Genomic DNA, 63,874 nt, shown 5'->3' on the forward strand with positions numbered 1-63,874 from the left:
ATCCAACACTGAGGAGGCAAGGAGAGGTGGATCTCTGTGAACTTCAGGCTAGCCAGGTCAGCCAGGGCCACATAGTGGGCTCTCTTCAAAAAGGAAGAGAAATACAACTAAAATCACTGATAATTTTTGTTTGTTTGTTTTTCAAGACAGGGTTTCTCTGTGTAGCCTTCGCTGTCCTGGACTTGCTTTGTAGACCACACTGGTCTGGAACAGAGAGCTGCCTGCCTCTGCCTCTAGGAGTGCTGGGATTACAGGCATGTGTAATAAAATGTGAGTACCTGACTCACTTAATTTTTCTTTAATTTAAGATTTATTTTTTTATTTTTATATTTAGACAGTAGTGGCACATACCTTTAATCCCAGCACTTGAGTGGCAGAGGCAGTTGGATTTTTGTGAGTTGGAGGCCAGCCTGGTTTACAGAGTGAGTCCAGGACAGTCAAGACTGCTCAGAGAAACCCTGTCTTGAAAAAACATAAGTAACTAAATAACTAACTTTTTATTTGTGGGCATGTGTTGTGTGGATATATGCCTGAGAGAGCCTGGAGGAGGCCAGAGAGGGCGTTAGATATCCTGGATCTGGAGTTACAGGCGATTGTAAGTCTCCCCTGTGGGTTCTGGGAACCTAACTCAGGTCCTCTGGGAGGGATCAAGCACTCCTGAGCTCTGCGCTCTCTCTAGCCCCTTCTGGTTAACATTTAGCTAAGTAGGTCTGAGCAACTTGAGAACTCCTTGGTGCAGCGTTAGGCTCTGAGGTGTTTGGGGTTTTGTGTGTGTGCTTGTTTGTTTCTGTTTTTGCTGGGTGTAGGTTAAAGACAGTAGTCCAGCTAAGTAGTTTAACTCAGTAATCCAGGCTGGAATTCCTCCTGCCTCCTGCCTCCCCAATACAAGGGTAAACCACCACCCCAACAGCATTTGACAATGTGAGCTGTCCTTTTGGAGAGATTTCCTTGTCTACCAATTCTCTAACTCTTTGGCTATCCCAGGACTTCCATCCATTTATTTTACCTTATGAATTGGCAATAATTTGGTGCCCTAAAAAAACAAAACGGACAAATAAGCTGTGTGTGGTGGTGCCTTTAATTCCAATGCTCAGGGAGACAGAGGAAGGCAGATCACTGTGAGTTGGAGGCCAGCTTGGTCTACAAAGCAAGTCCAGGACAGCCAAGGCTACACAGAGAAACCCTGTCTCGAAAAAACAAAAACAACAAAATAGACAATATTCATTGGTATTCTATTTCTATTAATTTGGGAAGGAGTGCTTTTCTTTTAATGAAATGTGGGTTTCAAATCTGTGAAACATTTCTCAGTTTGTTCAGGTACAGACTTTAGGTCCATTAATAAGATTGGGGCAAGTTGAGCACAATGGTACATTCTTGAAATACCAGCATTTAGGAGGCAGAGGCAAGAAGATTGCTCTCAGTTTGAGGCCAGCTTGTACTACATTCTGGGTTCTGGGCTAGCTTGGGCTACATATCCTTTGTCCCAAAAAAATAAACTTAGCCAGGCATAATGGATAATGGCACACAAATTTAATCCCAGCACTCCAGGGACCAAGGCAGTCAGATCTTTGTGAGTCTGAGGCCAGGTAGTCTACACAGTGAGTTCCAGGCCAGTCAGGGCTTCGAGGCTAGACAAAGTCTCAAAAAACAAACAAAAAAACACCTAGTGTTTATTATGTACACCTGTCAGACCAGCACTAGGGAGATGGGGGCAAGAAAATCAGGAGTTAGATAACAAGGAGTCAAGGCAATCAACAGCTAGTTGGAGGCCACCCTGGGCCATGTGAGGCCTTCTGTCAAGAAGTCAAAAAGTCAAAAAGTCAAAAAAAAAAAAAAAAAAGGCTTTTAAAAAGCCAGAGGTAGAAAGCCAGGTGTGGTGGCAAACACTTTTAATCCTAGCACTCAGCAGTGGGGAGGCAGAGGCAGGTGGATCTCTGTGAATTTAAGGCCAGCCTAGTCTACAAAACAAGTCCCAGGAAAAAAATCCCGATGAGGTGGCATAAATTTCTAATCCCAGCACCAGGCAGGCAGAAGCAGGCCGGTTGGCTCTGTGGCTGTGTGACCAGCCTGATCTGTATAGCAAGTTCCGGGCCAGCTAGGGCCAACTAGTACTGCAGCCTTGTCTCGGGTGAGGAAAAGAAGAAAAAAAATGGCATTAGTGGAGGGGTGCAGGTCTGCAACCCCAGCATCTGGGAGAGGAAGGTGGGGACCAGATGTTCAAGGTCACCCTCAGCTACCATTTTGAGGGTAAGCCAGGCAGCGGTGGCGTGCTCCTTTAATCCCAGCACTCAGGAGGCAGAGGCAGGTAGATCTCTGTGAGTTTGAAGCCAGCCTGGTCTTCAAAATGAGTTCTAGGACAGCCAGGGCTACACAGAGAAACCCTGTCTCAAAAGACCAAAGCAAAAATTTTTTTGAGATCCTGTTTCAAATAAGAGGAATTTTACATTCTTTACATTATTATTATTATTATGGTTTGGTGATTTGTCTATCTATCTATCTATCTATCTATCTATCTATCTATTTATTGAGGCAGAGTTTACGGGCATGTGCCACTGCACCCAGCTCCTTTACATCATTTTATTTTTGGTGTTTTATAGCCTTAAATCATTGTATACTTGAGATTTATTTCTTCCCAGAGGGCACAGCTGCCTTCACACTCTACAAAGCTGAAGATGACTTGGAATTTCGGATCCTCCTGCCTCTATTTGAGGGCTGGATTTATGGGTATGGTTCAGTTTCTAGCACTCACTTGGCAACTCACAACTTTCTGTAGCTCCAGGTCCAGGGCTTGAACTCCTTCCTCTGGCCCCTGTCGGCCCGAGCATGCAAGTGATGCACAGGCCACATGCAAAGCATTCTCACACGTAAAAGTAACAAAAGCAAAATTAAAAAAAAAAAAAAATTAAGAGAGAGTGGCACAGAGTCTGTAGCATTTTAAATATCTTACTTACAGAACCTTCCCTTCAGCACCACCAGTACAGTGACAGCCATAGGGTTTCTGTAAGGCATAAGCCTAGAGAGATGAAAGGCATTGAAACTAACCAAAGGAACATTTTTTTTTCTTTTTTTTTTTTTTTTAAAGCCAGAAAGTAGGTCATCGTGGAATCTGGTCTAAAAACCCTGACAAAAGTAAAGCTCAGCCTAGAGCTGGGGAGGTCAAAGAGCAAAACAAGACGGAACGCAGTGAAAGCCCAGTGGAGGTGGGGAGATGCAGGGACTGCCTGTGAGAGCGCCCTGTGTCATCCCCTGTGTGCTGCCTCACGTCTGCACCACACGCATGCAGTGTCCGGGGACTGGAGTTACAGATGGTTCTTAGCCGCTACGTAGACGTTAGGAATTAACCCTGGTCCTATGGGAGAGTAACCAGTGCCCTTAACCACTGGCCCACCTCTGCAGCCCCAGTGGCCTGAGAGATCTTAAAGCTCCTTCCAGCACTACAATCTTTATTAACACTGATCTCTAAGGGAATGTTCACTGATGCCCAGACATTTCCTTCACAGTATGAAGTCAACGCTGATATTGGGGACATAGTCCAATGTGTGTGCCACAGGCACCTCCCAAAACCCGAAGTTTAAGGCAGGCACGGTAGATCATGCCTGCCAGCACTTGGTACACAGAGACAGGAGTTCAAGCCTAGCCTGGGCTACATGAGACCCCGTCTCAAAAATAAAACATCCTAAACTGAACTGCCAGAATTAAGAGTAAAATTTTAACTTCCACCAACCCTTGTTTAATTGCAGATCATCTTCAGATGGTGGAAGATTTCCCTAAGAAGTGAGTTTCGGTCAGCAAAACCTGGAGAGACAAAGGAAACCCACGAAGACTTCTTAGAAAACTCTTCTCTGCAAGGTGAGGAGGTCACACCCCAGCGCATGTGACAGAGCTGTGTCACGCACTCCATACTTGCGCAGTTATATCCTTAGAAATAATAGAACGTTGGATTTGAGTTTTACTTTTGAGTTCTGGAGAGATGGCTTAGTGGTTAAGAGCGTGTACTGCTCACTTAGTTCCCAGCACCTGTGGGAGGAGGGGCTTACAGCTGCCTGTTAACTCCAGCTCCCTGGAGTCCAGTGACCTCTCCTGGCCTCTGTGAGCAATAGCCTTCGCTGACACCCATATAATTACCTTTTTTTTTTTTTTTTTTTTTTTGAGATGGGGTCTCATGCATCCCAGTGCTGTGCCATTTTCTGGGGGAGGTGTGAAGAAATGGCTGTTTATCCCACATAGGACAGCCATCGTCACAGACCAAAGGTGTGAGTCTACCCAAGTACACTGAGTGTGCTGGGGTTAGTCATGGGCATGTGGGTGACTCAAAGGTAGCGTGTCACTGAAGAGCCCAGCCGGAAGCGGCTGATGACGCACCAAGGCTGTGCTCCCATGTGACTCGCAGGCCGCTCCCATCCTCATTTTGCTCATCTCCACCCTCCCCTCTTGGAGACCCCTGCAGAAAGACTTCTCCTGGGGGAGTGGAGAGGGAGGAAGAGGGAGAGGGAGCTCATAGCTATACCTAGCAGGGCTCTGGTGTCATTCAGCCAGCTGGCGCCTCAGTGCTGCCACTAGCCAGGTATGTGAGCACAGTGACAGCTCAGCCCCTTTGTGAGTCAGTTTCCTTGTGCTGGGCTGGGGATAATTCATGGTTACTTCATTTGGTCATCTTGAGCCTTCCGTGACTTGCTTGGCATTATATATAATCAGCTCTTAATTATTGTTTGCTGTAATTTTTTTTTTTTTTTTTTTTTTTTTTTTTTTTTTTTTTTTTTGGTCTCCTCTCTACAAGATTTCCTCATGCAGGCATCCTGGCAGAGGATCTGAACAAACCACTCTAGTTGTCTAGTTGCCTGGACCTTTCAGCAGTACTTAGCAAGGATGTGGTATTTTCTGTCCTGTGACCTTGTTCCTCTCCCTTACTGGCTTCTTAGTCTTCAGATCAGGATGACGGGAGTGGGAGTTCAAACCTGTCTGTGCCCTTCCACTGTCTATAATTATTGACCTAAGGGATTTTGGTTCAATTTGGTTCAATCTCTAGCTTGTTCCTTCCTTCCTTCCTTCCTTCCTTCCTTCCTTCCTTCCTTCCTTCCTTCCTTTTTTCTTGTTGTTTCTTAAGACAGAGTTTCTCTGTGTGGCCCTGGCTGTCTTAGAAATTGCCCTGTAGACCAGAGTGGTCTTGAATCCAAAGATCCACCTATTTCTGAAGCCTCCCCAGTGCTGGGACTAAAGGTATGCTCCACCACTGCCTGGTTCAATCACTGGCTTTCAGTGCCATTCATCCATAGGGCTGGAGAGATGGCCAAGCGGTGAGGAATACTTTCTGCCCTTGCAGAGGACCCAAGTTCAGTTCCCAGCACTCATGTCAGATGGCTCTCAATATCCTTCAATTCCCATTACATTACGAGGGATCCAATTCCTCTTTCTGGCCTACATGAACAGGCACACATGTGATATGTATACACACACACACAAAATAAAAATAAGAAATAAACATTTAAAAGTGATCTTCACAGAGGCCAAGTCCTGGGCTAAAGAGAGGGCTCAGAGGTTATGAGCACTGGCTACTCTTCCAGAGGTCATGAGTTCAATTCCCAGCAAGCACATGGTGGCTCACAGCCATCTATAATGAGATCTGGTGCCCTCTTCTGGTGTGCAGATATACATGCAGACAGAACATTGCATAATAAATAAATAAATAAATCTTAAAAGAGGCTAAGTCCTAAGTATCTCTCCTCTGAACTTCTCTAAATACCACACTCTAGTAGTCATGTAAATGTGCCCATGATCAATCCACATGAGTGTCTGCTCACCAGTGTATCCACTATCCAAATATACCTTCCGGCAGAGGAGTCACGGGGCAACAGTGCCTGCCACCAGTCTTGATGACTTGAATTCCACATGGTAGAAGGAGAAAACTGACTCCTATAAGTTGTCCTGTGGCCTACACACACACACATACACATACACGCACACACACACACACATACACACATATACACATACACACACCCACACACACACATACACACATACACACACCCACACACACACATACACACATATACACATACACACACCCACACACACACATACACACATACACACACCCACACACACACATACACACACCCACACACACACATACACACACCCACACACACACATACACACATACACACACCCACACACACACATACACACAATTATATATTTTGATTTACATATAATGTATTATTAGACAATATAAATTAAATTATATCAATTGTATAAATTATATACATATAATATATACATATATATATGTATATTAAAGGTGTGCACTGCCACCACCACCCAGCAACTTTCTTTCTTTCTCTCTTTTTTCTTTTTCTTTCTCTCTTTCTTTTTTCTTTCTTTCTCTCTCTTTTTCTCTCTTTCTTTCTTTCAAGATTTATTTATTTTACGTATGAGGCTCTATCTGCATGTACACCCACATGCCAGAAGAGGGCATTAGATTCCAATAGAGATAGGAATTGAACTCAGGACAGTGCTTTTAGCTACTGAGCCATCTTTCCAGCCCCAACCTTGAGGGTTTTTCTTTTAGATTTATTTATTTATTATATATACAGTGTTCTGCCTGCATTTGTGCCTGCACACCAGAAGAGGGCACCGGTTCTCATTATACACCATTGTGAGCCACCATGTGGTTGCTGGGAATTGAACTCAGGACCTTTGGAAGAACAGCCAGTGCTCTTAACCTCTGAGCCATCTCTCCAGCCTCCAAGCTTTCTTGAAGGTAGATCTTCCAGCTTTTTCAAGACCTTAGATGACACAGTGACACAGTCCCAACCTCAACCTCAAGAGACCCCATTTTAAAAAGAAACAAACACAAAAGGGACATTTTTCTGGGATGTCCCCATTGGCTTGCCCATTATTCAGTCTGTGCTGAATAATGCACAGACTTATTAGCTCTCTTGACCCATTAGACAGAAAATCACAGCCTTTCTCTGGACACCAACTGACGCCCACATACTTCTTGTCAAAGGAGACACTGTGCGTCCAGCTGTTTGTTTCTTGTCCACTTTACTGTGGTAGGAATGTTGCTTGTTGATGGGTCTTTGGTGCCACTCAGAACAATGGCTTGTCCACAGCTCAGTAAATAAATACCTTATGAATTATTTAAGATAATTCTTTCTTTCTTTCTTTCTTTCTTTCTTTCTTTCTTTCTTTCTTTCTTTTTCTTTTTTGGCAGGGTCGTCAGGATAGTCTTCGCTATCCTGAAACTTGCTAAATAGAGATTTACCTACCTCTGGCTCCTAAATGCTTGGAGTAAAGATGTTCAAGAATACTCCTGGCTTAGTTCATTTTTTTAGACATCATTATTTTATTTTAATATTTATTTTTTTATGTATATGAACACTGTTTTCATGCACACCAGAAGAGGGAATCAGATTCTATTACAGATGGTTGTGAGCCACCATGTGGTTGCTGGGAATTGAACTCAGGACCTCTGGAGGAGCCGTCAATGCTCTTTTTTTTTTTTTAATGTTTTTATTTCTTTATTTTACATATGAGTGCTCTATTTTGCATATACATCTGCATGACAGAAGAGGGCACCGAATCTCATTATAGATGGTTGTAAGCCACCATGTGGTTGCTGGGAATTGAACTCAGGACCTCTGGAAGAGCAGACAGTGCTCTTAACCTCTGAGCCATCTCTCCAGCCCCCGTCAATGCTCTTAACCGCTGAGCCAGCTCTCCAGACCCCCATTATTTTATTTTATTTTTTAAGTATTTCATTTTTAATTATATGTTTGTGTTGACATGCGGGTTTGTGCATGTGTGAGTACAAGTTCTACCAAAGTCCAAAATAGGCCCTCAGGTTGCCTGGCGCTGTGGTTATACATGGCTGGATGTGAGCTGCCTGTGAAACCTTTTGGAATATATTAACTTCAGAAACCAGTGCGCTTCAACAACTTACTGAGAATGGCCTCAGATAGTTTTTGCTGTGTGTAGCAGAATTTCCTTGCCCTTCTACCCCTGCACCTTGCTGTCACCCACGTGAATGATGTTCCCACCAGCATATTTGAAAAAAACATTGATAGATGACTTCCTTTGTCCTGTTAATCTAAAACCTTAATGAAAATGTTATGTTAGAACACGGCATTTGAAGTGCTGCAGAGAAGGCTGAGGGGTTAAGAGCACTGGCTCCTCTTCCAGAGGACCCAGGTTCAATTCCCAGCCTGCACAAGACAGCTCATAACTGTCTCTAGCTCCAGTTCCAGGGGATCCACTGCCCTCTTCTGGCTTCCATGGGCACTACACATACATGCTGCAGACATAAATATAGGCAAAACACCCACACAAATAAAATATTATTTAAAAAAGAACACAAAATCTGGAGCAACCTGAACCTGTCCTCCCTCAATATTTGACTTCAGAATAAACAGTGCTATTCTCTGAGGTTGCAGTTATGGTTTTGCATTAACAGGTGTTACTGAAGGAGATCTTGACGACTCTGTTCCTCGTCCTGAGAAGAATCTAGCTAGGAGTGTGTTACTGAAGAATCTTGGTTTTCATTGGCAGGCTTACTCTCATTGATAAAAAGAATTTCAAAAATGGACTCTGAAGGAAACTCAAGGACAATTTTATTAGGCTTGAGAGAAAAGTCAAAGGGTAGGTGAGCTCTAAATACTGGCAATGGCCGGGAGGAGGCAGATGAATAAAACAAGGTTTGAGTTAGGATTCAAGAACACAGATAGCTGGGGCTGAGGAGTTAGCTCAGCTGTTAAAGCACTGGCTACTCTTCCAGAAAACTCAGGTTTGATTCCCAGCACCCACAAAACCATTCATAACCCACTGTAACTCCAGTTCCAGGGGACCTGATGTCCTCTGCTGGCTTCTTTAAGTACTATGTGCACATGGTGCAGAGACATACATAAATAAAAATTTTAAAAAGGAAAGAGAGAGAGAGGAGAGAGTGCAGGGCTTGATGGCATATGTCTTTAAGCTTAGCGTTCAGGAGGCAGAGGTAGGTAGATCTTCATAGCATGGGCTACAAAGTGAGCTCTAGGATAGCCAGGGCTTTACAGAGAAACCCTGTCTTGAAAAGGAAAGAAAAACACCTGTAATCCTAGCACTCATGGAGGCAGAGGCAGGCAGGTCTCTGTGAGTTTGAGGCCAGCCTGGTCTACAAAGTGAGTCCAGGACAGCCAAGGCTACACAGAGAAATCCTGTCTTGAAAAACCAAAATAACAAATAAATAAATAAAATTTTAAAATTAAAGAAAGAAAAGAAAAGGAAGGAAGGGGAGAGAGACAGAGAGAAAGAGAGACAGAGAGAGGCAGGCAGGCAAGCAGCTTTGGCAGGGGAGGTCAGCAGACATGTTTATTAACCAAAGAAGAAACAGAAAGGAGAAGAGGTGAAGAGTATGTTTCTGAGTTCTAACCATCTTCAACTTGAGCTCCATGGGAACGTAACCCTCTTCTGGCTTCTGTAGATACTCCATACATGGCATGCTCACACATAGGTAGCAAAGCCTAAAGATCAGAAACACAGGGCTGAAGAAATGGTACGTTACTTGCAAGGTGGCCCACAGGCTTTCTTACTTCCAGTTTCAGGGGATCTGCTGCTTTCTTATGGACTCTGTGGGCACCAGACAGGCATGTGGCACACATATAAGTGGGCATGCAAGTACTGATGCATATAAACAAAAAAGAAGCCTAAAAAAAAAAAAAAGACCAGAAACTCGCTATCAAAATTGATCCTGAAGGTACTCAAGGTATGATGATGATGATGATGAAGAAGAAGAAGAAGACGACGACGACGACGATGACGATGATAATTTTGGTTTCTTGAGACAGGATTTCTCTGTGTAACCCTGGCTGTCCTGGAACTCGATTTGTAGACCAGGCTGGCTTCAGACTCACAGACATCTACCTGTCTCTGCCTCTGGAATGCTGGGAATAAAGACATGCACCACCACACATGGCAAGGGCCACAATTATCTTGGGTCTCTCTCTGTGTCTGTCTCTCTCTTCCCAGCCAGGCTTTCTCTGTGTAGCCATGGCTGTCCTGGTCTCACTTTGTAGACCAGGCTAGCCTTGAACTCAGTGATCCGCTAGCCTCTGCCTCCCTGAGTGCTGGGATTATAGGCATGTGCCACTGTGCCCAGCTTGGGTCTCCTCTTTTGGGGTCAAAAGAAGTAAGAGTTTGATTAACAGCATGTGGTTCTCTGGTTTGACAGATTAGGTCATGTAATCACCTTTCTATGGATAATTTCTCTCACTTGAATTATGTGCATTTCATAATTTTAATTTTGCCTAGTCATAAAGTGGTAAATAATGGATTCTCCCTGAAAGTTTACCTGAGGACACAGTTTGCCTTATGGATCAGGCATCCAAAACCAGCTCTGGCTGGACTGGCCCTTCTATCCTGGGACCAGCAAGTATTGGGCATACTGTAGACCACAGACAGTTTGGTTGTCCCGTTGTTCAGAGGGGAGTCCATGCAGACAGATATATGTGGGCCGGATGCTAGGTGCATTGTTTGGAGAGGGCTGAGTGTATGGAGGAAGAGGATTGTGTTGTTAGCACAGAATAGGTAGCATGGTGTGCAAGCCTTTAATATCAGTACTTTGAAGGCCAAGGCAAAAGACCTGTGAGTTTGAGGCCAGCCGGGTCTACATAGTGAGTTTTAGGACAGCCAGGGCTACACAAAGAGATACTGTCACAAAAAAAACAAAAAAACAACAACAACGAAACCCAAACCCAACCAAAACTCATTTCCATTCCTTGATTATTCAGGGAACTGAAAAGTGAGAGGGATCTTATTTTTTATCTAAAAATGTTTATTACATTGTGTGTATGTGTGTACATGTGTATGCATGTTGTGTGTGCAAACATGTGTGAGTGTGTAAGTGTATCTGCAGCACAGTCATAGCACAAGTCTGGAGGTCAAAGGGCAGTTTGTGAGAACTGGCTCTCTTTCTTTCCTTTTTTTTTTGGTTTTTTGTTTGTTTGTTTGTTTGTTTGTTTGTTTTTTGTTGTTTTGAGACAGGGTTTCTTCTCTGTTTTAGCTCTGGCTGTCCTGGAACTCAACTCTGTAGACCAGGCTGGCCTTGAACTCACAGAGATCCGTCTGTTGCTGCCTCCTGAGTGCTGGGAGGCACTTTTCATCATGTGTGTCCCAGGGACTGAACTCAGAAATCACTTTTTCTGCTGTACGGTCCTGCTGGTGTCAGGTTGCCTGCCCCTCAGCCTCCTGAGCGCCCTCACTTGCTACTTCCAGCCGTTTCTTGACTTCTCTCACACTATGCTCCGTCTCTTGCTTCTCTAGCCCTGGCCAGGCCCGATCTACTTTTCTCTCAGTTCTGGACTCCTCCAGATGCCTCTGGATCTTTTTTCTCTTAGCCACAATGAACACCTTCCCCCTTAGGGAGCCATCATGTTGGCCGTTTTTCTACTCACCCCCCCCCTCCCACACAGCTGACCCATCTCTTTTTGCTTCTACATCGAGTCTGTTTATGTCAAGCATTCCATTAGTCTGTTGTTTGTGAGCTACTGTTTCCCTTGCAAGTAACATTTTAAAATATCTAAAATTACAAGGCAGAGCTGGGCATGGTGGCCCATGCCATCATGTCAGCACTGGGGAAGCAGAAGCAAGTGGATCTCAGTGAGCTGGAAGTCAGTCTGATCTACATAGGTAGTTTTAGGCCTGCCAAAGTGACATAAAAAGATCCTGTTTCAACCCCAACCCCATTTAAAAAATAAAAATAAAATAAGTTTACAGAACAAAACTATAAATGTTTTTATGAAATAACCATCTGTTTTATGCTTTCATCTTCACCTCCTAATTTATTAAATTACGTAAAGATGGGGATGAAAGAAGGTAGAGAGGAAGGAATTTTAATAAGAAAAAGTAAAATAATAGGAGTCAGTTGAACTCAGGATACTGTGTTTCAGATCATTTTGGGGCAGGAGGGGAGTGCACAAAGACCATGCTGCCCATCACAGAGGCAAACCCAAGAATTTCATCTTGAAAATACCTTATTCATAAAGCCCTCAGGCTAGAGAGCCCCAGTGGAATCGGCCTCCTCAATCCTTTCCCCATTAGCATTTTTATAGAGAAGAACCAAAAAATCAATTCAAGGGCCTGGTTTATCCAGGTGGCTTTGGTCTCTGAGGTCCCCTCCCCCTTATCTTTCTGCCAGTCTCTGCATAACTAGAGTGTTTGTGGGCATCAAAACTGGAGTCTTGCATTTCTCCTTTTAAATTATTATTATTATTAAAAAAGATTTATTTATATATTATTTATTCAGTATTCTGCCTGCATGTGTGCCTGCAGGACAGAAGAGAGCACCAGATCTCATTATAGATGGTTGTGAGCCACCACGTGGTTGCTGGGAATTGAACTCAGAACCTTTGGAAGAGAAGCCAGTGTTCTTAACCTCTGAGCCATCATTCCAGCCCTAAAATTATTTTTTTAAGATGTACTTATTTATTTTTTTATTATTTTTTGGAAACAAGGTCTCTCTTTGATGCGTTGGCTGATCTGGAGCTTGGTGTGTAGACCAACCTGACCTCAAACTCATAAAGATTCACCTGCCTCTGCCTCCTACTGGGTTAAAGGCCTGTGCCACAAGTAAATATTTGTTTTTATTATTTTATTTATGTGTATGCCCATTTGTCTGTCTATGTGTACAAAGGCTACATGTGTGTGGGTGACAGAGGAGGCCAGAAGAGGGCATTGGATCCCTTGGAGTTGGAGTTCCAGGCTGTTATGAGCTGGCTGAGTGGTGGTACTGGAGACCAAACTCGGGTCCTCTGGAAAAGCAGCAAATTATCTTAACTGCTGCAGCCTTCATTTCTTCTCTAAATTTTATTTTTAACAAAAAAATTTATTGTGTGTGTGTGTGTGTGTGTGTATGTATGTATGTATGTATGTGTGTGTGTGTGGTGTTTGTGTATGTCTGTCTATTTGGGTATGTATATGTGTGGTGTATGTGTGTGTGTGTGTATAGCAGGGGGGAGGGTTTGTAGATTTTTAAGGTCACTGAATCTTGCATCCCTTCACAATTCTTTCTTTTTGCTGTCAAGGTGAATTCCCAGAAAAAAAGCTTTTAGTAAAAGTTTCTTTTACTAAAGAAACTGATTGATTAGAGTGACAGTGGTGTGGAGAGGTGGGAATGTTACAGGTCCAGGCCAGTTTCCCTATTTTGGACTAGTTTTGCTCCAGAAGCTATTCCTATAGCCTGTGACTAATAGATAAAACTAGTTTGGAATGTGTCGATTAGCAGACTTAGGTTCCCTCAGCTCAAAAGCTGTGAACGTCATCAGACATCTAAGGCCTCTACAAAAGCTTCCTCCATCTTTCTGTAATCACCTCTGATATAGTCATCAATGTATTTTAAACTTGCCTAGATTGATGACTTTCTTTGTTCTATAAAACTATAAAACTTAAAGAAACTGCTCCCGGGGCTGGAGAGATGGCTCAGAGGTTAGGGGCACTGTGCGCTTTCTGAGGTCCTGAGTTCAATTCCCAGCAACCACATGGTGGCTCACAACCATCTGTAATGAGATCTGATGCCCTTTTCTGGGTTGCAGGCACTGTATACGTAATAAATAAATAAATCCTTAAAAAAAAAAAAAAAAAAAAAGAAACTGCTCCCACATTGGAAAAGGAATTTGGGTTAACCTAAACCTGTGTTTCTAGGCCATGGTCACTCAGATATGGCTCCCAAATAAACTCTTACCGCCTTTAAGATGAGAGCTGTGTTGTTTGTGACAGTATGTAGCGTGGGAAGGATTAACTCAGAGCTAAAAAAAAAAAAAAATCACTGGCAATGTATCCATGCAGATTCCTTCTTAGAGAATGAAGTACAAATGTGCTGTTATACCATGAATAACACAGACCATCTTCTTCTCTCTATCACAGGCACTGCACAGGAGATGGGCTGAGAGGAAAGTGTTGAAATTAGTGGTCCAGGGCTGGAGAGATGGCTCAGCAGTTAAGAGCACTGGCTGCTTTTCCAAAGGTCCTGAGTTCAATTCCCAGCAACCACATGGTGGCTCACAACCATCTATAATGAGGTCTAGTGCCCTCTTCTGGCCTGCAGGAATACGTGCAGGCAGAACACTGTATATATAATAAACAAACAAATAAATAAACTTTAAAAAAATCTGTGGTCCAGAAAAATCAGAATTGGTACTGCTGAGATCCAGAGGGTGAGAAATCAATTTGTTAGATGACTAGCGCTCACAGCTTCTAATTGCAGGCAAGGACAGTGTTTGCATGACAGGGGAAATCTTTTTAAAATTCCTTTTCACCTTACAGTGCCATTCTCTTTCATCAGCCCAGGGGAGTGACCCACAGCTGTGTGTCCAGGCCTCTAGTTCCTTCCACTTCTTTTCTTCCGTCTTTTCCTTTCTTCTATTTGAAAATTTTTTCCTTCAGTGCCAGACTGAGAACCCACTGGTTTTGGACACTGACCATTCTAGGCACGAGCTATCCGAGTGAACTGTGCCCTCTCCCCACCTACTCTGCAGTCCAGATGGAGAAGAACCCACAGCTCAGTTTTGGTCCGACCACCGTTTCCCCAGTTTGGGACAAGATTGGCACCATAGGCAGAAAATGCACATAGCAGTGACCTGCTTATTTCTGCGACGAAGTCCATTTCCTCATCAAAATAGTGTGTGCCCCTTCTGGCTAGAGGAGGAGCCAGCATTGATGCCTTTTCTGCACCCCCCCCCCCATCAGGGCAGTTTGTACCCTCCTCCCATGCCTGTACGCCCACATCCTCAGTACACACATCACTAAAATACCCCATAATGTACCCAGTTTGGCCTGGGGGTAATAGGAAGAGGGGCAAAGTGGGTCCCATTGAGACCAAATAGGTGGCAATTGGCAATACTTTATACATATCCCTTTTTTTTAAATTTTTTAAAAAAAAAATTAACAGAGACTTAACAGCTTAAAAAAAAAAATCAAGCCAGGCGTGGGGCCGATGCTTTTAATCCCAGCACTCTTGAGGCAGAGGTAGGCAGATCTCTGTGAGTTCGAGGTCAGCCTAGTCTACAAAGTGAGTCCAGGACAGCCAGGGCTCTGTTACACAGAGAAACCCTGTCTTGAAAAACCAATCAACAAACAATCACTACCCTTCATACAAGGGTGATCTCCAGAGGATGATGAGATTGCTTCAGTCTTTGACATACTTACCTTAGGGGAATGTGCAGAGAAAAGATGCTGGTGATTCGCAAGGCTCACCAGGAGCCAGCTGCCTCCGTTGGAAACACCCAGCAGGGACCCTACAGATGTGGCCATCCCCCATGAAGACACCCTATGGGCTCTTCATGGTGGGGATCTGACTGAGGTTGAGTGTTACTGGAAATTTGTTCTGGGGGGGGGCTTAGAGAAGGCTGCTCATTATTTTTTTTAAAGATCTGTTTATTATTTATACCGCATTTTGCCTGCATACCAGATCTCCCTATAGAGGGGTATGAGCCACCATGTGGTTGCTGGGGATTGGACTAAGGACCTCTGGAAGAGCAGCTGGTGCTTTAACCTCTGAGCCATCTCTCCAGCCCCAAGGCTGCTCGTTATCATGACAGGAATGCTATGTTCATCGGAGCAGGGGGCTCCAAGCAGCAGACAAGCCGCAAAAGGCTGCTTGTTGGATGTGTGAGCCACAGCCATTGTCTAGCTCCTCAGCACTACTGTTGTATGTGTCCCTACTATGGGCAAGTGGCTGGATGAAGGGACATTTGATACTGGACACTCAAGAAGATTTGCTTTCATTAAAAGACACAAATATGGGGCTGGAGAGATGGCTCAGAGGTTAAGAGCACTGGCTGCTCTTCCAGAGGTCCTAAGTTCAAATCCCAGGAACCTCATGGTGGCTCACAGCCACTTATAATGAGATCTGGTGACCTCAGGCAGAACACTGTATACATAATAAAGAAATCTTAAAAGCAAAGCAAAACAAACAAACAAAAGACACAAATATTCCCCAGTGGCTCATAATGGAACGATAGATCAGCCTGAGACATGGGAAAATATCCTTCCTTCCTCAGAGCTACTGTTAAGCACGGGGCTACCAGTAATCCCCAGTGAGGAAGCACTTGTTGGCAAAGGCCCAGCATTCTTAGCAGCAATCATTTGCACAGGACAAATGTGGGCTTGTGATACAACACCTAAGTGTAGGGCAATGGGTAGGACACTTCCATAGTCCGTGTGATAGGGGCACTTGTGTTACATGCAATTGGAAGGAATCTTCATATATGCTAATGATGATTTGTTCCCTTTAAGTTAGTTTTCTTGGATACTTTTTTTTGTTCTTTTGAGATAGGGTTTTTGTAGCCGGACAAGCCTTGAACATTAGCTGAGAATAGCCTTGAGTTCTTGATCAATCTGATTGCACTGTGGTTGAGTCATTTTCTATTGCTTCGGAGAGGCACCACAACCAAGGCAACTTGTAGAAGAAAACATTTAATTGGGGACTTGATTATAGTTTCAAGAATGAGCCCATGGCTGTCATGGCAGCAGGCATGCAGGCATGGTGCTGGAGCAGTGACTGAGAACTTAACATTTGACTCATAAGTTGAAAGCAGGGAGATAGCCTGCCTGGGCCTGGTATGGGCCTGGGCTTTTGAAACCCCAAAGTTCCACTAACTGAGGCTCAAACACTGAAATATACAATCCTATGGGTGTCATTCTCATTCACACCACCACAGACCTCCCTGTTCCAAGGACTAGAATTTTAGGCCTGTGCTGCCATGCTTGGGTCTTACTTTAGTTTTCCCTTTGAGGTGGCCTAGCTGTGTGTCTGAGATAGATTGAGATGGCCTAGCTGTGTGTCTGAGATAGATTGAGGTGGCCTAGCTGTGTGGCTGACACTAACTTGGAATTTCCCAGGCTGACCTAGAACTCATGATCCTCTGGCCTCTGAGTCTTTTAGTTCTAGAGTTGCAGGTGTGAGCCACTTAGAGCCAGGCCTTTGCTCTTTTTAATGTTGAATTCTCTGCGTAGAGATGTTTCTGTCACCATTCTTTCAACATAGAACCTATGTGGAAATGTGGGGACAAACTTCAACAAGACCCATGCTTTGCTTGGGTGATGATGGGCTTGGGGAAAAGATGGCTCTGGAAATAATCATGGGTTGGTGGGGGCAGGAGGATCTGTTGGACTGCCAGTCTTACAATAAACTTGTTTGCTTGCCCAAGCTCCTTGTCTCTCAGGCCTTTGACAGAGGCAATAGCCAAATTTGGATCTAATAACCCTAAAGGGCAGTAGTGCCTTGAATAGAGTTTTTAAGGAAGAAGAGTTTGGGGGAGCCAGCCAGCCTGCTGACACTGGCTCCAGGGTCTATGCAGTTGCAAACCCTTTTTATTTCTTATCCCTAGTTTTCCAATCTCTTGCTTAAACGTAACGTGTATGTATGTATGTATGTATGTATGTGTACTGGCTGTTTTGTGAATCAATGTGACACAAGCTGGAATCAACAGAGAGGAAGGCGCCTCAGTTGAGGAAATGCCCCCATGTGATCCAGCTGTAAGGCATTTTCTCAATTAGTGATTAATGGGGGAGGGCCCAGCCCATTGTGGGTGGTGTCACCCCTGGGCAGGTGGTCCTGGGCTCTATAAGAAGGCCAGCTGAGCAAGCCAGGGGAAGCAAGCCAGGAAGCAGCATTCTCCATAGCCTCTGCATCAGCTCCTGTCTCGAGGTTTTAGCCTGCTTGAATTCCTGTCTTGACTTCCTTCAATGATGGATTGTGATCTGAAAGTGTAAGTCAAATAAACCCTTTCCTCCGCAACTTGCTTTTTTGGTTATAGTGTTTCATTGCAGCAATAAAACCATGACTAAGACAGTATGTATGTATGAATGATTGATTGATTGAATGAATGAATGAATGTATGTTATTTGTGTGTCTGTCATAGCACAGAAGTCAGAGGATAATTCTCAGAACTTAGTTCTCGATTCCGAACTATATGGGTCCTGGGGATCAAACTCAAGTTCTTGGCCTTGGCAACGTCTGCCTATTGAGCATCTCACAAATCCTTTCTTTTTGTTTTTCTTTTTGAGACATGATTTCAGTATGCATCGCAGGTTTGCCTGGAACTCACTGTGTAGACCAAACTGGCTTTGAATTTAAAGAGGCTCACCCACCTCTGCCTCCTGAGTGCAGAGATTATAAACACCCAGCCAGGCTCTTTTCCTTTTAACCGTAAAGTCCAGGCTTAAGGATGGAGCCCTTGGAAGGCCTTTACATTTTATGCAAACTCACCCCGCACTTCCCTACACAACCAAGGAGGTGGTCAAGCTCTTTTTCTGCTCTGTTCACCCAGCTACGGGTGGGTGACAGGCGCTTCCTCACCTGTCTCTAGCTGACTCTTTGTTAGCTGTTAGCCTGGGTGAGCATCACCAGTCATGCCAACCTCAAGATGTTGCTGGTCTAGCCACTGGGGGGAGGGTACTGCTAGCCAATAATTAGATCAGGTTCTCTTTGTTCTCACGTATTCATGATCAACTTACCATTTTTAAAAAAGATTTATTTATTTATTATTTATACAGTATTCTGCCTGCATGTGAGCCAGTAGGCCACAAGAGAACATCAGATCTCATTATAGATGATTATGAGCCACCATGTAGTTGCTGGGAATTGAACTCCCGGACCTTTGGAAGAACAGTGAGTGTTCTTAACCTCTGAGCCAGCTCTCCAGCCCCCAGCAGCTGACCTTTTCACCAGGACAGAAAGCCAACCCTATCAACAGGATAACAAACAAATGCCTCAAAAAAAAAAAAAAAAAAAAAAAAACCCTCTTCCTTAGTGCCACAAGCAGCTCGGTGAGAGTAAGAACGGCTGGGTCTATGATAATGTCCTCAAGCTTGTTTCTTACTGATGATGGTGGTTGTGTTACTGAATGTGGTACCTGTGGTTTGTGGTTTGGCTTACAGTTCAAGTCGCCCTAATATTTGGTGCAAAGATATTAGACTATGTCTCCAACCTGTGCAAAGGTAAACTTGACTACCTGGAGCGGCTCTCTGACAATCTGCTGCTGAAGATCATCTTCTATCTTGACATGGAAGATATCTCCAGGCTCTCTCAGACATCAACCAAGTTTGCTAAGGTAACAGTCCCTGTTGCCGTGTGGGCTGCACCAGGAGCCCTCCCACTGAGCTAACCCTGGGCTCCATATTTCTGTCGTTTCTTATTATTTAGCTTGTTGGTCTCTCTCTCTCTCTCTCCATCTATCATATGTGGGTGTCTGGCCTGTGTGTGTGTGTGTATGTATGTACACTATGTGCGTGCAGTACCCCTGGAAAACAGAAGAGGGTGTCTATTCCTCTGAAACTAAAACTAAAGGCAGCTATGAGCTACCGTGCTGTGTGGGTGCTAGGAACCAAACCTAGCTACTGCGCAAGAGCAGCCAGTGCTCTTAACTCCTGAGCCACCTCTCTAGGCACTGTTCTGTTTTCTATCTATCTATCTATCTGTCTGTCTGTCTGTCTGTCTGTCTATCTGTCTGTCTGTCTGTCTGTCTATCTATCTATCTATCTATCTATCTATCTATCTATCTATCTTTTCAACCATCATCCATATAGCTAGCTATTTATCAAGGTAAATGTGTGGTACATGTTAGCCTTGAACAACAACTACTACTATAATTTCTTCTTTTTGTTGTTGTTGTTGTTTGTTTTTTAAGTGTGTTTTTTTTACATCTATTTATTTTATTATGTATACAATGTTCTGCTTGCATGTTACCCTGAACACTAGAAGAGGGCACCAGATCTCATTGTAGATGGCTGTGAGCCACTATGTGGTTGCTGGGAATTGAACTCTGGACCTCTGGAAGAGCAAGCAGTGCTTTTAACCTCTGAGCCATCTCTCCAGCCCTGTTTGTTTGTTTTTTAAAGTTTTCGAGATGGTTTCTCTGTGTAGCCTTGGCTGTCCTGATTTGCTTTGTAGACCAGGCTGGCCTCAAACTCACAAAGATCTGCCTCTACCTCCCTGAGTGCTGCGATTAAAGGCTTGAACCAGCATGCCTGGCTTTCTTTTTTGTTTTTCAAGACAATGTTTCTCTGTGTAGCCCAGATTGTCCCAGGACTTATGTTGTAGACTAAGGTGGCCTCAGAGATTTGCCTGCCGCTGCCTCCTGAGTTCTGGAATTTAGGATGTGGGCCACCATGTTTTCCTTAGCTTTGAATTTCTAATCTTTTTGTTTCTACCTCCTAAGCACTGGAATTATAGGCCTGTGCCACCATGGAAAACTTATTTTTCTGTTAAGACAGTTGATACTGTCTCTTTCTGTAGTACAGGCTAGCCTTGAACTCATGGGAATTCTCCTGCCTCAGCCTTCCAAATTCTGGGATTATAGATGTGAACCACCACACCTGGCTTATTTGTATTTAATCTCTATAGCCATTTTGACTCCTGCCTCTATGACATGCACTGTCCTAGACACCCAAGCAACAAGAGGGCATTATTCCCACCCTCAAGGAACATGCTATCATATATTAGAGAGCTAAACAGAGTCAGTTGACCGCAGTATAATATGGTTTGAATAGAAACAGTCATGCAAGGTACAAGGACTGTATGCTAAGTGGTTCCTGTGCTTTGCTTCTTAGAAGTGGGTAACTCTATCTGTTTTTAGGGTTTCTCTGTGTAGCCTTGGCTGTCCTGGACTTACTTTGTAGACCAGGCATCGATCTGCCTGCCTTTATCTCCCTGAGTGCTGGGAATAAAGGTGTGTATCACCATGCCCGGCCAGAGTCAACATAACGTTTTCTTCCCACAATACAGTAAAGCTGTCTTTATGATCAGAATTTATTTTCAGTATTCTAATTTATTAGTATGCATAATCTTTATTTATTTCTATTTATTTAGTTTATGTGCATTGGTATTTTGCCTTCATGTAATTCTGTATGAGGGTGTTGGGTCCCCTGGAACTGGAGATACAGACAGCTGTGAACTGCCATGTGGGTGATAGGAACTGCGCTGTTCTTCCAGAGGTGGTGCTCTTAACCACTGAGCCATCTCCCTGCCCCTCTCTTTATTTCTGAGACCAGATCCCAGTATAAATTAAGTTGCTGTGGAACAGGCATGATCCTCTTGCCTTAGTACCCCAAGTGCTGGGCTTATAGGGTGTGGCATCACATCTAGCTTACATTTTTTAGACTTGACTTTTATTTTCTACATGTGAAGGACGAGAAATAAGTACTATGAGTAATTATTGTTTGCATACATCTTTTGAAAATATTTTATTACTTTTTGGAGGAGGGTATTTTCAAGACAGGATTTCTCTGTGTAGCTTTGGGAGTCCTGGAACCAGCTCTGTTGACCAGGCTGACCTCAAACTCACAGAGATCTGACTGCCTCTGCCTCTGAAGTGCTGTGATTAAAGACCTGCACCACCAACTGCCCAGCTTATTTTTTATATGAATTAATTCATTTGTTTATTTATTTTGATAAGGTATTATTATGTAGCCTTGGCTGGCTTGGAACTCATAGAGATCTCCCTACCTCTGCTTCTCAAAAGTGCTAGGATTAAAGGTATGCACCACCAGGCCCAATCCAGGTATTCATACGTTAAAGAAGATGCTGAGGTGATCAGAATCCACTGGTAGGGCCCTAGTGAAAGCATCTGCCAGGGCCTAAATTTGTTGTCTTGTGCCATTGCAAGGGCTTGGCAGGAACTGGCAGCATCTGGGGATCTCTGTCCTCATGCTGGGCATCTACTTCCTTCAAGTTCTCAGGCCTACTCTGTTTCTCCTGTTCTCACTGTTCTGCCTTTATTGCAGCCCAGCTTGCATTGCATAACATTCCCAGTGCTCTGGAGCCAGGCTGTCCGTATGTATGTTTGTTGTGTGTTTGTGTGTATGCATGGGTACACATGCCATCGTGTGTGTATGGAGACAGAGGACAACATTGTGGAGTTAGTTCTCATCTTCCATCTTTATGTAGGTTCTAGGGGTTGAACTTGGGTTGCCAAGCTTGCATGGCAAGTGCCTTTACCTGCTTCACCATCTCTTCAGCCCTTTATTCTCTCTCTCTCAGATATCATGAATATAGTGTTCTGCTTGCATGTATGCCTGCAGGCCAGAAGGCTCCAGATCTCATCACTGATGGTTGTGAGCTATCATATGGTTGCTAGGAATTGAACTCAGGACTCTGGAAGAGCAGCCATGTGCTCTTAACCTCTGAGCCATCTTTCCAGCCCCTCCCCCCTGAACCCTTTTTAAAGGTCACTACGTAACTGTGGGTGACCTTGAATTTCTGACCTTCAAAGTCCTGGGATTCCAGGCATGTGCCACCATACCCAGTTTATGCAGTGAACCTTGGACCTAATGTATATTGGATAAGCGCTCCACTACGTGAGCTGCAGCCTCAGCATTTTTTTTTTTTTTTTGAGACAGTCACACTATGTAGCTTTGGTTGGTCTGGTACTTGCTATGTAGACAGGTCAACCTCAAACTCACAGAAGTCTGTGTGCATCTTTTTCCTGAGTGCTAGGATTAAAGATATGCACCACCATGCCTACCTCAGTTTTTTTTAAATTACATGTATTTATTTGTTTATCTGTGTATCTATCTATCTATCTATTTTTTTGTGTGTGTGCATGTATGTTCATGCACACTTTTGTGCCACAGTATTAGTGTAGAGGCCAGTGGACAGCCTCTGAAAATTGATTATTTTTTTCTACTTTGTGGGTTCAGGGGAATCTTAAGATATCAGGCTTGGTAGTAAATGCCTTCACCTACCAAGCCATTTTGCCAGCCCCTTGGATCTTTAAGTATTGTACTCCCCCCACCATTTAAAAGACTTGTGCATGTTCATCCATGTTCACTAGGGGCTGAAGCCAGGGCTTCATATATACTAAACATGCACATTGATGTGGCTATGGTGCTCACACCTGTCGTTTCAGCCTTTGAGAGGCTGAGGCAAGAGGATCCTGTGAGCTGGAGGGCAGCCGAGTCTACACAGTGAGCCTTGGCCAATTAGAGCTACATGGTAAGACCCCCATGCATCACATGTACTAGCATGTCCTACCTCCCTTGACTTTTATTCCTGTCAGACTGAAGACTCCCTTCACTTAAGTTGGTACGTCTACCTTGGCAGAGTACCTAGCTTAGGACAGCTCCAAGGATATGAAGATTTCTCAGTGATTAAGAGGGATTGCTGCCCTTCTAGAAGACTTGAATTTGGTTTCCAGTGTCCATGTCAGCTGGATCACAACTACTTCTAACTCCAGCTCCAGGAGACACACACCCTCTTTTCCCCTCTGAGGAAACTTCACACACGTAGCATATACACACAGGTGTTGCTAATGCACACCTTTAATCACAGCAGCAACTAAGGATCTGGTGGGCTCAGTGGCTTTATTTTTCCGTATGAACAAAGAAGCCTCCTCAGAGCTTGACTCACAAGAGAGCAACCCTGGAGGTGGCTTGGATTCTAGACAGACAGAGTTCTACATCTGTCAGGCAGGGTTCTACACCTCAGATGGAAGGCCGACCCTGAGCTGAAGGACGTTCACCGAGATGCACAGCCACGCAGCCGCCTTCCATGGGTGCCTGCTTCCCTTCTATCCTCTCTCCCGACCCCCTTCCCTGCCAAGGCACCAGAAATGACCCAAAGAAACCTCCAGTGTACTTAGAGAGGCCAGAGACTCAGGTTGGGATGCAACAGTGACCACATTCCTTGTGGTTTAGAAATGAGGTAAGATGGGTGCCTGTAATCCCAGCACTCTGGGAGGCACAGGCAGGTGGATCTCTGTGAGTTCGAAGCCAGCCTGGTGTACAAAGCAAGTCCAGGACAGCCAAGGCTACACAGAGAAACCCTGACTTGAAAAAGAAAGAAAGAAAGAAAGAAAGAAAGAAAGAAAGAAAGAAAGAAAGAAAGAAAGAAAGAAAAAGAAAGAATTGGGGACACTAAGCTTCCTTGCACTTGAGATCTGCCTCAGAAACAACATAACAAAATGGCTGGGGTGGTGTCTCATAACCTGGAAGACAGGAAGGAGGATCTCTGTGAGTTCTAGGACAGCCAATGCTAATAATGAAACACTGTTACAAACAAACACCACCAAAACAAAACACTCTCCACTGTCAGATTTTAGCTGAGGAAGCAGATTTAATTTTTTTAAGTGTGTGTTTGTGTGTGTGTGTGTGGTATGTATGTGAGCAGGTAGGTGTTCTATAGCATGTATGTAAAGGTCAGAAATTCCAGGGATCAAAGTCAGGCCTTTGGACTTTGTGTGTGTGTGTGTGTGTGTGTGTGTGTGTGTGTGTGTGTGTGTAGAGACAGGCTTTTCTGTGTAGACTTGGCTGCCCTGGACTTGCTTTGTAGACCAGGCTGGTCTTGAACTCACAGAGATCTACCTGTCTCTTCCTTCCTGAGTGCTGGGATTACAGGCATGCACCACAGCACCTGGCTGGCCCTTGGACTTTTTAGAGAAGCAATTTTCACTGCTGAGTCACCTCACCAGTCCACAGGGATGTTTATTTTCCTTGAGTCCACAAACTCCCTTTGAAGGGGATCCCCAATTCCAGACAAGGAGAGCAGGTGAACACACGGCTGTCAGGTCTCTCCCTATGTGGCTTTGAGGGTGCCGAGGGGACCTAGAGAATGCGTGGGTAGTGTGTGTTTTACTGTCTGTGTCATTATCTTGAGTCAGGGTATTACTATGTAACCCTGACTGTCCTGGAACTCACTATATAGACCAGGCTGGCCTTGAACTCATAGAGACCCACATGCTTCTGCTTCCCAGGTGTCGGGAATGACAGTGAGCGCTGCTTCTCCCAGTGCAAGATCCACGCCATACTATTCTGCTCCGGGGATGGAGCTCAGTGGTAGGGCTTGTGCTTAGCGCCTGCGAGGCTCCGGGTTCAGCCGCGGGCACCCTGGGCTCCAGGGGGAAACTGTCTCCCCAGATAGATGTTTGCACAGCAGCTGGGCACCTTTAAACAAGCACCAGGCCAGAGAACTGGGCTTTGTTCTAGCTGCTCCCCATCCTGAGGCAAACATTCTCTCTTGTCCGTTCTGAGCACCGTTTCCTGGTTTATAAAAAAGCACAGGTTTTAGCTTGAATCCACTCAAGCCTTTTCTAGAATTCCCATGTCAACTTCATACAGGAATTCTAGCTTAGCACCTCCAGGGGGTACTAATCCTATGATTCGCTTTCACTGCCTGGCAACTGAGCCCCAAAGTTTGGGGTGCTCAACAGAGAAAAACAAAACAAAAACAAAAAACCCAAGCATTTTCACCTGGCGTGGTGGAGCCCGCCTTTAGCTCCGGCACTCGGGAGGCAGAGGCAGGCGGATCTTCGTGAGGCCAGCCTGGTCTACAGAGCGAGCTCCAGTATAGCCAAGGCTACACAGAGAAACCCTTTCTCGAAAAAGAAAACAACAACAAAACACAAAACAAAAAAGTCAGGATTGTGGCACATTTTTACTCGAAGCACTCAGGAGCAGAGGCGGGCAGATCTCCGTGAGTTCAAGGCCAGCCTGGCCTAATAATGAGTTCTATGCTAGCCAGGGCTAGATAGCAAGACTGTTTAAAAACAAAACCCTCAGAAATGTTTCAGGATGAAACCCATGATTCAGTGTCACTGCTTCATTTGCCTGGTGTGACTTGTAATGGCTGTCCCGGTTGCTGTTTATGCAGATTTGGGGACGAGCTTCACTAGTTCAGGTTGGCCTCAGTTCTCTGTGAGTGCAGCCGTCCCAGGTCCTTCACTAGGTCAGCCCAGCATTCCACCTCACCAGCTAGCAGAAGCTACCTTCAACTTCCCAGCCTCCCGCCTTCCCGTCCCAAGCTCCTCCTCATCAGTTAATGTAGTGCCCGGGGCTGAACCCTCTGCCTCACGAATGGCAGGCAAGCACTAATACTCTACCAGCTGAGCCCCGGAGTCACGTCTTTTTCATATACATATAATTTATATGTGCACTGGTGTTTCACCTGCATGTGTGTCTGTGTGAGGGTGTGGATTCCCTGGAACTGGAGTTACAGACAGTTGTGAGCTGCCATGTGTGGGTGCTGGGGATTGAACTTGGGTCCTCTGGAAGAGCAGCCAGTGCTCTGACCCGCTGAGCCCATCTCTCCAGCCCCAGGTCTCACATCTTTACTGAGTGCAGGACTTGCTTTTTTCCACTGCTTCTGTGGGTGTCTGTAGATCCTGCTGCACTTGCCTCTTTTCTGGCTAGAGCAATTTCTGAAGGCCAAACCTTCCTGGCACCCGAAGTCACGCCTTGCCTCCTAGATAGCAGGCGGTTTGTTTCATAGCGGTTCATGAGCTGGTGGATGGCGTGTCTTACCCTGCCCCTGGCTCTCCCGCCCCGCAGCTGTGCAAGTCCGACCCACTGTGGGAGCAGATAGTTCAGACGGCCTGTGACACCATCACCCCCGACATGCGGGCCCTGGCAAAGGACGTGGGCTGGAGACAGATGTTCTTCACCGACAAGATCCAGCTGCAGAGGCAGATCTGCCGGAAGAGGCAGAAGCAGAGGCAGGCAAAGCAGAAGGAGAAGCAGAAGAGTATTTAGGGGCTCTTCCCACCAGCAGGGGCCACAGCCTGCTTCTCTCACGTCTACCTCTCACGCTCTCACCTCTCACCTGTTGAACAACAGGTTTTGACGTTAAGCGATTCTGGGAATCACTTGCAAATCTGATTTTGCACACACACATGCAAATCCACCCAGTCCCTTGCTTGAGCAGCCTCTTCTGTCCTGCTCAGGCCAACCCCACGGCCCAAGTACTAAGGGCGATGAGACAGGAAGCTCAGGCCGCCACCTTCCCCGTCCCCTGTTCCCCTGAGGAAAGAGGCACCTGTTGTGTGTGAACTAACAATAAAGAGATACTAGCTGGCTTGTGTTTTTGTTTGGATCCCAAGCTGGACTTTGAGGATGACTTTGAACCCTCTTGCCTTCACCTCTGCACTGCCGGGACTCCAGGCATTCACCACCATGCCCAGTTCATAAGGTGCTGACCTTTGTGCCAAGTGCACACTGTATTCATGGCACCCCCTCCCTACCCCCAACACGGCACATGGCTGCTTAAATGTCTGTTCTGTCTAGGCATTCAAAACAGCTGCTTGGCTTTTGATTTTTTCTTTCCCCCGATGTTGTCTTACCTGCATCTCTCTGTAGAACGGGTGTCTGGGAATCTCCACCCAACACTTGGAGGCGCAGGTGCCAAGGGAGGCACCCCAGGAGAGCACAGCTGCCTCCTCACTTCATCCAGCAGAGTTTTTATCCATTCACTGTCCTTGTGGACCCGGGGCGTCATCTACCACACAAACATCCCCTGACAGCCCTGGAGTTCAGGCAGCCCTTACTTAGAGGATGGGTACCACTGTTTAAACTGCCACTTCTTCGAGGGAAAGCGCTGCTTTCTGAAGGGAATGCAGACAGCCAGCACCTTGCACAGGGATCTGAAGAGCGTAGACGGTGGGTGACCAGTGCAAACAGTTCACGTGGCCCAGGGATGCGCCTCCTCTGCCACACAACAGGTTGAAGACCTTGTCTTTAAAAGGAGGTAGGGCCTGGCGGTGGTGGCACACAGCTGTAATCCCAGCACTCGGGAGGCAGAGGCAGGCAGATCTCTGAGTTCGAGGCCAGCCTGGTCTACAGAGTGAGTTCCAGGACAGCCAGGGCTACACAGAGAAACCCTGTCTCCAAAAAATAAATGGGGGGGGGATCAAATGTGGCAGGGAAGGCTGGAGAGATGACTTAGCGACACTGTTGTTACTCAGTGTACTTGAGGTCCAAGAGAGAACTGAAAGCCCAGAATTTCTGGTCCCATCTTTCAGTTGACAAGCAGTCAGAAAAAAGCTCTGAATTGGTAGCTCAGAACTTTTGTTTTTTACAGATTTCTTTTCATTGTATGTGTATGGGTGTTTTGCCTACATGTAAATCCGTGAACCACTCAAATGCCTGGTGCCCACAGAAGCCAGAAGAGGCTGTCTGATCCCTTAAAGCCGGAGTTGCAGACTGTTGTGAGCCATCATCTGGGTCCTCCGGAAGAGCAGCCAGTGTTCTTAACTGCTGCGCCATCTCTCCAGCACTCAATATCATTTAAAAAGTCTTTCCATGTTGTATATTGTTGATTATGGTTTCCGTTTGAAAAGGCTACAAGGAGAATTCCCTCAGCATGCCCACAGAAGTCCAGATCACACTCGTTGGTTGGAAAAGAAGTTAGCCAAAAGAATCAGGTAGCATCTCCAAGTGCTCTGTAGGTAGTGCCTGACCAGAATGCAGTGTGACGTTCATAGGCAGGCACAGAACTTGGCAAGCAGAGGCAGGTACATATATGGAGTTGAAGGCCACTGAGGGCTACATAATGAAACTGTCTCAGTCAGTCAATCAATCAAACAAGTAAATGGCAGGAACATGACTGAGTGAAGACAGATATCTAAAACCGATTGAAATGTTTTGTTCTTAAACATACAGAGAATAGTTCTCCAGTAGTTCTGTATAAAACAATTGGTGCCTGCCTGTAATCTCAGCACTCATATATGTTTAAAAAAAAGGAGAGATATCGGTTTTATACAAAAACTTGACCACCTAAGACAACAACATTTACTTAGTTGCAGGTAAATAAAAAAAGCACAATTACGCAAACAATAAACTATAAAGCATATGGTATGACTACACAAGTAAGCCTTGAGAGCTTCTTCAGGACACGGCAGGTATGAATAGGAGCCGTTCTTTGCCAGCAGGTCTTGCTTCAGTCCTGCAGGGACCTCTGATTCAGGAGAAGCCACTGCACCCTCAGGGCTACTAAGTCCACAGCAAGAAGCACGAGCAGTCTAACCCGGACGCAGTTCCAGCTGGGCCAATGGGTGGAAAGGTCGCGTTTCTGATGCGCAGCCAGCAATACAAGCATCCCCTATCATGGGCTGTAGCACCATTGGACACACTTAACACCGCCTCCTGTTAACTGAGGTTGCAGACGATGAAAGTAACAAAGTAATGAAGTTTTCAAAATACATAGCATGTTGTTTAATGGTTCCTAATTGTATGCATCTTTTTTTAAATGAAAACAGTTATCACTGCTTCAGCTTTAAAGGTTATCCTTACAATTTATTTATTTTTGAGACAGATTCTATGTTGCTTTAACTGATCTAGAATTCACTACGTGGAGCAGGCTGGCCTCGAACTCCCAGAGATCTGCCTGCCTCTAACTCCCAAGTGCTGGGATTAAAAGTATGCACCACCATTTCTGGCTGATATTACCTTTATTAAAACATCAAGTTGTGCTACAGATATGATGGTAATAAACAAGTCTTTGGCCAGGGGTGGAGGCAGAGGCAGGCAGAGAAAGGCAGGGCTCTGTATAATTTCAAGACCAGCCTGGTCTACATAGTGAGACCTTGTCTCAAAACAAAACAAAACAAAACAAAACAGAACAAAACCCAAACGTGCTAAGCCAAATGGAGCCTGACATGCAAATTATTATCTATCTACTTTCCAGGCAATGCTCAAGTCATTGGAGGTAATAGCAAGTACGTGCATTGGTGGGGCCTTCGGGGCTCCTTTCTGTGAGCCAGCTTGCTTAGTACTGGTGTTGTCTGGGTAGTTTCACAGAGCAACCTTTCCACTAGTCCTTAGGGCAGGAGACAATGGAGACCAGGCAGAAAGAAAGTGTTCATTTAATTACCTGTTAACATCTGGGAAGCGCTCCTTGAATTCTGCCTGCAAGTTAGACCTTGGGAGCGTTCTGCAATTCCAGTTGCTAGCATTCTGCCTCTAATTACCAAAGATAATTGAGAGTGGGGTGGATTCGCTTTAGGTAAATTTGACCCAAGACACTGCCAGTTTTGTTGGAGGAGCAAATTGTGAGTAGAGGTTCCTCGCTTTACGGTGTGGAGGTGGATCCTGGGGTCTTGAGCATGTTAGGCAAGCACTCTTATTGCTGAGCTACAACCCCATACCAGAAAGTAGACATCGGAGTCATTTAAAGGGCTGTATAAACAAGTAAGGCAGTCGGAAACTTCAAAATGATCCTGGGAGGAGCATTCCAGTCTGTAGTCTGAAAATGGTTCAGCTTTAGAAAAATAGAGATCTCAGCTAAGGAAGAGTATTTGTTTTTGTGATGTCCCAGACTGGACGTCTTCATGTATGAAGCCTACAAAGAGGACTATTTTTAACATTGTGCCAAGCCCAGACAAATGAATCCTCTGTATGGCAAGAGGCACCGGAGCTGAGCTGTTTGACGCCACTGCCTCAGTGTAAGCACGTGGTCAGCTACAAGGCAATCCAGCTATGACCCTCACAGCTTGACTCTTAAAAAAATGGTATTTGTGTGTGTGTGTATGTCTGTGAACGGGGTGTTGTGCAAATGAGAGTCCAGAAGAGGGTGGCTGATCATAGGCAACAACTAGCTCTCTAGCGTATTTACTGGGCAATAGAAACTCCAAAAAGATGAATCACTGAGACAGAACTCAGTGATCCGCCTCTCAAGTGCTAGGATCAATGGCGTGTGCCACCACACCAGGCTCTAAGAAAAGATGGTTGAATCTAAGGCAGTGGTATGAATCAAAGCGTCGGATTCATAGCCCTTAATTCGATAGTCAAGTGCACTAAGAAACACAGCTGCCGCGAAGGACATCATAGAACACATGGGAAGGATTTGTGTTGAGTTGCGGATAGGGCTGACCTCACCTTCAATGTTAGAAAGGATGGCCAGTGTCACTTCTTAAAGGAAGAGTTAGAAACGGTACTTCTTAGCTACAGAATTCTTTCACAAAAATAAAAACTGTGTGTTTTTTGTTTGCTTTTGTTTTTCGAGACAGGGTTTCTCTGTGTAACCTTGGCTGTCCTGGAGTCACTTTGTAGAGCAGGCTGGCCTGCCTCTGCCCCCCAAATGCTGGGATTACAGGCATGCGCCACCATGCCCAGCTTCTAAACTATGTGTGTTTTCTTTTTTTAAATTGTACTAATTTGTATTTCCTTTTTTTTAAAGTTTTTTAAAAAAATTTTATATTTCATGTGTATGTATGTTTTGTCTGAGTGCATTAATGTGCACCACATGAGTGCAGTGGCTACAAGAGACCAGAAGAGGGCGTCTGGTCCCCTGGGACTGCAGTTATAGGTGGTTGTGAACCAAAATGTAGGTGCTGAGAGATGAACTCCAGTCCTCTCCAGTCCAGACCTCTTAACCATCTCTGCAGCTCACAGACTACATTGCTTTTGAAATGATACGATACCGATACCAGCATTTCAGTAACTCCTTGTAAGAATTAATTTATGGAACCCATATTCTCATGCTCAAAGCCCATTCATCTGGACCCTTTGTGGAAATATAGACACTTGGGTTTTGCCTAATGAAGAAGTGGTTGAGTTACAAAGCCTTTATTTCCAGTCTATGTATGTAAAACCTTAGCCCCAGTGGATGACAAGAGGAGAGAGAGGGAAGGAGAGAGGAAGAGGGAGCAGGGAGGGAGAGAAATAGAGGAAGGGGGGGGGAGAGAAAGTAGGAGAAAGAAAAAGAGAAGGTGGGGTCTTCTTTGTTTGTTTTTTGATAGGGTCTCATGTAGCCCAGGCTGGCCTGGAACTCACTAGGTAACAGGGACTAGTCTTGAGCCTCTGACCTTCCCACCTCCACCGAGAGCTGGAATTACAGGCGTTTGCCACCATGCCTGGCTCGAAAGTTTTCCTACGGGCATCTGTATGAACTATTTCATAAGCTATAGACACCATCATCTCTAAAACACCTCTGCCGCCTCTGCAGAGAGGCCATGCGAGGACAGACGAAGTGAGGACAATGGCATTCACAAGTGATACCGCCAGTTACCACACAGAGCATCCCTCTAGCAGCCAGGTGAGGTAGGCACGAGGAGGGAATCCACACGATAAAGTCCATGACACTAAGCATGTGCACCTTCTATGTACTTCCTTCTGGACTGTTCTATCCTCTGAATACACGGCTGAATGAGCAAAAAGACTATTCCTACCATGTAAAGCAAACCACACACATAAAAGGAAAAGTCATATTTTTGTGTGATGTCGAAGATCCACCCTATGAAAACAAAACAAAACAAAATATATTCAGTATAATATAGTTTAAGACAAAACTCAAACAGACAAAGCAGGCATTTATTGCTACCTCAATTTTTTTTTTTATAAGCGTTTGCACTGAGGATGTAGCTCAGTGGTAGAACATTTGCCTAGCATACGTGAGAGCCCAGGTTCAGACCCCAACACCACCTGGCCAAAGAAATTTATTAACTTTTCTTTGTGACGCTAGGGATGGAACCCAGAGCACCGAACATGGGACCGCCCTGGGCCACACATATGGGCCACATTCAAGCCTTTTTTTTTTTTTTTTTTGATAAAAGATCTCACATATTCAAGGCTGGCCTCCAACTCACTATGATTTATTATTCTTTCTGTCTCTATCTCTCTTGCTCTTTTTCTCGAGACAGGGTTTCTCTGTGTATCCTTGACTGTCCTAGACTTGCCTTCTAGACCAGGCTGGCCTCAAACTCAGAGAGATCTGCCTGCCTCTGTGTCCCTGAATCCTGTGCCACCGGGCCTGGCTGAGTTATTGTTCTTTAATTCCTAGTTTTTGATTGTTCTTGAGACAGGGCCTCACTATGTAGCCCTGGAACACACTACATAAACCAGGCTGGCCTAGAACTCACAGAGATCCCCCTCCCCGTTAGGAGTGAGCCACCAGGCCTGGCTGCTGATATTTGGGTTTTTATCTCTGTGTAAGTGTACCTTTGTGCGTAGCATTCATGTACCATGTGCGTGTGTGGAGGTCACAGGACAACTCTTTGGAGTAAGTGCTCCCCTCCTACCGTTCTGTGGGGCTCCAGGGATCGAACTCAGGTCATCCAGCATGTCGGACTTGGTTGGCAAGTGGCAAGCATGTTACCCACTGACCCATCTTATCAGCCCTGTTAAACGTGTTATTTGATTTCAAAAGAGAAGGCAGGTGTAGCAGAGGCAGCTGATCTCTGTGAGTTTGAGGCCAGCCTCGGCCTAGTCATAACAAGGCCAAATGGAGCTACCCTGGAGAACCTGCCTCAAAACAAAACAACAAACAAACAAACAAACAAAAATCCACCACCAACAATAACCAAAGGCTTTTTTTTTTTTGGTCTGTTTTGGTTTTTCAAGACAAGGGTGTGTGTGTGTGTGTGTGTGTGTGTGTGTGTGTGTGTGTGTGTGTGTCTAGCTCTGGTTGTCCTAGAACTAGCCCAGTAGATCAGATCTGCTGCCTCTGCCTCCTGAGTGCCGGAATTAAAGACATTCGCTTATGACCTGGCTAAAGGTCATATTCTTTAGACGTGGCTTAGGCAAACATCCTGCCCTTATCTCCATCTGGAATCTAAACCAAGATCAAGCGCATAATCCAAAAACAGTGATTTCAGCTTCAGAATCTGAAAGCGGCACTGACACTGACATCTCGGCACCCCGACTTCTGCTCAGTGATTCGAGCAGAAACAGAGGACCCCTATGGGAGAGGGCAACGTGAGTAAGTGAAGATGCTGCAGAGTTGAGGGCATCCTCCCGAACACCGAGCAGACGGAGGTCCATAATCTGAAAGTGATCAGGGCAGGACCTGGGGGCAAGCTCTGTCATCCCAGCTCCAGGAAGAGTAGGAAGGAAAGGCCCGCCAGTGCTACAGTGTCCTCGCAGGGTCAGCCTCCGCAACGTAATGAGACCCGGTCTCAAAATGAAAGGGAGCCGAGCCTGACCCGCATCTCTCATCTCCTCCCCCTAAAGTCCCAGCACTTGGAAGGCAGAAGCAAGGCAGATCTCTGTGGGTCTGAGACTAGGCTGGTCTGCATAGTGCATTGCTGGCAAGACGGAGCCACACAGTGAGACCCTGTCCCCAAGAGGAAAACCAAAAATAAAAAGGACTGGTGATAAAGTCCAGTGGTGATCACTTATTTCCTTATCATGGGAAGAGGCCCTAGGTTCAACCCAGCACCACCCAAAACACAGCAAAACAGAACCGCTATAAATGAAGTTCTGTTCTGCTCAGCTCCAGCAGAAGGTGGAGAAGGTGGCTCGATCCCTTTAACAGTTAAATCTTCAGTCTTTTTTTTTAACTCTATATTTTTTATTAATTACACTTTATTTACTTTGTATCCCCCCATAAACCCCTCCTTCCTCCCCTCCTGATCCTACCTTCCCTCCCCCTTCTTCATGCATGCCCCTCCCCAAGTCCACTGATAGGGGAGGTCCTCCTCTCCTTCCTTCTGATCTTAGTCTATCAGATCACATCAGGAGTGGCTGCATTGTCATCTTCTGTGGCCTGGTGAGGCTGCTCCCCCCTCAGGGGGAGGTGATCAAAGAGCAGGCCAATCAGATTATGTCAGAGGCAGTCCTTCTTCCCATTACTATGGAACCCACTTGGACACTGAACTGCCATGGGCTACATCTGTGCAGGGGTTCTAGGTTATCTCCATGCATGGTTCTTGGTTGGAGTATGAGTCTCTGGGAAGACTCCTGTGTTCAAATTTCTGGTTCTGTTGCTCTCCTTGTGGAGTAAATCTTCAGTCTTAAAACGGCCAAGCAGTTAAGAGCCAGAACTACAGCCCTTAGTCTCAACACAGTGCCGGAAGCAGAGTGGACTAGTATTGCCACTGTTTAACCCCAACTTCAGACATAGCACAAGACTCCATCTGACTGGAAAATGGAGTTGTCTTGATTTGTGTCTGTGTGTGTGTGTGTGTGTGTGTGTGTGTGTGTGAAGCTGTGGATTCTCTGGAGCCTGGAGTGGTTGTGAGCCTCCTGACGTGGGTGCTGAGAACCAAGGCTCTGGAAGAGCAGCATGTACTCTTAGTCACTGAGCCAAGCCCCCAGCTTCCTGCTGCCTTACCTCGGACTGAACCAACGAGGGCCTCACACTTAGGCAAGCGCTCTTCCTATGTGCCACATCCTCAGCTGTTTGAACTCATGAGCTAGTGATCTCCCAACCAGGCACGTACCACTGCACCTGGTTGTGATCTCTGTTCTTTGATTTGGATCCTGGGACCTTCATAATCCCTTCATCCATTAACTCAAAGCATTTGCTTCAAAGTAAAACCTCGTTTCCTATTCCGTTGCTCTCCCTTTTTATTTGAGCATGCCCCAGGCGAAGGCTTGGTGTCTTTCTTATCAATTAAATTGCTTCCAGCTCTTGGACAACATTGACAATGGCTGTTAGGGTGCTAGATTTGAGCAGCTGGGTGAGGTAGTGCACGGCTGTAATCCCAGCACTCAAGGAGACAGAGGCAGGCGGATCTCTGTGAGTTCAAGGCCAGCCTAGTCTACCAAGCAAGTCTAGGACAGCCAAGGCTACACAGAGAAACCCTGTCTCAAAAAACAAACAAACAAAATGATGAGGGTAAGCCATGCAGATACTCAGTTAGCCAAATCTGGTTGGCTGGGTTTTTCTAGAAAGTATTCTGGAAACATCTAGAAAAGTCACCTACTTGCTATGACGTCTTTTAAGGCGACGTGAATACCCAGGTATGCTCTAAATAGATTGGATTGAAGTTGGTGTTGTCTGATGCCATGGCTGAAATGTCTGTGTAATGGCTTGAATTACATGTCTTCCCTAAATGGAATCACAGGAATGTCCAATGTGGCACTAAATTGTACCAGATTTTTAAATGGGACTAGAAATCTTGCTGAAAAAATGAGAAACATGTTTGCTTCTGAAACCATTTACTCCCTTTCCCTCCCCACCCCCCCAAACAAAAAGGCAACTGGAGAAGTAATTTTCTTTGCAGCACATTAGGCAGCATTTGAGGCCATTTGTCTAGCAAGAATTAAATGTGCTTATTTAGTCGTTCGCACTGCCAGGCACCCTGACCCCACAGAGCTTGAGCGCTGGGCCCGCACCTCATTAGGACTTTAGTTTCTTGGTTTGGAGAGTCAACTAAACATTATGCAGGCAGCCAGTGACTGCCCTTCACCCTCAGTGTACGAATGGGTGGGAGGGGAGGAAGCGACAAACAAAAGGAGGAAAGGCCCTTTACGCCCTCAGCATCTGGCCAGGTGCCCCCAGAGCAGTGAGTTAGGCACCCACACAGACTTCTCTCTTTGACTGTTTCTGTTGTCGTAGTGAGTTTTTTTTGTAGCTCAGGCTAGCTTTAAATTCCTGATGCTCCCACTTCCAACCCCCTCCCCCACAAGTACTAGGATTACAGGCTTGCATCAACATGCCCTACCTGAAAGTTCTCTCATAACTATATATTTTTATAAGTATATGTGAAAGATGTGTATTTATGTGTGTTTGTGTGAACATACACATGTGTGTGCTCAAGTGTGTGCACCTGTGTATATATGTGTGTTCTGAGTACTTGGAGGTTGAAAGACAATGCTGTGTGTATGCCTCTCTTTCTCTCCATCTGTTCCTTTGAGGCAGGGTTTCTCCCTGAACTTGAGGCACAAGTCTTCTTGGCTAGACCTCTGACTGCCATGAGTCCAGTAAGATAATGTTAATGGCAGCTTATTATAGCAGCAACAGGCAACAAACATAAGTCTAGACTCAAACATGGATGCCATCTTTGTTTTGCTTTGTCTTTTGAGATAGGGTCTCATGTGGCTAAGGATCACCCTGGACTCCTGACCTCGTCTCTGCCTCTCAAGTGCTGGGACCACAGGCAGGCACTGCCATACCCAGTGTATGAAGTGCTGGGTATAGAACGCAAGGCATTGCGCATGCCAGGCCAAGACTCTACCAGCTGCAACTCATCCTCTGCCCTGTTCTCGGTTCCTTCTTTTTAAAAACTTTCATCTAGTGTGTATGTGTATGGGTCCGTGCCACAGGATGAATGTAGGGGTCAGAGGACGATCTGCAAGATTCTGTTCTTCCCTTCCACCATGTGGCTTCCGAGAATTGGACTCACCATCAGCTCATTAGGCCTGCTGACAAGCGCCTTTACCTGCAGTCATTTCACAGGCCCCTTGAGACAAGGTCTCATTATGTAGCTAGGGCTGGCCTGGAATTTATAACAATCCTCCTGCCTCTATACCCTCACTGCTGGCACTACAGGTACATACTACCACGGCTAGCCTTTCTGTTTTTTTGAGACCATGTAGGCTGACCTCTAACTAGCAGTGTTCTTCCCACTTAAATTCCCCGAGTGCTGACATCACCAGCACCTGTCACTACGGCCAACTCTGGCAATGGATATTGGGAGGTGGGGTGCGGACCATCCATCACACATCCTACCCTCCTGCATGTATGCTAAGCTCTGGGCACCTTGGGGCACTCACCTGCAAATGGTGGTCCCAGTAAGGCTGAGATGCCATTGGCACAGATGATGATGCCATAGGCATTGGCCAAGTGCTCAGTGCCAACCAGGTCTTCCGTCACCACGGGCATGAGGGAGAAATACCCGCTAGAAAACCCAATCAGGGCGCAGATGACAGCCAGGCTCGCATAGGTGTGCATCAACGGCAGCAGGAAGATGCTGAGGACGAGGGTGAAGTTGGCAATGAGGAAGACGTTCCAGACGCTGATACAGGGGAGGTCAGCCACGGCCCCCAGCATCACCTTCCCCAAGATGTGAAGTATTGCTATGATCGAGGTCAGAGGGAACACATCGTTTTGGTCCGACAAGTTATACAAACTGACGATTTCCGGCAGGTGGATGAAGGGGATGACAAAGCTGCTGTATGCGAACAGAGCCCAGAAAATAAAGGCTACAAACGTGCGGTTGGTAAAGAGTGAGGCTGTCCCAAAGTAGCCCGAGTACCAATCCCTGAAGCCCCTCTGGACCCGCACAGTAAGTTGGCTCACTGTCTTCAGAACCCGGAAGGCACACATGTTCTTCCTGGGACGGGTTTGACCTTGACTCTCCTGTGTTTGAAGGTCACAGACCGTCTCCTCATTCCCAAGCCTTCTCTCCTGTTCTTCAGTCACGCCCAGTGGTCCTCCTGACTTCACAGATTCAGTGGAGTGAGTTGGGAGGGCACTGGGCTCCTCCCGTCCTGAGCAGCTTTCTACCCTTCCAGGAGAGAGAGGCCTCATGAGCGCTCCACAGACACACAGGTTCAAGGACACAGCACCCTGAATGAACATGGCGTTCCGCCAGCCATACTCTGCACATAGGTATTTCAGCAACACGGTCATCAGGAAGGTCCCGAATCCTGTCCCTGTGGTGCTGAGGCCCTGGGCCAGGGCTCGTCTCTTCTGAAAATACCTTCCCACCATGACCACTGCGGGCAAGTAGACCATCCCGCTGCCCAGGCCTGCAGGGGGAAGGAAGCACCGAGGCACCATCAGAATTCATAGGACATAAAGATCACCTGCTGTGTGAGGCAGTTTTCCAGATTATAGCAAAACACCTGAAGCAGTCAGCTTCAAAAGAAGAAACGGTTACTTTGGTTAGCAATTTTAGAGAACTTAGTTCTCTAATGTTCTCTTAGTTCCTGATGCTTTGGGGCATGGCATGGCAGAGCAAAACTCATGGCTGCTGGGAAATAAGGGAAAAGAGGAAGAGAGGACTAGTGATCTATCTGTTGGCACAGTGCTTGCGATAGCACGCACAAATTCCCAGCGCCATGTAAAACTGGTCACAGTGACACCACAGGTACATAATCCTAGCACTTAGGAAGCAGAGGAGGAGGATCAGAACTTCAAGGTCATTCCCAGCTACATAGTGAGTTTGAGGCCAATATGGGATGCACAAGGACCATGTTTATTTGTTTGTTTGGTTTTGTTTTTTCGAGACAGGAGACAGGGTTTCTCTGGATAGCCTTGGATGTCCTGGACTCGCTTTGATCCACCTGCCTCTGCCTCCCTGAGTGCTGGGATTACAGGCGTGCACCATCACATCCAGCTAAGGACCATGTTTAAAGGGGCATGTTCCCTTTTATCTATTTCTTCCACTAGGCCTCACTCCCTAAAGATGCCAACACCTCTCACAGTCTCCACTTCACAGCCTCCAGGGGCATTTAAAATCCAAACTGTGCTGAGTGATGGTGGCACACTCCATTAATCCCAGCATAGCAGAGGCAGTAGGATCCCTGTGAGACCAGTCTGCTCTACATTGTGAGTTCCAGGACGGCCATGGCTACCCAGCAAAACCTTGTCTTGAAAAAAACAAAAAACAAAAAACAAAAACCCAACAACAACAACAACAACAAAAGATCTACCTCCATCTCCTTACACCCTGGTACTTTCCATTCTAATGAAAGAATAATAGTGACTCTGTAAAGAACCTCTGAGGAGGGGTGCCAGAAGAAGCTGCCATTTTTTTCCCCATCAGGCTTTACAGTGGTTTCCACCAATAACATCAAAGCAGATCCCTCCTGTAAGATCAGAAGACTGAAAACACAGTGAGTTCCGGGCCAGCCCCACCTAAGAGCGGGGCTCTGTCTCAGGCAGAATCAACCAGAAGAAGAAAGTGGCAAGTCCCTTGTCAGAGAAAGGTCAGAGGAGATTTCTGAGACCTTGTGAGAAAACTCTAAGTAAACAAGGTTCTTGTAATCTCTGTTCCTCCGTGACATGACCTTGTTCTTGGAATGTGCTTCCTGCCCCTCCCAGGTGTAGGAAATAGGATTGGGCTTACTTTAGATTGCCCATCATCTTACCCATTATTATTCAGAATGATATTTCTTTTTTTTTTCTTTTTTTAAATAATTTATTTAATTTTATTGCATGTGCATTAGTATGAAGATGTCAGAGCCCTTGGAATTGGGGTTACAGACAGTTATGAACTGCCATGTGGGTGCTGGGAATTGAACACAGTTCCTCTAGAAGAACAGCCAGTGCTCTTAACCACTGAGCCATCTCTCCAGCCCCCAGAATGATGTTTCTAATCATGAGACTGTGTACAGCCTACACTTGTGTTACTCTGTCCTTGTGACTGTAAACAGCTTGGATTCAAGTGAACTTTGCCTAACCCTCAGAATGCCCTGAGAATATAAACTGTCTGATGCTTTGAATAAAGATGGCTATCGCATGAGACTTTCATCCGCCTCATCTTTGGGCTCCACTCTCCCAGGTTCACACCAACTAGAGCTGGAACAACCCCTAAGCCTCCCGCCAGCGTCAGGGATATCAAGACACAGTCTTCAGCATTGGGCCAAACTCTGGACCAATCTTTATAAGTCTTATGATCGCAACGGTAGAAATCTAGAATTTCTTAGAATGTGTGACAGACTGAGGAAACATCCTTTAGAGACCAGCAAGACGCCTGGAGGGGCTGGCTTCCAAGCCTGACAAACGGAGTCTGATCCCTACGATGCACACAGTAGAAGGAAAGGACTGAATCCTGCAAGCTGTTCTCTGACATCCAAACTGTGGTACCACACACACACACACACACACACACACACACACACACACACACGAGATGGGAACTGGGAAGATGGCTCAGTGGTTGGGAACATTTGTTGCTACTGCAAAAGACCTGGGTTGGTTCCTGGTGCCCACATGGCAGCTGTAACCATTTCTAGAGGGTCTGACACACCCACCCGCCTCTGCAGCTTGAGCTTCTAACCTCTGTGGTCACCACATACACTTGTAGTTAATATATACACATGCAGAGCAAATCACTCATACACACAAGATAAATTTTAAAAATCTAGGGGTGGAGAGACGGCTCAGCAGTTAAGAGCACTTGCTGCTCTTGCAGAGGACCCAGGTTTGGTTCTCGGCACGCACAGGATGCAATTCTAGTTCCAGGGATCTGACACCCTCATCTGGCCTTCCAGGGCACTGCACACACGTGGTACAGATGCACAAGCTGGCAAAGTTCCCATAAGCATAAGATAAAAATAAATAAATCTTTAAAAAAACAACTAAAAAATTAAAAAGACATCATTCCATGGCCCACCTCCTCCTCATGAGTCGATTGGCTTTGGATCATCAGTAAGATCTGCCTACTGTTTATCTAGTTGACTGTGTATCTTTATATAAAACCCTAGCTTGATCCTCCAAGAAATGAGAAACTCGCATAGGTTTCTGTGGCTAGTGTGGATTTTTGAGACACTGTCCCTTAAGAAGCTGGCTACGAAATGTCACCATCAGACAGACCCTGCACTCATGCCCTCAGCTCCCAGCCCATTTGACCTCAGACATGCCATCTGGACCACAACGCTGTGAAAGGGAACCACCCCTCTCCCACCCCGTTCATCACTCCCTTGCTCAGTAGTTGATTAATTCTCTCCTTCTATCATGGGTCCCAGGGTGTCGGGCTGTGGATAAACACATCTGTCTGCTGAGACATCTCACATACTCAAAACAAATCTTTTGAAAAAAAAGATTAATTTTGCTTCTCTAAAGATAAAGTTTTTGTTTTGTTTTACTGAGACAGGGTTTCTCCGTGTAGCCCTGGTCATCCTGGAACTCTCTCTTGTAGACCAAGCTGGCCTTGAATTCAAAGGTCCTCCTGCCTGAGCCTTCCAAGTGCTGTGATTGAAGGTGTGAGCCACCTTCAATAAGATAAAGTCTCTTAAAAAGAAAAACCTCTTTCATGAGTGTGTCTATGCTTATTCTTAAAAAAAAAAAAGCCCTGTTTGGATGAACCACAGGGGATGCCTGAAAAATGCGTCAGGAGGTAGTCGTGTTGTCTGAGTATCAGATGTCATACTTATAAAAAGTGCTTGTCCAGCATGCAGGATACCTTGGGATCCATCCTCACCACATAAACCAGGTGTGAGACACACCCGAATCCCAGAGCTCAGAGGCAAGACATGAGTATCCAGGTTACTCTTGGCTAGATTAGGATTTAAGCCTGTGCTATGTAAGAGAGCCTGTCTCAAAAAACTAAACAAAACCCAAAATCTAGGATGACTACATCAACAGAGAAATATGATCTTAAGATTCATTTTTGTGTGAGTGTCTGTGTATGTGCCAGTGTGCAGGTGCCTGTAGAGGCCAAAAGAAGGCATTGGGGTCCCTGAGCAAGTGTTGTAGGAGGTTGCAGGCTGCCCAAAGCAGGTGGTGGGAACTGAACTCCAGTCCTTTGGAAGAGCAGCAAGCACTCCTAACTGCTGAGTCATCTTTCCAGCCTCTAATGGAACAGTTTAGATCAAATCAAAGGGAAGCTTTTAAAAACAGAACGATTTAATGACTCTTCATGCCATCACTTAGCTTCAACAAATCTCAATGCATGGCCAATTCTGTAAATACCACATATTATTTTGAAGCAAATCGAGAATATATTATCTCATGTGTGCATATTTTAGTACAAATTTCCAAATGTAGGAATCATTTAAATAGCACAGTTCTCATATCTTCATCTCACTGGAAAAAATAATATCTTGATACCATTAAATATCCAGAAGGTGCTCCAATTTCCAAATGTCTTATAAATGACTATTCTTTAAAAAACAACCTCCCTAAACTTGTATGTTTAAGCCACAATCCAACAAGAATTGCTGTTTGTTGATGTCTATTTTAAAGACTTCTGGCCCCCACCCCCAATGCCTTTTGCAATTTATTTGTTGCAGATCCTGGGTGAATGGTTCTGTAGAATTGTCATACTCTGGATTTTGATGATATAACAAAGTAAGCTTACTTATTTCACACAGGGTCTCTTATAGACCAGACTGGCCTGGAATTTGTAGCTGAGGATGGCTTTGAAATTCTGATCCTAGCTACGTGGGTGGCATACACTTTGAATCCCAGCACCATGGAGGCAAAGCAGGCCAAGGCCACTCTGGTCTACAGAGCAAGTTTCAGGATAGCCAGGGCTACACAGAGAAACCCTGACTTGAAAAAACAAAACAATTTTTTTTTCTAATGTCTTCTAAAATTTTATTGTTATTACTATTATTGCGTATATATGATGTGTGTGTGCCTGCACATACACACACAATGGCATGCATGTGGAAATCAAAAGACATTGGTTCTCAACCTGTGGGTTGCAACTCCTCGGGGGTTTTTGAATGACCCTTTCACAGGGGTGGAATATCAGATGTTTACATTACAATTAATAACAGTAGAAAAGTTAAGAGTTATAAAGCAGCAGTGAAATAATTTCATAATTGGGGGTCACAACATGAGGGCACAGCATTAGGGGTGGCAAAATCAGGAAGGTTGACAGCCTTCCTAGTTTTACGAGGCAGCTCTTACCTTCCCCTCGGGGATCTGAGATCACTCAGAAAGTCCAGGCTTGTACCTGTCATAGGTAAGCACCTTTGCCTGTGAGACATCTTGCCAGCATCTTGACACCAGGCTTTAGTGTTTGATTCCTCTTGTCTTAAGGGATAGTCTTGAGTTTATAATGTCATATTTATGCTACACATATGCTATCATGTTTCTGTGACAGCTGTCACCCACTAAGCCCTTTAGTATGGACCATGGTGCTCAGTACTTTAAGGGAATTACTTCAGTCATTTCAATGTGGTACTCTGGTACTCTTATTTGTCCCCAGTTTGCACATAAGGAAACTGAGGCATAAGGAGACTCAGCAATGTGTCTAACGTCACACAGGTTCTAAGTGGTTAAAAAAGGAGGACAGTTGATGGGATGCAGCTCAGTGAAAAGTGTGTTTGCCCAGCATGAATGAAGCACTTTAGAAGCCAGGCCTGGTGGCACAGTGCTACAATCCCAAGGAGTTGGAGGCAGGAGGATCAAAGGTACAAGGTTCTTCTTTGCTAAACAGTAAACTCAAGGCCAGCCTGGGAATACATAGGACCTGTCTCAAAACAGAAATAAGTGAATAAAAAGACAGAAATCTTTTTGTTTTGTTTTTCGAGACAGAGTTTCTGTGTTTAACCGAGCCCTAGCTGTCCGGGACTCACTTTGTAGACCAGGCTGGCCTCGAACTCACAGAGGTTCCCAAGGGCTGGGATTAGAGGCGTGCGCCATCGTCATCCAGGCTAGTTTTAACCATCTTGTCTCAAGCTCCTAAGCGTTAGCATTACAGGCATTCTATATGCCAGCACATCCCAAACAAAAGAACTTTTAGTTGCTTGTGTAGCCCAGGCTGGTCTTGAACTCATTATGTACATAGCTGAGGATGGCCTTGCATTCTGGATCTTGCTGCCCCCACCTTCTGAGGGCTAGGATGATAGCTATATGCTACAACAGGACATTTTTGTTTGTGATTTTTTTTTTTACACAGGGTCTTATTGTGTATCCTTGGGGGGCCCGGGACCATTTTGTAGACTAGCGGAGCTCCTTCTGCCTCTCTTTCCAAAGCACTGGGATTTTATTTATTTATTTATTTATTTTAGGAAGTCTCTCAGTATATGGCCTTGGAGCTAGCCTGAAATCCTCTATGTAACCCAAACTGACCTCAAACTTTTGATAATGCCCCTGCCTCTGCCTCTATCTTTCTCTCTTTTTGTTTTTCAAGACAGGGTTTCTCTTCGTAACAAGCCCTGGCTGTCCTGGACTTGATTTATAGACCAGATTGTCCTCAAACTCACAAAGATCTGCCTGGCTCTGCCTCCTGAGTGCTGGGATTAAAGGTGTGCACCACCAAGTATGGCTTTTTTTTTTTTTTAATTTTATCTTATGTGCATGGTTTTGCCTGCATTCATGTCTGTGTGAGGGTGTCAGGTCCCCAGGAACTGGAGTTATGGACAGTTGTGGGTGCTGGGATTCCAACCCAGATCTACCTGGAAGAGCAGCCGGTGCTCTAACTGCTGAGCCATCTCACCAGCCTGCCTCTGACTCTCAAATGCTGTGTGTGTGCCTGTGCCACTACACCCCTGATCAAAATAGCTTTCAACCCTGATTCAACAATTTATTTTTGAGGAGGATGAGAGTTCTGTTCCCACAGACTCAGGCAGCATCAGCCTCACCAGAAGGCAGGTGTGCGAGGAAGTAGCTGCTCTCTGTGTGAACCCCACAACCTGTGGGTTAAGGAAATTATGGCTAGGAATAGATTTTACAGAACGCAAACCGCTCTGCAGGGTGTTCAGTTTTAATCCATCCCCTGCCTGTGTGCTAGATTAGCTTCTGAGACTCGGGCCCCACCTGCGGTTTGTGCTAATTCGTCAGATCTGGGAGAGCAAATGACTATTCCTAAGTCCCAACCAGTCCTACTCTCACTAATGAGAGACTGCCATCATTTCCCTAGCATTTTTGTTTACTCTCTTCAGTTTGTGTCATTATCCCCCTTTCCCATTCATCAAAGGGGAAAGGTCTACCCTAGCATTCAGGAGCTGCCATGAAAGTTTGATTTTGGTTCTATTTGGGAAGTCAAATACAGTTGCTAGTGATATAGGACATTTAACATCTATTAAAGTGACTCTTGGGTCTGAGAGATGGCTCAGTGGGTAAGAAGGCTTGCTGTACAAACACCAGACTCTGAGTTTGAATCCACAACACATCTAAGTAAAAAGCTAGTTGTGGCTTTGTGTAGCACTAGTGCAGCAGGGCTGGGGTGAGGGAAGGGGTGGGGTCACAGACAAGGAAGGTCTCTGGGGTTTGTTGGCTGCCAGCTTAGCTCCAGAGTCAGGGAGAGATCCTGTGTCTAAGGCAGAGGACGATAGGATGGCACACACACACACACACACACACACACACACACACACTCACACACACACACACACACACACCTCCAAGATGAAAATGGAATGTCTTTTAAAAAATTGGAATGTCTTTTTAAAAATTTTTTTTAGGTTTGTTTATTTTATTTTTTGAGACAGTTTCTGTGTGTAACCTTGGCTGTCCTGAGCTCAATTCGTAGATCAGGCTGGCCTTGAACTCACAGAGAGATCTGCCTGCCTCTGCCTCCCTAAGTGCTGGGATTACAGGTGTGGGCCACCTGTTATTTGATTTTATTTGTGTGTTTTGCCTGCATGCATACATGTAAACCGTACATGTGTGTAGTACCCATAGAGGTCAGTAGAGGGTATCCAGATCCTTTGGAAATGGAGTTACAGATGGCCATGAACTACCGTGTGGGTGCTGGAAATGGAACCCAGGTCCTCTGCATGAACAAGAAGTGCTCTTAACTCCAGAGCAGCCTCTCTAGACCATCAACAGGATGTCTTAATGGCTCTCTTTTCTCCACAGTTAAATTCATCATCTTGATGCACAAAACACCGAAATGAAAAGTTTTAAAGCATGCTTACCAGCTGCCACTCCAAAGGTAATAAAGAGAGACTGCACGTTGGCTGCATAAGCGCTCAACACCCAGCCGAGGGAGTTCACCAGCCCTCCAATGATTGCTGTCTGGCGGCACCCGCAGGTGTTAATGAACAAGCCGATGAAAGGTCCTGCCACAGAGCAGCGGAAAAGGCACTGACTAGAGGCTCCTGTTGTCTTAGTGTTCCCACACAAGAAGTTAAAGGATAAAGCGTCACCAGGGCTGCTTAAGGAAGACCAAACCAGGGCTAGCGAGATGGCTCAGCAGAAAAGGGGCTTATGGCCAAAGCTGCCAACCTGAGTTCAAGCCCCAGAACCCACGTGGTAGAAAGAGAATAGACTCCTACAGGTTGTTTACCTTCACGCATGCACCCTCCCCTCCCAATTAAAAAATATATATAAAATGTTTAATAAAGCAGGCAAACCCAAAATGTCAGGAGACACTCCTGAGTGATTAACATTCCAATTTCCCTAGAATCTGAGGACACAAGGACCTTTGTGTCTCCCAAAACAAATCTTAAAGTATAAAAACCTTCTGGATGTATACCGTCCCATCAGAGAATACACAGTTCTGGACTGGAAACAAGCAGTCAGGCTCATTCTGCCTACCACAGAAGCCCTGGGCTAGTGGTCTCACAGGATTCAGCCTGGCATGCATTTTCTCGACCTTACAAAAAGTTTGAAAATGTATGGAATAGGGCTGGGGAGGTGGCTCAGGGGTTAAGAGCACTGGCTGTTCTTCCAAAGGTCCTGAGTTCAATTCCCAGCAACCACACAGTGGCTCACAACCATCTATAATGAGATCTGGTGCCGTCTTCTGGCCTGCAGGTATACCTGCAGAACACTGTATACATAATAAATAAATAAATAAATAAATAAATAAATAAATAAACAAATTTTTAAAAAGAAAATGCATGGAATATATAAACACTTAAATAAGAGCAATCAGCCTGGCAGCGATGGGGCACACCTTTAATCCCAGCACTCGGGAGACAGAGACAGGCCGATCTCTGAGTTTGAGGCCAGCCTGTCTGTCCTATAGAGTGAGTTCTAGGAAAACTTAAAAAAAAAAATCAGAAATCTCACACACACATACAAATCCAGTAGCATCATGGACCAGTTTCCCACATCTCTCCAACTGGCTGGGTCACACGATGGCTGGCCCTCTGGCTTGGTCACACCCTCTCAGGCTGGCGGCAGTTTCTACCTTTGCCTCCTGTCTTCTTCCTGGCCTCCTGGCTTCTTTACGCGGACGAGGTTACACTTCACTCGCTACGTTCACTTACGCACTGTGTGTGTGCACACGGACATGGCGAATGCACCACAGTGTTCAACTGGAGGTCAGAGGGCAACTTAGGGAAAGGATTCTCTCCTTCTACCGTATCGGTTTGGGGGTGCACCTCAGGCTGTCAGGCTTGGTAGCAGGTGCCCACTGAACCGTCTCCCTGACCTAAGTCAGAGGTTTTGATTCCAGTTCTAAAGGAAACACTGGGGAAGGATTCCCAAGAGGATCACCACAGTCTATCATAGAGCACCCAATGCAAACAACGCTGTAGAGGACTTGCCTTCTTCAGGACACTCAGGCCCTCCTTTCTCTCCTAGTCCTCCCCTGAGACCACTAGGCTGCAGTTTTTTTGGTCTCATGCAGCCCAGGCTGGCCTCAAATTGCCCATGTAACCAAGGATGACCTTGAACTTTGGATCCTCCTGCCTCCACCTCCCAAATGCTGGGACTCTAGGCATGTGCTACCATGCTTGGTTTATTACGTGCTGGAGCATGGACCCCAGGGCTCCATGCATGCTAGGTAGGCACACTACAGCTGAACTGCATCCCCCAGGACACTGTGGAGAGATCAAAGACGGCTGTCATCACTTTATATAGTCATGGAGTACTACACATGGGTGGGGCTTTTTGACCCCAAAACAAATTTAGGACTGGGGAGATTGTTCACTGGGTTAAAAAAGCTTGCTAAGCAAGCTTGATGACCTGAGTCCAGTTCCTAGAACTTAACAGTGGAAGGAGAGAGCCAGTTCCTGAAAGTTGTCCTCTGACCCTTACGCACGGGCGGGCTGGGGGCACACTTGTGCCCACACTCATACGCATAGTCACAGGTATGCTCGTGATACATCCACACAATAACAAATGAAAATATTGAGCTCTCAAGAGTTTCCCTGCTCAGCCCAAACCAAAATAAACTTTCCCTCTGAGGTCTCTTTCTTCCGTGTGGGAGAAGGAACTGTGCCTCCCGTGCGCCGGGCGCGCCTGGCCTTTAGTTACTTTCCTCTCGCTGTGACCAACCTGATAAAAACAACTTAGGGGAAGGTTTGTTTGGGCTTGGGTTAGAGGAGAGAGTTCATCAAGGTCATGGGCTCCCGTTACAGTGCCTGGTCACACTGTGTCTGTCTGTCGTCAGGAAGCGGAGAGACAGACAGAGACAACCCTGGTACACTCAGCCAGCTTCCTTCAGACCTAGAAATGGCGCTACCCACCCCACAGTCAGGGTGGGTGTCACCTCCTCCCTCCACCAACCCAGAAACTCCATCAGAAACTCATCTCCTAGTGACTCTCACTGTCAAGCTGACGGTGAAGCCTGAATTCTACCGGGCAGGTAGAATTCAGCACCAGCTCAGCCTTGCCTGCTTTGCTCGTCATATTAATTTATTCATCATGTAGCCCCAGCTGGCCTGGATGGAACTCACAAACATCCACCTGCCTCCGCCTCCCAAGTTCTGGGATTAAAGGTGTGCACTAAGACAGCTAGCAAGATTTATTTTATTTGCTTAAAAATGTATTTATTTATGTGTATGAGTGTTTTGCCTGCATGCATGTATGTGCACCTCGTTACATGCCTGTTGCCTGCAGAGTTCGGCAGAGGGTGTCAGATGCCCTGGAACTGGAATTGTAGAGTATGACGTACTCGTGGGTGCTGGAAACTGAACCCAGGTCCTCTGTAAGAGCAACCACTGCTCTTGACCACTGACTTCGCTTCATTGATTTGTTTTTAATTATGCGTATGATTATGCACATGATTGTGGGTGCCTGTGAAGGCCAGAAGTGTCTTGATATTCCTGGAGCTGGATGTATGGCTGTTGTGAGCCACCTTAGACAGGTGCTGGGAATTGAACCCAGATCCTTTGCAAGAGCAGCAAATGTGCTTAACCATGGAGCCATCTCTCCAGCCCCTCGTCTGGTGTTTTTAAAAGTGCATAATCTGAAACATGAATGTAAACACTTATTTAATAAGTTCTGACAGTAAGGACAACAGTTCAATTAACTTCTTATATCGGACTTACTACATACTAAATATATTTCTATATAGCGTGTGTTACATATTAAGTATGTATATTTTGTGAATAACATATAAAATCAGGACCATTGGTATGACCATGTGAGAGAAATCTTGGAAGTAACTGAAACTGATATACCACAAGTTTGAAGATATTTCTTTATATACATTAAAGAATAAAATCAAATACGGGTCCTATGAAAGAGCAGTTAGTTGAGCCGTCTCTCCAGCCCCATGTATGGCTTTGCTACTGACAGCCCTTGAGATATGAAAGACCAGCAGGCCATGCAACAGAAAAGACTCAGCAGCAAGCTGTTCTGCTATGCAAGCTTATGAAATATTTACTTATGGTGGGGGTAGGAACTCCACTCTAAACTTTCTGGCTTAGTTTTGTTTCCTGAAAGTTGTTCATAGATACCAGCAGGTACTGCCATGAGCTAACTGCCATTTTGGCAAAACGAAAAGAACTGATGTCCACAAGTCTCTCTCAGCCTCTCTCAACCTCTCTCTCTCTTACACACACACACATGCACTAACAAAGAATACTCAAAGCACCACAGAGGAGGATTAGGAGTTCAAAGCCAGCCTCAGCTGCACAGTGAGTTCCAGAACAGCACGAAAAGAGCAATATAATCCAGATCCGCTCCTTTGCCTATGACTCTTGTTTGGGAAGGTTGCAAGCTGCCACGTAGGTGCTGGGACCCGAACCCAGATCCTCTGAGTTCGTGTATTAACCCAGAGCAAGTGTATTAACCACTGCGCCACCTCTCCAGCCCAGTCCTAGTTTTAAGAAGACCAATGAAGAACTGAAGGAGCCAATTAGACATTTATCAACAATCTTTTCACATGCATTTTGTGCCCTTGGGTCTTAGGTACTCGGGCTCTTCTGAGTACCTAAATGCAGCTGAGGCTGGCTTTGAACCCCTAATCCTCCTGTGTGGTGGTCTGAGTGGGAAATGTCCCCCTTAGACTCCCATATCTGTACACTTTGTCCCTGGTTGGTGGTGCTCTTTGGGAGGTTATGGAACCTTTAGGAGATGGAGTTTGGCTGGAGGAAGTACGTCACTGGGGGCAGGCTTGAGGGTGTATAGCGTCATGGCACTTCCACTTTGTTCTCCTGGCTTCTTGCACGTGCAGACATGCGGCCTCCCAGCTTCCTACTCCTGCTCCTATACCCGCTGTATCCTGCCACTCCTCCCAGCCATAAAGGACTCTTATCCCCCTGGAACTATAAGCTTTCTTCCACAAGTTACTCTTGATCGTGGTGTCCTATTACATCGACAGAAAAGTAGCCAATCCTGGTTCATCTTTTATCGTGAAGGGCAGGAGAGGCTGTGCAGCGGTGGACTGCTTGCCTAGCATGTGTGGGGCCCTGGATCTGATTCTCAACAGTGCCAAACGCCATTCACAAATGTTCAATGAACTGGGTGAGGTGGCTCCTGCCTATAATCCCACTGTGAGGAAAACAAACAGGGGTATCTGAAATTCAGGCCATCCTTGGCTCTGTTCTGAGTTTAAGGCCAGCCTGGGCTACATGAAACCTTGTCTCAAAACAACAGAAATGTTGTGGTGTCTAAGGAACCCCTGAGCCTAAGGCCCAATCCCAATGAAAGTGTTAAAAGAGCAGAAATGGGCTGGAGAGATGGCTCAGAGGTTAAGAGCACTGACTGTTCTTCCAAAGGTTCTGAGTTCAATTCCCAGAAACCACATGGTGGCTCATAACCATCTATATTGAGACCTGGCCTGCAGGCACACATGCAGGCAGGACACTGTATACATAATAAATAAATAAATCTTTAAAAAAAAAAAAAGAGCAGAAGTGATGAATCACCAGTTACAGAGTCAGGGCTGGGGACACAGAGCTTGGTCACTGGTAAAGAAAGGCTCTCAGTGACAAGTGTGGCAACCTGAGCTACGTCTCAAGACTGAGATGATGGAAGGAGAGAATCAGCTTCTGCAAGCTGTCCTCTGATCTACACAAGTGTCACAGAACAAGTATTCACACTCACACACATACTCAAACCACAAGTGGCGAAATGGCAAATTTTGTCTTTAAAAGTTGGTGATGTCACCAGACGTGTGTGGTGATGCATCAGGAATGTGATGCATCACCCACCATGGAGACCTGTCCCTTTTTAGCCACCCAGTCTTAGCTCAGAGGACGTACCCACTATCAAGGTGATGCCCATGCTCAGCGAGCTGACCCAGGCAGTCAGGCCGCGGCTCTGGTGGAACTCTTCAAGCCACTCCACGTTGAGGACTCCGAGGGCCATCTGGGAGCCCATGATGAGGATGTGCACAAAAAAGGAAGCAAGGACCACCATCCAGGCCCACCCGCCGTCAACGTCCGGGTGCGGCTTCAGGGGCTTCTTAGCCTTGGGGTCGTCTTCAAGGTCATAGCCGATATCTTCGTGACTTGCATACATTTTTCTAAGGTTTTTCTGAAACACACGCAGTAAAGCATTTCATCTCACGTGGAAACAAAAACCACCTTCCTCTTCTTCGAACAGCTCTGCCTTCGGCTGTGATCAAAGTGGCCCCAGTGATCTGTAAAGAAGTAAAGCACAGATCCACCAGCAGCAACACATTAATCTGCACTAATTTGAGCATCCTTTGGCCTGGAAAGTAAGGGATCCGGCTGTCTCTGGCACCCAAGTGCTGGGAGTAAGCTGTTAAGAGTTTGAGCTGGGGCTGGAGAGGTGGCTCAGAGGTTAAGAACACTGGCTGCTCTTCCAGAGGTTCAGAGTTCAATTCCCAGCAACCACACAATGGCTCATAACCATCTATAATGAGATCTGGTGCCCTCTTCTGGCCTGCAGGCACAAATGCAGACACAACATTGAATGCACAATAAATAAATAAATCTTTAAAAAAAAGTTTGAACTATGGGAGCCCACCTCAAAATGACCTTCGGCTGTAGCCTGTGAACTCTTGAGGCGAGCAGCACTGGCATGTTTGTTGTTGAGACAAAGGACCATAGTGACGGCACATCATCTGTTGTTACCCTACCTGTCTGTGTGGAGATTTTATTTCTGTTTAAAAATTTAAAATGCTGTAGGCATAGTGGTGCACGCCTTTAATCTCAGCACTCAGGAGGCAGAGGAAGGCAGAGCTCTGTGAGTTAGATGCCAGTCTGGTCTACAAAGTGAGTTCCAGGACAGCCAAGGCCACACAGAGAAACCCTGTCTTTTTTGTTGTTGTTGCTGTTGTTTGTTAGTCTTAGAAACAGGGTTTCTCTGTGTAGCCTTGGCTACCCTGGAAGTGCACCAGCCTATGGTGAGCAAAGCCCGGCTTTGACCTCCAGCACCACAAAAACCAAATATAAGAAGGAAAACCAGGGGCTGGACAGATGGTTCAGTGGTTAAGAGCACTGGCTGTTCTTCCAGAGGCCCGAGGTTCAGTTCCCAGGACCCGTACCATGGGGCTCACAACTGCCTATAACCAACTCCAGGGGATCCAGCATCTTCCTCTGACCTCTGTGGGTGCAGCATATACACACATGTATGGTGCATGCAGACCTTCGGACCCACACACAATACACATACACAATAAAGGTTTTCTTTTTTCAATTAAAAAAACTAAAAGCATAACAAGTAAGGAAAAAGGTGGAAGGCCCCAGACATAGATTTTGACCTCCATGACCAAAAGCACACTCACCTTCACACACAGACATGGACATACACAAAATAAAACCATAGTTCTCCAAGCCACAGAAAAGTGCTTGAAATATTAAGTACTTTTCTGTGGCAACGTTAAGAGCTTTACATTCTTACTGAAATATTTATTTAACGGGTTAGAAGATGTGGTCGCCATCGAACTTCTCTGGGCATTTCCCGTTTACTTGATCGTAAATAAATATCGGTGATTAGCATGTGACGGGCAACTTCATGCTAGAGGCCCAAGTGTGGACGCGGAAGACGGCATAGCTCGGGGATGACTCCGAATGCAGGTGGGGTAGCCTACTGAGACCCTCAGGGGTCTTGTCTGATCTCCCTGAAAGAGTGGGTGAGGGAGTACCCTGGAGCGTGCCTGCATTTACACAAAACAGCAGGCTGACACAGGAGGATTGCTGGGAATCTGAGACCAGCCTGGGGCACACAGTGAGTACTGGTCCAGGCAGGGCTATGCAGCAAACCCTATCTTAAAACAAACAAAAACAGGGGAACAAAACAGTATTATGGTGCACGCCTGTAGTGTTAGCATGTGGGAGGTGGTGGCAGAGGATCAGGAGTTCAAGGCCAGCTTCAGCTCTATAGCAAGTTTGAGAACAGCCAAGGCCTCAAGAGATCTCTTTTCATGAACACACACACACATACACACACACAGAGAGAGAGAGAGAGAGAGAGAGAGAGAAAGAGAGAGAGAGAGAGAACAACCCCCCCAAAAACAAATAAAAACAAATATTTGCATTTGATACTTATATCTTTCTAAAAGCAACCCTTCCTTGACTTCACAACTCATTGTCCAACTAGGTCGCCAAAGCAGACGTCTACAGAAAAGCAAGTGTTTACTCCGATACGATTTGACTGTTTCTTCCAAAGTGCATACCGAAACCTAAGTGCCACTGTAACCATAGTAACAGGTGGATCCCCTGGAAGGTCTATGCCAAAAGGGCCCAACGTCAGGAATGGATTGAGGCCACTGTTCCCAGAGAGGCCTAGTTGTCTTGGGGATGGGTCCCTGATAAAAATGGGATGGGTGCGACTTAATATTTATCCTGATGCCCTTTTCTAGTCTTCCCACCTCTGCATGCACATTCATGTGGGTAAAACACAAGCGCACACACATGCACACACATATAATACGCACATATATGTGCAGAGGGCTGGGGAAACGGCTCAGCAGTTACCAGCACTCGTTCCTTTCGCAGAGGACTGGTGTTTCCTTCCCAGCACCCACACAGAGTGCCTCACAACTGTCTGTAGTTCCACAGGACATGATGGCACACATCTTATGGCCTCGGAGGAACGTGGTGAGCACACATGCACACACACACACATACACACACACACTTTAAAAACCGTGAAAGATTTTTTTTTTGGCTTTTTCGAGACAGGGTCTCTCAGTGTAGCCTTGGCTGTCCTGGACTTGCTTTGTAGGCCAGGCTGGCCTCGAACTCACAGCAATCCACCTGCCTCGAGTGCGGGGATTACAGGCGAGCGCCACCACGCCCGGCCTGTGAAAGATCTTTAAAAAAATTTTTAAGAGTAAATTGAAAAATCAAAGCCGTAAATGACGAAAGAGGTGGCACTGGAGTGACAACTGTTAAGAGTGTACGCTGCACAATGGTGCCACGGAGAAAATGAAAATGTCAGTTTTTCCTGGAGCGTGTTATGGATTAAAATATAATTAACATTTTTTTTTCACTTCTGTCACGGGAGGAATTTTTACAAGCAAGTTATTCCTTTTTAATTGGGCTGTCACTATGTCTCCATTTAATGAGAAGCAAAGGGGGCTGTGTGACAAGTTCAAACTGAATCTGCCATCTCTTCCCAAAGAGGTCAGAGGCGCAGGTCTTCAAGCCTGGTCCAAAATAGTTGAGCACAGGATATTTCACGCCGGTAGAGGGCGCGCTCGAGGCCAAGAGGACAGCAAAGGGTAGGCTATAGGGCAGTGAACTCCAGCTGGCTTCATGTTGGGTTGGGGGGGTGGGGGTGGGATAGAGTCATGCCTCCAATGGGTCAGGGCTGTGCTGGGTGGCTTTTGCCACGACGGTTGGTACTAAGGTCCTAAACGCCTCCATTTTGCAGCTAAGACAACTGAGGCATCTGTATGCGTGTTTGACAGGGTCTCACCTAACCTGTGCTTGTCTCCGTCTTGGAGGATGACCTTGAAGCCATCCTCCCACCCCTGACCCCGAGGATGGCGATTGTATTACAGTGCTGGATTTAGGTAGTGCTGGGGGAATTGAAGCCGGAGCCTCCCCCAAGCTAGGCAGGCACCCTACCAAACGGGGAACATCCCCAGCCCCGAAAGCGAGCCAGTTGTTTCACGGGTGCCCCCGTGAAGTCCAAATATGAACAAACATATGGTTCAGTCTAAACCTCTTCTCCGCACTCCCTTTCTCCCTTCTCTTTCCCTCTCTCCTTTAACAAGGAGAAAGAGAATCTTTCTAATCCCAAAGAAAGCACCTTGCTAATGAGCCTGAGCTTGAACCAACTTTTCTGCAGGAAGAAAGGGCTTAATTGCTAAACAGAGTTGAGCTCATAAAACCTTGTCAGGCCGTGGCAGCCTCTGCCCTTTAATGGCTGTGCCGGGTCCTCCCTGTTCCCTTTCCTCTCGGGAGATGCTGGATAAGAGCGGCTCCCGGGGGCTCAGCATCGCCTCCCTGGTCCAGCCGCGGGTGAAGCCGCACCCTCCGATCCTCCATCCCCACGAAGGAGCCCCTGGCACAGAGACACCCGCACCCTGGAAGGGGCTAGCTGTAGCCCCATCCTTGTCTACTTCAGGTCATGAACTCGGGCCTCGAAAGCACCCGAGCGCGAGGCCGAGAGCGTGGGCGGCGCGCGCTCTGGTGCCCCGGGGGCGCGCGCCACCCTGGACCGCGCGCATCCCCGCCCGCAGCTTGGGGAGGACAAGGGAGCACGGCCGCCCTGGCCAGGCGCTTCTATTCACCTACCCTGTCCCGGGCTCTCGCCCCGCGAGGGTCCCTGGAGGAGCCGGGGTCTCCAGTATCGACCGGTACCCACCAGTATCCGCCGGCTCCGAGATGCTTCCACCCTGTTGTAGCTAGCCCCCGGCCGCAGCTCTGCACAGCACCAGGGTACTCACCGCCCGCAGCCCGAGGGACTACGATCTCACTCGGTTCCGGTTCTCGACCCGTGAACTTGCAGATCCACGCGGGGAACCCAGGGCCGCTGGTCGCAGGGATTAGCAGTAACGTCGCCCAGCATCCTGCAGATGCAGCGTCCGGAACTCGGCACTTCGCCTGGCTCCGCGCGCTCAGCGCCGGGCTCCCAGACCTGCCCTCCACTCGTTGTCTGGCCAGGTGAACCTTCTGGAGCCCGCGGCTCGGTGCTTCCGACCCGGAGCCTTTAAAAAGGGTGCGTTTGGAAAGATCCGAGCCTACCCCGAGCTTCCTTCCAATCCGTGCAATTTCAGATCTCCACGTTGGTTCATTCCTATACCGGCTAATTCTGGTTTGGCAGGGAGAAAAAAAAAAAAAAATCCGAGGCCTCCTCACAGGCACACTCTTGTGGCCGGTTGAAGTTAATCGCCTTGGCTGAGATTCGTTAATGCTGTGTACATTCGCAACCTTACGAAATGGTCAGAAATCTCAGGGATGTGGGGGAAATTTCTCCCCACTTTTTTTTTTTTTTCTGGACTAGGAGGGAAGTAAGGAATCAGACCCTCATACGAATCTAAGCAAAAAACAAAAAACAAAAACAAAAAAACAAACAAAAGAGTTGGTAGAGCGAAGGGGAGGAATTTCAATACCCATGGCTAGTGGACTGACAATCCCTCATTGTTGTCCCTGTCTGGGTACCACCTCTTTCCATCTTTCTGAAATACCCGTTACTTATAGACAGGCAACATAATGCTTTGTGCCCTGGGAGAGTTTGAATGTTTTGTTAAATACGCGAAGCAAGTGGCCTTTTACCTAACCTGACCTGTTCTGTACTTTCCTGTCAAGGTTGCTAAAAACTACCGCAGACATAGTGGCTGAAAGCAACACAAATTCATTATTTTACAGTTCTGGCAGTCAGAACCCGAAATGGGCCTTACTGGACTAAAATTCAGAGCGTTGGCACGCTGAAGGCTGGGTTCCTCCTGGCAGCTCAGGCTGAGCCACCAGCTCATGCAGGCTGCCCACGTGCTTTGGCCAGCAGCCACTTCCCTGTCTTCAGAAGCATGTACATTGCATCATTCTGTCTGTCTTGGGTACTCAGGTTACTCTCTTTCTCCATCGTTTGCCCCCTCTCTTCCTTTTTGATTGAAATTCCTTGAAACGTGTATTGTTTAGTGATGCTGTGTGCACGTACTTGCACGCCACAGTATGTGTGTCGCTCGAAGGACATTTGGGATGCAGTTTTCATCCCATCCTATGGGGTCGGGGGTGGTGGGGGTGGTGGTCAGGCTTGGTAGCAGACAAGGCTCACTCCTGAGTGCTCTCTCCAGCCCCTTCTCTTGTACTTGCATGGACCCTGAGTTATCTTGGTTCTGCCTAGATAGATAGTTCACACATCTATTTTAAGGCCAGCTGACTAGCAATGTACTTCCATCTGCTACCTTGATTCTCCTCCTGCCATTTAAGGTCATAGTCATAGGTTCCTGATCAGGATACAGATTTCTTTAGCAGGTGGGACCAGTTATGCCGCCCACCACGGATGGATTTCTGTTCCTCCTCCACCTTCTTTCCACGAAACATTCGTGTCTATTTTATATTGTCGTTGCTTTTGTTTTTATTTTATTTTATCTTTTTAGTTTTTGAGGGACAGCAACTCACGTGCTTCAGGTTGGCCCGGAAGCAGCTATATAGCTGAGGATGGGTTTGAACTTCTCATCTTCCTGCCTCCACTTCCCAAGTGCTGGGATTGGTTGGCACGTACCACCACACCACAGCCAGTTTACACAATGCTGGGGATGAAACCCAGTGCTGTGTGCATGCTAGGCAAGTGCGCTCCCCAACTGAGCCACATCTGCATGCAGCCTTCCTATATTCATCTTAATAATCAAGATGATTGTGAAGAATGACTACATGAGGACATTTGCAGGAACGCTTCTCTGATAAGGACAGCTGAACAAATGGGTGGTGAGAACTCCCTCAGGCTGTTCTATTCAGATGACATGCATACTAAACAGGCTTTTGACAGCCAGTCAAGATTGCGAAGCCAGGTGTGGTGGCTCACATCTATGATCCCAGCCCTTGGGGAGTTCGAGGCCAGTCTGGGCTAGAAGAGAGCTTGCTTATTTTTTAGAAAAGGAATAGAGTTTCAAATCAAGTATCTCAAGTACAGATGCTCCATCTGTTTTTAAAAGGCTTGAGTTGAGTGTGAGGCATCTCCCACAGGCTCATGACTCTGAACACTTTGTCCCCAGCCATCGCTGTTGTTACAGAACATTTGGGACACATGGTGTGGCTAGCAGAAGTGAGAGGCCCGTGGGCAGACTTTGGGGATTCTCTCTGCTTCTGGTGCTGGCCTGACTGCTAAATGTTCCGATCCATAAGAAGTTCAGGGATACTGACACATGCTGCTGCTGCCATCGTGGAGGTTCTCCACGGTTGTGCCTTCTTTGCCACCAAAGACTATCTGTGAAACCTTGAGCCAAAGCAAGCGCGTCTTCCTTGACTTGTTTCTGTTGATCATTTGTTACGGTGAAAAGAAAACGGACACAAGAAGCCTTTAAGGTCAAGACCCATGACCTCCTGGGCCTGGAATCTTGCAGATTTCTAGGAGGCTGTTTATCACAAATAAGCTGGGCAACTGTCAAATAACTCCCAGGACCTCCCTGTGCCTCATTATAATTCCGGCCTCATTCTATCTGTTTTCCCTAGGCAGCCTCCCACCTACCCCAGGAAACCTTTTAAAATTTATTTCCTTTATTTCACGTTTGGGTGTTTTGCATGCATGTACATTTGTGCACCAGGCATGTGGTCAGAAGAAAGCACTGGGGTTGGAGTAACAGAGATAGTCGAGAGCTACCACGTGGCTGCAGTGAACAGAACACGAGTCCTCGGCAAGAAGAGCAAGTGCTCTTAAGAGCCGAGCCATTTCTTCAGCCCTAAATTATTCTCCTCCTCCTCCTCCTCCTCCTCCTCCTCCTCCTCCTCCTCCTCCTCCTCCTCCTTCTGTTGGAGACAGGGTTTCTCTGTGTAACCTTGGAACTTTCTCTGTTACCAGTACCAGGCTGACCTTGAACTCACAGAGATCTATCTGCCTCTGCCTCCAGAGTGCTGAGATTAAAGGCACCTCCTGGCAAGCCAAGCATAGCGTCCGGTGGTGGAGGCAAACAGATCTCTGTGAGTTGGAGGACACGTTTATACATAGTGAGTTTCAGGACAACCTGAGCTACACAGTGAGATCTTGTCTAAAAAATAAAAAAATAAATCATAAAAGGCAATAAAGGCCTCCAGACTGAGAAGGGAAATGTAAAATCATCTCTACTATCAGGCAATATGATTATGTATAGAAAAATGATGAAAGTCCACAGAAATGTTGGGACTAGCAATGGGCTCACTGACACGCCAGTGCAGTTTCATTTACGACAGCAGCAAAAAGAACTTTGAAGGTTGCAAATGAAGTTCAGCGAAGTACTGTATTCTGAGAAGTTACAGGAGGTTTTTGAAAGAAATAGAAGCAAAAAAAAATGAGTGAATGCATACATCTCCCTTAGGCACCAGCAGCCTCTAGACCCAGGATGTTTCTGTAAGTCTGCCTGATCAGGTTGGGCCCCTGCAATAGACAGTCTCACACTTTCAATGCGTTGTGCAGGAAGAGTGCCAGTCCTGGGAAACTCTTAGCATTGTGTGGTCGGCCATGATGTAACCAGGGCCCTGTCCTGTTTGGCGAGGCAATAGAGCATGGCAGAAGCCAAGTGCTTAGGTGTGTAAGTCAACCGGACCCGAGCAGGAAACAAACTCTTCCGTAACACATACATGAGGCGCACACTTACATCGTAGAGTTATTGCAAAGGTTGAGTGACACAACGTATAAGCACCCATATTGTTAAGGAATGTGTTTATGCCTCTTTAATTTTTTCTTTTTACTTTTGTGTGTGCGCATGTGCGTGTGCATTTGCCTGCGCGTGTAGGAGGAGGTGCCCACAGAGGCAGGAGGCGCCAGACTCCCTGGAGCTGGAATTACAAGCAGTTGTAAGCCTCCTGTGGTAGATACTGGGAACCCAGCTTGGGTTCCCCATAGAGTGGTAGTAGGTACTCTTAAATACCGGGCCATCTCTATTCCCCTCAGGGTTGTGTGGTGTTTGCTTGTTTGTTTTTTAAAGCAAGAATGGCCTACAAACTTCATGGGTAAAAATTTCCAACACCAGTGTCTGTTTTCCACCCTCTTTGAGTCAGGGTCTGGCTATGCAGTGCAAGCTAGCCTGAAACTCACAATCATCTTTCAGACATCTGAGTTCTAGGATTGCAAGCAGTCACCACCTCAGCTAGCCGCGTTCCTTTGCTACCATAGTCCTTGAGAGACACCGTAGATTACCAGGGGGCTCTCAGAACTTGAAGACTCAGCTGGGTATGGTGGCACATTCTTTAAATCTCAGCACTCTGAGGTAGAAGCAAATAGATCTCTGCGAATCCGAGGCCAGTCTGGTCTGTATAGCAAGTTCCAGGACACCCAGAGATAGACAGCGAGACCTTGTCTCAAAACCAAAGCCCACAACCAAACAAACGAAAATCCCCAGAGGCTCTCTGAATTCTGTGAAATTTCAATTCTCATCACGTGTTTTTTTTTGGGGGGGGTGCACGGGAAGGGAGGGGTGTTTAATATGACATCAGCAATGAGGACAAACTCCAGGAGCTGCAAAAGCAATCCACTTCATAAAGAAGCAACTGAGGTGCCCAGCTAGGCTAAATCAGCTTGTCTTGTAAGAAGCTAAGGAAGACTCTCACCAAGACCAACTAAGGTGTGATGGTCGATGGGAAATTCCACACCAGTGGAAAGTTTAGAAACCAATTTAAAGAACATTAGTATATTGGTTACCGCTGACCCCTTTGGCAGGCAATATAGGTAAATGCCTAAAATCGCCACAAATGCACAGGTTTACGAAAACAGCCCTAAAAACAAGACTATTGGGCCCTACTGAAATTTGCTCTTGGGAGAAAGAAGATTCTCATTTTATGTTTAAGTCCTCTTTCTCCTACTGCAGTTTCATTTGAAGAAAAAGTGATTTTTTTCTCCATATTGGTTTTCAATTTTGATTCATCCGATTTCAGCTCTGACAAGTCTGGCTTATCACTCATCTTGATGAAAAGAAAAACTCGAGAGCTCATGCAAGGCTATATCCAGCTGAGGCTGCTTGCCCAGATCTTTCAGTGATTTCGTTTTAGGTGAGGTGTGATGGTGCACGCCTTTAATCCCAGGGCTTGGGAGAAAGAGACAGGTGGATCTCTGTGTATTTGAGGTCAGCCTGGTCTACATGGTGAGTTTCAGGACAGCCAGGACTACACAAACAGACCCTGTTCCAAATACCCAACTTCTACCTGCCTGTCTGCTGTCTTTTAAAATTTTAGACTTATTTATGCTTATATGTAGGCATGTGTTGCCTATATGTAGTATGCATGTGTACCATGTATGTGGCCGGTGCCTGCCGAGGTCAGAAGAAGGAGTTGGATTCACAGAGGCAGACCTGGTGGAATGGCCTGTGGCACTGGCAGAGCGGCCTTGTGCCCAGTGTGGAGAAGGTTGCCTATAGAGAGAAGCAATCATGGAGATGTGTTCATGCAGTTCGCAGACGGTTGTGAGCCACCATGTGGGTGCTGGGAATCAAACCCAGGTCCTCTGCAAGAGCAGCAGGTGCTCTTAACCACTGAGCCAGCTCTCCGATGCCCTCTGTAGAATCCTTAACGAAGATGACATAGCATCTGCCAAGTTGATTGACCTTGTTCAGAATAATTGCCCGGTACTCTCTCATAAGGTCAGTGTCAAGGGGATGAGCCATGGGATTCAGGGGAGGAGCAGTTGTCCAGCACACAGGAGGCCCAGCCCTGCAAAACAAAACTAAATATCCTGAAGGACCAGTATTGGGGAGTAGTCCAGATTCAAGGTGGCATGACACGGACATTTAGTGGCAGAGTGTGGCTCTGGATCACTTTAACCAATACTAATGAGTTCAGTGGCTTCATCTGTCTGGGGTGATGGTGACATCGCTCTGTTTGTCTCTGGAGCTTTGAAAGTGGTGACTATAGTGCTGAGTGCCTAAGAAGACCCCTGTTTTGTCTCTTTGAAATGTTCATCAAGGAACGTAAAAAGCACATAAAGTTCTTAGAACAATGCCCGGCGGTAGCTCTCCATGAGACTTGGTGGTTATTTTTAAGAGTTTTTTTTCCCCCTGTGGCCAGCTGTGGTCCTCCGTCCCCTGCTGATATTCATTAACAATGCTGCAGGAAACCAGGAAACCGGTGCTACTGCGACTGCTTTGCTTTTCCTGTTTTCCAGCCTTTGCTTCCCCTTCCTCTGCAGTTCCAGGAAACCCTGGGAAGCTCTGCTTTGCTCACGCTTCCCGTCTTCGCCCCTTGGTTTCTCCTCATTGTGACGAGACTTCTGATCTATCGCACTTTTTTTTTTTCTGTTGCTGTGATAAAACAGCAGGACCAAAAGCAACCTATCCCAAAAGGAGTTTTTTGTTTTGTTTTGTTTTTTGGGGGACGGTGCTTATGGTTAGAGGAATCAGAGTCCATCCTGTTGGGATTGGGGAAAGTCCTTGACAGCAGGCAGTATGCATGGTGGTAGGAGCATGACCCTTGGAGGTCGCGTGTGTCAATTGAGGCAAGGCTGTGAGCTCTCAAAGCCCGCCCCCAGTGATGTACTTCCTCCAGCAAGGCCACGCCCTCCCCTTCTGGGGCCAAATGCTTAAATACTTGAGCCCCTAGGGACAGTTCTCTTTCCACCACCTAACTCCGAAGGCTTTCAGGGTAGTGTGTTGGGTGTCTGGAGGGAGAGTCTACCTGTGGCACTCAGAACTAGACCTGTGGTGGAATGGCCTGTGGCACTGGCAGAACAACCTTGTGACGAGTGTAGAGAAGGTTGCCTGTAAAGAGAAGCAATCATGGGGATTGGGGATTTGTTCATACAGTTCCGAATGGCCCCTTTCCCCTGTGGGATGGGATAATCAGGCAGGATATGAGAATCAAGAAAAAGTGCCTTCTTAGAACTGCTTGGGGCTTCTCTGTAAAAAAGTTTCCCTGGGACCCAGGGCAAGCGAGCAGAGCTGGAAGTGATGGCACACATGTCCAGTCCCAGGACTTGAGAGGCTGAGGCAGGAAGATCACAAGTTTAAGACTGACCTGGGCTACAGAGTAGGTTTCAGGCCATTGTAGAGCTTGAAGCAAGATTCTATTGCAGGAGAAAACAAATGATGCCCTTCCCTTTCCTGTCTCAGGAACATGGGGGCTATAGTTGACTGAAGACATGCTTGGTTCAAGAACAACATCATGCATAACTAGTTCCCAAAATGTCGCAGAAATTACAGGAAGCCACACCAACCACACAACTATAAGGCTCTTGAGGCGAACCCTAAGTTCCTGAGGAACATACATTTTGCCAAGAAGCCTGAAGATACAATCAAAAGATGCCAAAGACTAGTTAAGGAGACATCTCTGGAATTAAAAGGTCTCTCTCACTCTTTTGTTTGTTTGTTTCTTTCTTTCCTTCCACCCTTCCTTCCTTCCTTTCTTTGTTCCTTTTTATTTTATTTTTTTTGTTTTTTTGTGACAAGGTTTCTCTGTGCAGCCTTGGCTGTCCGGGAACTAGCTCTATAGACCAGGCTGGCCTCGAACTCAAGATCCATCTTCCTCTGCCTCCCGAGTGCTGGGATTAAGGGCATGAACCACCAGCACCTGGCAGGCTTTCTTTTTTTCTAAGATTTATCTATTTATTTTATTTTATGTGTATGAGTGTTTCCCTGCACGTATGTCTGTGTGCCCTGTGCACGGTGCCTGTGGAAGCTAG

At 46.2% G+C, this 63,874-nt stretch overlaps 2 protein-coding genes and 1 long non-coding RNA gene across 7 annotated transcripts in view; 2 read left to right on the forward strand and 1 right to left on the reverse strand.

Annotated features, from left to right (window-relative positions):
• The window catches only part of Fbxo36 (F-box protein 36), a 66,970-nt gene extending 39,897 nt beyond the window's left edge, over positions 1-27,073 (forward strand). The window contains exons 2-4 of the mRNA XM_021650854.2: positions 3,741-3,849; positions 18,919-19,091; positions 26,302-27,073. Coding sequence (XP_021506529.1) covers positions 3,741-3,849; positions 18,919-19,091; positions 26,302-26,502 — 483 coding nt within the window. The 3' untranslated portion in view covers positions 26,503-27,073. The remainder of the gene's footprint in view (positions 1-3,740; positions 3,850-18,918; positions 19,092-26,301) is intronic.
• On the forward strand, positions 5,108-14,146 carry LOC132648111 (uncharacterized). The gene is made up of 2 exons (XR_009586488.1): positions 5,108-5,217; positions 13,903-14,146. It is a non-coding gene; the product is annotated as an uncharacterized LOC132648111 (long non-coding RNA).
• Positions 27,074-28,513: 1,440 nt separating the features above from the next.
• Slc16a14 (solute carrier family 16 member 14) lies at positions 28,514-56,515 on the reverse strand. Of its 5 annotated transcripts, none has more exons than XM_021650858.2 (5): positions 56,022-56,515; positions 51,418-51,797; positions 45,952-46,095; positions 37,183-38,160; positions 28,514-31,978 (listed from the first exon to the last, which is right to left on the reverse strand). In XM_021650858.2, the coding sequence occupies exons 2-5, from the start codon at positions 51,674-51,676 to the stop codon at positions 31,827-31,829; spliced, it is 1,533 nt and encodes a 510-aa protein (XP_021506533.1). In that variant the 5' UTR covers positions 51,677-51,797; positions 56,022-56,515; the 3' UTR covers positions 28,514-31,826. The 5 variants fall into 5 exon arrangements, with proteins under 5 accessions (XP_021506533.1, XP_021506534.1, XP_060224738.1 ...); XM_021650859.2 differs by having other exon boundaries at positions 51,418-51,691; positions 56,022-56,514; XM_060368755.1 differs by lacking the exon at positions 56,022-56,515 and adding an exon at positions 55,870-56,004 and having other exon boundaries at positions 51,418-51,691.
• Between the last annotated feature and the right edge of the window lie 7,359 nt (positions 56,516-63,874).

This window comes from Meriones unguiculatus, chromosome 15 (genome assembly GCF_030254825.1).
Source record: "Meriones unguiculatus strain TT.TT164.6M chromosome 15, Bangor_MerUng_6.1, whole genome shotgun sequence".
Lineage (NCBI taxonomy): Eukaryota > Metazoa > Chordata > Mammalia > Rodentia > Muridae > Meriones > Meriones unguiculatus.

Coding starts and splice junctions, on each gene's coding strand:
- Slc16a14 (XM_021650858.2), bottom strand. CDS start 51,676: ATGTATGCAAGTCACGAAGATATCGGCTATGACCTTGAAGACGACCCC. Junction 46,096..51,417: donor GGGCATCACCTTGATAGTGG/GTACGTCCTCTG, acceptor GCTCTGTGGCAG/GACCTTTCATCGGCTTGTTC. Junction 31,979..37,182: donor ACTGGGACCACCATTTGCAG/GTGAGTGCCCCA, acceptor TTGTTTTCATAG/GGTGGATCTTCGACATCACA.